Genomic DNA, 72,089 nt, shown 5'->3' with positions numbered 1-72,089 from the left:
AGGTGTGGGGGAAGGGAAAAGACCCATTGAACAAGTGGAAGTCCTTGTGCTAGGCTCCCATTGATGGGTTCATTAGGTAAATCCTGCCCAGAATATTGAATTTAACATTAATTTCAATTGGTCTGCACTGAGTAGAACTTAGTTAGTTACAACCCATACTCTATATAATTACATAGAGTAGAATTCAACTAACTTTTACAAGAGTGGACCCCTTGGAATTAATGGCCATAACTTAGTCATGTTTATTCATTTCAGTGGATCTACTCTAACCAGTAAATAATTATTTCCTTTTTCAGCATGTTTCTTCCATGCTGAAACTGTTAAGAATCTGGATCATGTTCCCACATAACTGAAGGCCATGTTTTCAACTTCTACAAGCACTAGCCCACCTACTATGTCTGGGAAACGTCAGTGATGCCAGCACATTTTTCAAGGTTTCAGTCTTTTGGGGATGGGCAGCGATAAGTGCATCCACTCAGTGACTTTATCAATCATCTTCTTTACCCAATAGTGGTAGAACTGCTATTTTTAGAATGCTAAAATAATTTGGAGAAGGACAGCATCAAAGGGACTCAGCACTGGTTTTATTAAGAAGCTGTCCTGTCAAATCAAGCTGATTGATTTTGCTGTTGTTGACAAAATTGAAGAGAGAGAGGAGGAAAAACAGTGAAAAGGGAAAGAGCAGATGTAGCTGTAATGCCGCATGGCATTTGATACTATGCCCTGGAATATCCTAAGGGGAAAATTAAGTTAAACTGGCTTCGAAAGATGTACAAGATTAGATGGATCAGGCACTGGCTCTCTAACTCAGTGAAGAGTAATTATATGTGCTCCTTTTCAGGTTGTCCAGTGGGATACCGTGACAGTCAAGATGGGACATCATCCTGCCAAACCCTTTTAAAATTAATTATCTAGAAAATCAAAATATGTATTTGTTCTACCATTATAATCAATGGCAAACAGTCAAGCTGATATTTAAAAGAAAGCTGGGTGCTTTCTTTCCTTTCTGTTGGGTCTCAGAACATGCAGAGCAGTGCAACATTTCCTCCAGCACTGAACTCTTCTGCAGCTGACTTATTCCTTTGTCTTTTTCAGTGTAGGATAAGAGGTGACCAGCATCAGGCTGGGGAAAAGGGCCAACATCCTACAGGCAATTCATCATCCTTTGCACAATGGTGTAATAGGAGCAAATGTGTTGTTTGTGAGGCCAGCAGAGTCTTCCCATAGAAATGGTGTATTTTATCATTCAATGTTGTACATTTAGCACTATGGCATATCGGTACTTTTTTCTGGGGAGACGCAGGGGGACACATCCCCCTAAACATTTTTGGCCTCATTGAGGGGCAGTATTTTAATATGAGTAGAAAAATGAGAGTACCCCTAAACATTTTGACTCAAGAAAATCCCCATTTTGAAGTTCAAATTGGGAGAAATAAATACAGTAAATGGACAAAAGTACAAAGATTCACAAAATGTTTAGGGGTATGTGTTACCCCCTCCATCCCCCCAGAAAAAGCACTGCCTTTACGCAGTGTTTTTTTAAAAAAAATGTTTAGGGGTACTCTCAATTTCCTACTTATATTAAAATACTTCCTCTCAATGAGGCCAGACTTAGATTCACAAAATGTTGAGGGGTATGTGTCTCCCCAGAAAAAAAAGCACTGGGCATACCCATGCATGTTCAGTGATGCTTCAGATTTGTGCTGAAATGTTTACACGATACAGTGTAAACTTAACATACACAATGACTGAATACAGGGCTATTTTGCTCTTTAGGCTTGTGGTTTCAATCAGCTTCGAAAGAAGGCCAGAGAAGCTGTGCATGGGAAACCTGAGTCTATTTCAACAATGCTGAGATGTCTGTCTCCAAATTATTTTATGCCAGTATCAGCAAGTTATACCATATATACTGGGGTATTAGTTTAGCTCTCTTTGATACTATGCAGAATGAGCTTCCTGGGGGGGAAAGACAAAAGTGCACTAAGCAGAAGCAGGAATAATGTCAGTGTATTCTCTGGAGCCACCTCTTGGGTAAAGCAGTCACTGAACTTTGCTCTGAAAATATAGCAATTCAGGCACAACCATTTTAGCTTAACTTTTTTTTCCTGACATGATAGCTTTTCACAGGCACAGAGCATTCATACATTCTGAATGAGGCTCTACTGGGAGACTTAGCTCTTATTTCTGCTTCCTCCCCTTAGTTTGGGCTAATGCAATATGATTATGGAAAAGAATTAGTTTGTCTTTTGTGCAGCATAATGGAATAGTTGACACAGTGTAAAAGTAGTTACCCCGAGTTTAACTGAGTCTTGTGCAATCCTAAACAACAACAACAACAACAACAACAACAACAACAACAACAACAAAACGCTGGCAGGGTTTTATTTTTCAAAGACTGTAGCCTCAAATTAGTAAAAGTGCTTATTATTAATCAAAGATTGCTGGCCTAGTTGGATTTCAAATGTCTGCTGGTAACCTTGGTGTAAAGTTTGGTTACCTCTTCTGTTGCAGCTGGAAGCTACCAGAGAAAGTGACCAGCAGGCTACACTGGGATTGAAGACCCATCATTGAAACTATCATTAGAGAGAACAGTAGTTTTGTGGGAGGCAGAACTCATGTGATCACAAGTAACGTTCAAAGATAGGGTTGCCATATCTTGAAGAGCAAAAAAGAGGACAGCCCAAGCCACTGCCAGCCCAAGCAGGGACAGAGGTGCATGGATGGGGGTGCATGGGGGTGCTGTCCCCCACTTCAGCTGGCAGTAGCCATGGTGTGCAAAGCACCCATGTGCCTCTTTCCCCAGCTCAGGCTGGCTGCAGCGAGTAGAGCAGCCCAGGCCCAGGCACGAGCCACTCATGCCCGAGCCTGAACCAACGACCCCAATAAGAAAGAAAGAAAGAAAGAAAGAAAGAAAGAAAGAAAGTACCCCCAAACCTGGACATTTCCTTTAAAATGTAAAAATCCCTCCAGATGGGTATGTTGGTGCCCCAAAAGAGGACATGTCCAGGATTTCCCAGATGTATGGCAACCCTATTCACAGAGACAGGATAAAGTTGCAGAAGGTTGGGATTCCTTAAATGACAGAGATGCAACTAGTTATTAGTATGCCTTCTATTTAGCTTTATTAAAGAAATAAAGTGTTTTGCAAATGGTTCTACTAGCCACACTCATTTCATCCCTGCACCTGGAATTTAGATGTTTACTGACTCTGCACTTCAAAGTTCCTTCTATTTCGCTATCATGTTCAACAAAGATTGAGAGGACTGTCCTCCATGAATTTATCTAATTTCATAATAAGATTGCCCAGGCTAATGGTCACTTTGAAGTATGATAAGTAAATTATGTACTGCTGGGATAAATTATCCCTTTTGTCTGTATCATCTATCATTGTACTGATTTATTTATTTCATTAAAATATTTCTAATCCACCCTTCAGCAAACCTGACCCCAGGACAGGGTACAAGCAAAATGAAATAAGACAACAAATACCTCTATATTCCATGCCACCATTATGCTTCAAAACATGATAAATAACATGATAAATAACTATTGATCTACAGAACTACACAGTTGCTTCCTCTTTCAGAATAACTAACAACCATTTCAACTGGGCTTGGGAAAATTGCACAATGGCGCCTCTCTGCCCAAGTATGCTAGATTTGTTGGCACACAGCTCCATGTTTGGGCAGGGGGCTGGGAGTCAATGGGAAGTCTAAAGGGAAGTCCAAAAGCAGGGAAGTCCAGGCAAAGGTGCTGTCTTGGCTCCGGATGCATTGAATCTCTACCTGTCCCCATTGGGTCCGATATGGGACTAATACTGATCAGCCTGGCAAAGCAATTTCCTTTCCCAACCCACCTTCTGCCACAGCTGTCATGCAGAGTAGGGCAACAGATGTCTACAATTCCATTAAGCCCTGCTTGGACATCAGTTTTGGAGTGAAACCTAAGCTCATAGATGTCCAAGTAAATCAGTGTGCTTTGAGCAGGTTCTAAAATGCAAGAAATGCATCTCTTAGGCACTCACAGTAACTCCTACCTTCAACCACAGGTGAACAGATTTGCTGGTGGAAGCATCCCATTTCTGTTTTTTGTTTTGTTTTTTGTTTTACTGTAAGCTACAAGTATTGACATGTATCAAATAGACACACCAAAGAACAAACAAAATTCCAAACCAGAGAAAAGCTTGGCAACAATAGCATGGCAGTTTAGCTAACAGAATATTTTTTCTCCTTATGTTCCAATAAAGAAGACAATCACCATTGTCATATTTGTCAGCCAGAGGGAATAAATGCATCATAAATAACACTAAGGGATGATAATTCCCTGGACATTTGAATCATCATTATTTTTTTACCCATTTTGTCACATAGTGTCTTTGTACTGTTAATCTTATTCGTTTGAAAAATAGAACTACTGCATTCTGCAAAAAGGTAAATCTTTATTTTGTTTTTCCCTTGATGATATGGATTTGATGTGTAAGCTTTTCCACAACAGCATTTCCAAAAGTTTACTTTATCAAAAATCTAAAATAAGTCTGATTACTCATCCAGAGTTATGTTTTCACATGTAGCAGCTACTAACATAAATCTAATCAAGTCCTTAAATAGTACATTATACACACACCCAATCCAAGTCAAACCATAGAAGTAGCATTAATTTTCATGTTTCAACCATAGTTTGTCCAATGATGGTGCTGATTTTCCTGAGTATCTAACCCCAAAATCCTGTGGTATGTTCTGCTAATAAAAAGTAGTACCTCACATGTGCAATTCTCTCCAAATCTACAAAACTAGCTCACATTTGTGACAGGGAGGAGAATTTATTCGTGTATCCTGAGGTCTTTGAGGAATTAGGTTATTATTTTCAACTGCAATGCATGTATATGCTTGGAGTTTGATTTTAACTGGTACTATTACATAAAAGTAGCCTGCTGGATCTAGCCAATGGTCCATCTAGTCCAGCATCCATTTCTCACAGTGGCCACCCAGATGTATGTAGCAAACCCTCAGGCAGGACCTGAGCATTCTCCCCTTCTATGGTTTCTAGCAACTGAAAATCAGAAGTGTTGTCTCTGACCATGGAGAGAGAGCATAGCCACAATGGCTAGTAGGCATTGGTAGCCTGATCTTCCATGAATTTGTCCAAGACTCTTTTACAGTTATCCAAGTTGGTGGCCATCACTTCCTCTCGTGGGAGCGAGTGCTACAGTTTAACTATGCACTGTGTGCCATTTACTAATACAGTTTACAATAATTGTTATTATCGTGATTTTGTTTTGAACTTATTGGTTGTGTACTTCCTTCTGCACCAACATGAAGTAGAAATTCAGGATTGATCAGGAGGGGGGAATTGAAGACCTTTCAGAGTCATGATATTGAGCAGCATGCCAAAGGTCTACATATGGCCATCTCACTTGCCCCACTCATGCCAAAGGTCTACATATGGCCATCTCACTTGCCCCACTCTCTCCCTATGTTAAGGGCACAATCAGTTCCAATCCTGGAGCAGCAGAGATGTGGTTGATGCAGACATCTCCCAAATTTGACAGAAGCCTCTAAGGATTTGGTTTTGCAGCAAACACAGAGGCATAACAAGCCTCTGCCCCAACCTTCATATAGGGATGGGGAAGGTGTAGATATGTGGGTTTGCCTCTGTGCTTCAGGGTTGTTCCAGGTGTCCAGCAAGTGAATCAACCCTCCATACTTCCTTCTAGCTCTGACCTGGAGGAGACATGGGTGTGCTATGTACCGTATTTTTCGCTCTATAACACGCACCTGACCATAACACGCATGTAGTTTTTAGAGGAGGAAAATCCGTAGGCATGCCACCCGTAGGCATTCCCTCCATAACACGCACAGACATTTCCCCTTACTTTTTAGGAGGAAAAAAGTGAGTGTTATGGTGCAAAAAATACGGTATTTGGTGTGCATTGAGCTTGGGTGATGGGAGTTGTAGTCTAGTGACATCCAGAGTGCTGCAGTTTCTCCAGCCCTGTTCGAGGTGGCAAGTTGGGCTATCTAAACGCATAAACATATCAGCTTAGCATTTTGCATACTTTCACAAGCTGTATTTCCTTTTTGTAATCTTGAATAATAATGTATTTGTTTTGAGCATTTTCTCCCTTAAATTATGTATACTCATCCTTAAAGATAACTTTCCACCTCTTTTTCCCTTAAGGATGTATTTAATTAGTTTAATTTAGACAATTACCCTTCTGGCATCATCATTAAATTGAATTGAGTCTAATTAGCATTTTAATGTACAATAAATAGCACTCTGACTTTTTTTGTCACCTCATTCTATTAGTTTTAGTTGCAAACCTACAGACCTATTTTGTTTTGCTTTGTCTCCACGTGCTTTCTCAAGAGCAGTGTCATGGGAAAGCTTAACAAAGATTGTGTCATTTCTAACTGTTGGTTGTTGCCCACCCTCCTCCACTACATCAGATATGATCAGTGAAATCAAATCAAATAGCACACAGAGTGAAATAGTCATTCTCACACTGCAGGCCTCAGAGCATGCTGTTTTCAAATGTATGGGGTGAGATGCTCAAAAATAGCTTAGATATCAACAGCTAGTCATTGTGCTGATGTAGTCATGAGTGGGAGAGATCATTCTCAACAAGTCTTTGGTCAACATGGTACCCTATATTACAAATATTCCCAGAACCTATTTGATTGAAGTTAAGATCCACTTAACTTTACCGCATGACCTTTCTTGTACATCTTGTAGTGTTGGCAACTTTCTAGATTAAAAAGGTCAAGTTTTTTTGTTGGTTTGTCTTTTAGGATTTGACACCACTTACTGGACAGGCTGGGGAAAGGACTGTTTTATTTCTGATATACTACACTTAAGAAGCAGGTATGGGTGTGTGCAGCATTAGCCTGAATGCACAACATTAAATTTGATCCCTGGGCCTGCCCATGGAAACTTGACCAAGTCAACCCTGGTGAGAATATGCCTGGTGAGCTTCCCTGCTTGTTTCAGTAATGACAGGAGTGATGGTGTTGTGGAGAGAAGGTTGAAGAGAGACAGCAAATAGTAAGGAGGAACTATACTCCTTTGGTGTCTTATTTCAATCCCCAACAAATGGCTGTTTCATGTCTACCATACCAATCACTGTATTTCATAGAATTTCATAGAATCATAGAGTTGGAAGAGACCACAAGGGCCATCGAGTCCAACCCCCTGCCAAGCAGGAAACACCATCAGAGCACTCCTGACATATGGTTGTCAAGCCTCTGCTTAAAGACCTCCAAAGAAGGAGACTCCACCACACTCCTTGGCAGCAAATTCCACTGTGCTCACTTGCTTGCCCTGTGTAGCATCTGCTTGTAGATGGGAATGTGGGCAGCTCAGCCAATGGAGAAGAGGAGAAACTATCAGAGAGCAGGTGATGTATTGGAGTCCCCTTTGCAGGTATGTTAAATGGGCAGGTGTGGTAAAGACATGAGAAGGATTTGCGACAATTTCTAAAGTATCTTCTGGGATTGGAGCACTCACTGATTGCCAGAGCTCTCCAATTCTTCGGTCTGGAGAGCCAGTGTGGTGTAGTGGTCAAGAGTGGTAGTCTCGTAATCTGGTGAACTGGGTTCGATTTCCTGCTCCTCCACATGCAGTTGCTGGGTGACCTTGGGCTAGTCACACTTCTTTGAGGTCTCTCAGCCCACTCACCTCACAGAGTGTTTGTTGTGGAGGAGGAAGGGAAAGGAGAATGTTAGCTACTTTGAGACTCCTTAGGGTAGTGATAAAGCGGGATATCAAATCCAAAACTCTAAATTACCAATGTAGCTCTGTATGTTCACTGACAAAACACAGCAGCAAAGGAGTAATCATAAAAAAGATTGCATCAAGATTCTTTATGTGCAGGGTTTTATTGCTTCCCTCATGTACTCTCTGCATATTTGTAAAACACTCAGAGGCTTGATTGGACTGTTCATGCAGTCAGTGTGTCCGTCCCAGTGTTCTGTCTATCTGTAAATCTCATTTGGTAATGTATGAGTAGGGAAAGACATAAATGAAGTGAAGAACCTAAATGCCACCTTAAATTGTGCATGAATCAAGCAGAAAGCAAGGACTTTTTTGTGCCCCTTTCCAGCTCCTTGGATTTAGCTATGAAAAAAATATTCCAAAGTATTTTGAAGTGACAGATACGTATTTTTAAAAGATATAGCATAGTCATATTTATTTTAGTAAGTCTGCAGAAGTTTGCCTGAATTAGATGATAGCTTCAAACAGGAAGATAATACTGAAGTCTTGTGGGGAAGGAAGAAAAAAACCTTTAATGGATTAGTTGGCAATGCTTTTCTTTAGTTTAGCAGCAGGAGTTTGGTGGTGGTATAATGGAACAGCATGACGCAGTACTAGGAACAGGTGTAAATTGCTCAGTGTTTTTACTTAACACAGCAATAGGGTATTTCAGTTCGTAAAGAAATGCAGTTACATTCTCAACACACAGCTTGATTGCATTGTTGGAATAGTACAATTGGTAATGTTCAGAGCAGCCAATGCAGTCAATGGGAATCCATACTAAAGGACTGCCACTGCTCTGATAGGTAGATTGTACAATAATAACCCACGGAAACTGTAAATACTGTCATTTTAATATCAAAATCTTCCAGCTTGCAGAAAAACAGTCTACTAGGTAGAAAGATCTAGCCTAGCCTTCTTCCTGCTACATGCTAGTTTTCTACAAGTGGGGTTGTTTTCCTTTGTTCTTAAGGTGGAGAATATTCAAAGATGCAATGTCCCACCAAGAGCTCGAAACAGTATGGTTCCAATTACTCAGCACTGCATGATTTGACTATGTGTGCAGATAAGCTCAAACATAGATAAAAGGCTTCTGGATAGGGGACCCTCTTCTGTGTACATTTTGTGTTGCATTCAGCAACTTCTTGTTACAAATTAAATATTTATTTAATAGGAATGGGGCTGGTAGTAACAGTTTGCAATTATTACTACTTCTTAAAATAAAAGTATCATGTACCACCTTAAATCATGGACTGATTAAAACAGCATGGGAATATATAAATAGACCATCACATATTTATTTAAACACCATTTTTTTTCATAACTGCCAAACTGATTAACAGCTGACCAATATTGTATACTGGGATGCCAGAGTAAGTCAATAGTTCTTGATAATAATAAACACAAAAATGAAAAGGTAAAGGAGAATACATTTCATTCAGTTATTGACTCTTGTTTTATATTATTTAAGGGCTCTGAAAGAATATGATCCCAGAGTTCCAAGTGGATTATTTTTCTGAAAGACAAGAGACATGGGCTGCCTAGAAGATTTGAATACAGCTATTTCTGAATATCTGATTACTTTAGTTTTTGTAAAGTGAAGCAATAAAAAACAATACAGTCGTACCTTGGAAGTTGTATGGAATCCAATCCGGAAGTCCGTTTGACTTCCAAAACGTTCGGAAACTGAAGTGTGGCTTCTGATTGGCTGCAGGAAGTTCCTGCAGCCAATCAGAAGCCACAGAAGCCCCGTCGGACATTCATGTTCCAAAGAACGTTTGCAAACCAGAACATTCACTTCCAGGTTTGTCGCGTTTGGGAGCCAAAACTTCTGAGTACCATGGCGTTCAGGATCCAAGGTACAACTGTACTCATATTTTAAACCTAAGGGCATAATAGAGCTAAACTATTAGACAAGGGAGATCTGTATACATTCTAGATTTCAATCCATGGAACTATGAAGCTGGCAGACCTGACTGAGATCATTTTTCTTTTCTTTTGTTCTCTATGGCTTGCATGATTGCCACCGTTTCCCAGAATAGGAGGTGTGGCTGAAGAAATTGAGTGTGTCCATACAACTTCAATGCTTTGAGTTTTTATAGGTGAAAAAACCACTCCATGGACAGGATTATATGAACCAAGCGCAATTCACTAATTCCTCAGATGACACTAGTAATAAGTTAACTTTAGAGGTCACTGTCAAATTATACCTTCCATGAAATATTTAAGAACGGAATGCAAAGACTGAATATTTTAAGTTTCAGGCATTTGTTCTCTCTCTCTATATATAATATAATATAAAAGAGACACTTCCACTCTGAGTAGCTAGATGCTGACACCTATCCATGCTTCTGTTTTCTTCATGTCCCCAAAGAACTTGCAGACCATAACATGGCGAATCACACAGAAAAGGTCAGCTGAATTTATTTATTTTAACTTCAGGGTCAGAATTTTGTAGGTAACAGCCAGAATGTGAATGGAATTTAGTGTGACATGTCAGGATCAAGGTACTGCAGTGTGAAAGAAACAGGAGTGGTAGTCCTATGAGCAGTAAAACTATCAGAGTAAATCCCATATGTGACTGCAGCCTGAGCCATCCTTGTATGGACAGTACATTGATAGAATTTATACCATCCTATACTTTACATTATGCAGTCTAGTATAGGGGATGATTTTTATTTTCAACCTCCTTAATTCTTCCAGGATATATATTATAAGCTGTCAGGGACTCGAGTGGTCTAATTTATAAGACCATCACACAGGATATAGTGTTCATACCATTTCTTGATTTGGAATGCCACCAGTAAATGGCATAAACAGAAGGAATTGCTGTGTTAATGTAATAAAATGGACGGGTTTCCTGTTATAGAAAGTGAGATATGGTATTGCATGCATCTTTCGCTCCTTATTGTTCTTCTCTTCTCATGTATAATATATTTAGAGCAATGAAGACCACACATTTATTTCCCTAGTCGGAGCAGTTTTTGATGGAAAAAATAAATACTTATTAATCACGGTCAACTCTTCATTATTATAAATAACATCATTTTGCAGTATCTCCCTTTTACAGGGTTTTCTCATTGACTGGTGGCTTAGATTAAGCTTGTCCCTGGGCACTAAAATTAATGGTATTTCTTTGCAGATTATACTGATTTCTTTTGGCTAAGACTTGCATAATTTACACCTCTGAATGGATTTCAAAATTGCCTATTATTTCTGCAATGGGCGCTTCACCTCTTTGAGCGAAGGAGAAACAGAATTATGGATGTGGCTCTGAAGAAATGCGGCAAGGATGGCAACAGCTTTAGATTTAGTGCTGGAGAAATAAAAAAACAAAGACAATTTTATAGACATTCTATGGAACAATAAAGCTCTTTCATCATGGAGATCTCTTTGTAAGTTGGTTTCATTCCTCTGACCTTTTATTTCATTTTCTTTTACTCCAGAATTCTAGGTTCAAAGTTCATCTAGCATATGTGTATTTATCACTAGGATAAGAGAAACTAAATACTTTACTTTTTAAAAGAGAGAGAGATTGAGAGAGAAAAAAAAATACCAATGAAGGAATATGTTTTACTGGCTATATCTTTATGAATTCCTCCCACATGTAAGAGAGTTCAGCAAAAGGTAGTCATTGCACATTCAGAATTAGTCTGTACAAATCTCTGAACAAGCTCATGACCCTGCTTTCATGATGCACTTTTACACTTTTGGAAAGTGCTTGTTTTATTACCAGCCTGTAAAAAAAAAAAAATACTAATAATGGAACAAGCAGGGGGAAATACATTACACTTGGCTTCACACAATCTGCATTTTCTGTACAGCTTCTTGGGAGAGAGACTTTGCTGGATCACTAATGCATTGATGCCCCTCACACCATCAAGTTTTGCATAAGACAATCATACTAATCCAGGAAATGCATACAGAATCAGGTTGTCACACTCCTGGCATCAGTGGTCAGCACCGTTAGGAACCTGCTGAGGTCTCAGGGTTGCTTGTCACTACCCAATCCTGTTCATCCTTCAGGACTACTACTGGTTGCCCTGGTTGCCATCGCCACTACCAAAGCCATGGAGCACCACTGTTGTTGCTGCTGCTGCAAGTTGTTCACTTCATCTGCTCCCCCCTCCACACACACACACACACACACACACACACACAAAACATGTTTTCATGGTAGAGAGCAATGGCAGAACTTCCTCATGGGATGCAAGTGAGCACTCAGTTGTAAATTACAGCAACTAGACACCATGTTAGATTATCCATGCACCATGCCCAGCTTAGCATTGGGCATTGCATTTTGAGTAATATAACATCCGTCAGAGCTGATTGCTGGCTCAGTTCCAGTTCAGAAACACAAGTGGCTGCAGCATGTAGGAGCCACCGATTGAGAAATGCATCCAGTGTAGGATTAGGAAGGCGATTGGCAAAAGCGGTGCATAGGGGCATGTTTCTGTCCTTGTAACAGAAATTCATAGGGAAGTAATTACTGATGGTCATTTCCACTTGGATGACATGGAAGACATTTGTTGCAAAATACTGGATTGTATTTATGTCACAATATTATTGAAAAATTACCCACCACAAATATACCCACAACTCCAGGAGAATGTCATCTACAAAAAGGCATTAAATGACATCAGGTCCAAAGCTTTGGTTGGCTGCTAGACATTGTTAGGTGTGTTGTCTCATGCCAATTACAGCCAAACTAGTTAGGAGAGAATGAGGCCATGGGGGAAGTTCTGTATCTCCCAGAGATTCTTAACATTCTCATTATTTTCTCTTACTACATTAACAGATGTAAAACGCTGTTTTGACACTGTCTTCATTGTACAAGTTCTTCTCAGGTATGGTTTCAAACAACAGCTTCCTAATTTCTGGGAAGGTGTTACAGGAAAATTACAAATAAGGTGACTGTAGGCTATTAGGCATCCAAGTCATGCACTGATAGCAAACTAACACACAAGCTGTCATAGTTTATAGACATTGTAGCTCTCTCTCCTCTGCTTCTTTCCAAGATTCATTGACTGCTAGATCTCCTCTCCTTTTGCAGCCCATTAGCTCCCAGCAGAAGGTCTCAAGCGCCACTGCATTCCATTTTCTAATTGCTTCAGCTTCACAAAGAGCTCAGATGCAACTATTGCAAAGCATATTTCCAATCAGAATAACCAACCAATACAACATCTATAGTTACTGACTATGGCTTGATGTGATATCAAATTTTTTGTCAACTATGAAGTGGTTTCTCCCCCCCCCCATCAAGCAGTATATAAGTCAGCTAGATATCCCGAAATACCTAATTTGACTCTAAATATCTCAGGATAAGCATGCATGCATTTGTTTTTGCTAACCATCATTTACTTATTTACTTTTTTCATGTATGGGTTGAGCCAATGGCCTGGAATGAAAGAGTCTGTGTGCCCAAGTCATATTTACATCTGTGTTTCTAGAACAGCACTACCTTCCATTTGCTGCATACGCAAACTCTTTTGAAAGAGAGGAGACCTGCATGTATTGGGATACTGCCAGGGAGACAAAGTCCATCATAGCCCTCAAGCCGGCTGCCGGACATCCATCGATCTCCCGTAGACACGCAGTATCAGCAATTAGTGACATGAAGCCTCAAGAATAGATTGCCACATTCTTAGGCTGGTGCACACTCTATCAGCAGAATTCACACAGCGAAAGATGCACAGCAGGAGAGCATTTTTCCAAGTTTATTCAGTGTTGATCAGAACAAAGAAAAACATGACCGCCTGCATTGGTATGCTTAGGCAACAACGAAACGAAAGCAACTGAAAACATAAACATCCTGTGAACAGGAAATACGCAGACTCTGTGACTCACAAAGCCTGCTGCCTTTTAAGGTGGAACGGAAATATCCTAACAGCATGCACATTTTGTGATAGATTACAAGAGGCTGTCAAAGGATGATGTAAAAAGTTTCACTTGACATATCCATTTAGTACCCCTTGGGAGAGTGAACTGTCCAAGTCTAATAATGTCCACAGTGATATTTCCAAATCTAACAGCATTGGGTCTGGTGCTTCTTTAAAAATGACTAATTTTAGATGTGTATACATATTTATTTATAAATTTGTGAATTGAAGAGACATACCATTCATAAAGCATGTGAAGCTGATGCATTCTTCTAAGGCTCGTTTGATCACCAACATATTCAGAATTGCTCCAGCTACAGGAAAAGTCAGGGGTCAGCAAGGTTTACCTTGCCTGAGCCAGTTCACTCCAGCAGAGATCCCTCCATGAGCCAGACTGCGGGCGGACGCACGATTCCCAGCATCTGTGGTTGCGCAGACATGATTTCCGGCGTCTGCGCAGACGCGATTTCCAGCACCGCGGAAGTGAGTCCCCGTGCCGCGCTGCACCAGTTTAGCGCTGCAAGTGGGGACTCGCCAAGTGGGCGGCTCGGTTCAGGGGTGGCTCATGGCCCTGTTAAACAACCCCCGTGGGCCGCTTGTGGGTTGCCGACCCCTGGGGAAAGTTGTCTAAAGCATCTTTCATTCATGCATGTTATACTTATCCTCTAATTAGCCAGTTAACATATTGGCTAAAGTTACAAACCAGGTAGCTGAAACCATAAGGAGCCTAAAGAAAGGAAATTTCAAGAAACTAAAGGTTGCCAATTAGTTCCCTGATTTTTCAAAACAAGCAAAATCTTTCTTGTCATTCTGCTCCACTACCAATATTGTGTGTGTGTGTGTGATGGAGAGAGGCAGAGAGAGAGAGAAGGACTGAACTAATAGAGAAAATAGCCAAAATAGAGAAAATGCATCTCTGAAAACAAATTTGAAAAGAATCAGCATAGGCTAATTTATATTATAGATGCCACATTTAGAAATACTATAATCTAAATAGGAATGCAAAACATCTCATCAGTCTTCTCCTCAGGTGCTAACTGTTGGTGAACAGCTCTACATCCCTATCAATATCTCTCATTGTGTGTGTGTTTTTATGATTGACCTTGCCTTGGACCAGACATATGACCACCCTGGTTTTAAATGGGGCAGATATAATATGCTTAGGATCTGAGCTGGTTGCAAATATGCCAAGGAAATGCCCATCATGTTGTGTACCACATAAATGAATGCATTCATCCAGAATAGAGATAATTGAACTAGTTTATTTGCTTGTTTAAAATTGCATCAGTAAATTACAGAATTACACTAATGGGTATAAGGCTAAACTAATTTAAATCCATTTGCAGTGATTAACTGGTAAATATTTCCTAATAAAGGAAACCCTATGCACCCTATTATCAACCAGCCAAACCATTGAGGACCATGCCTTATTCCTCACTATTATCATTTAAGCCATACTGTTTGGATAAGAAAGTGATTTAGAGTGCAATTCCACTAGTATTTGATCCTATGCCACATTCATTAATTTTAGTGGGACTTATTTGGAAGAGGGGGTTGATGAATAGTTCCCCTAGGCAGCATGTTTAGCATTTGTGAAATAGTCAACAATTTAGGCATCCTTTTTATTGTTTATCTACAAAATATCAACAACTGCAAAAATATCTGAGATATGTTAGTAAAATTCTATATTCAAAATAAATCTCTCTAAACTTCTGTAATGGTCAACTAAATCATAATTCATACACAGATTTCCCATATGAATTGCACTGGACTAGGAAAACAGTCCACTATAAACTGATGGCATTTGGTTACTATTACTAGATCAGTAACAGTTCAAAACATGTTCTAAATGTATCAGATTATAAGCAGCTCAACATTTGCCCAAGACAAATACAGTGGTACCTCGGGTTAAGTACTTAATTCGTTCTGGAGGTCCGTACTTAACCTGAAACTGTTCTTAACTTGAAGCACCACTTTAGCTAATGGGGCCTTCTGCTGCTGCCAAACTGCCGGAGCACGATTTCTGTTCTCATCCTGAAGCAAAGTTCTTAACCTGAGGTAATATTTCTGGGTTAGCGGAGTCTGTAACCTGAAGCGTATGTAACCCGAGGTACCACTGTACACATTCTGAGAGTGCTGCTAACATATTTCCAGAGGGGACATGCATGCCCCTACCCATTCCTTTCAGAGAGACAGTTCATGAATTTTTGCTCCTGATAGAGAAGTCACTAGTAAACGTTTCACCAATTGGAAAGCAGGTTGAGTCTGGCTTATTAGCCAGGTCTTCACTCTAAATCCTCCACCTTTTTGTTTGCCCTCACTCCCTATAAGTATTGTTGGCTTTTGACAATTGCTAATCTCCCAAGGCTGAGAAGCAATTTGGGTGGTGGGGGGAGGGAAGAGAGAGAGAGAGACTCCTTGTTTTGTATTTCTCTCTCTCTCTTTATGCCTACTCCACATAGCTAGCACTAACTAGACTGCCATTTGGGAATGGTGTGACATGCTTGCCAGTCTGGCATGGAGTCTGCACAGGTAAGGAAGTGGGGGAGAAAAACAGTGGGTATAACAAGGCATGATTGGGTTAAGGAAACTTTCAGAGATCTGCCTGATGGAGGGATGCAGATGGATGGAGTATGCTTGATGGAGGAATGCAGGTGGAGCTGTCCTCTAAACCAGTGAGCCTCTTGCGGTTGCTGATCGGAAGGTTGGAAGTTCAAATCCGCATGATCATGGTGAGCTCCCATCGTTCTGTCCCAGCTTCTGCCAACCTACTGTAGCAGTTTGCAAGCACACTAGTGCAAGTAGATAAATAGCTACCACTGCAGCAGAAAGTTAAATGGCGTTTCTGTGCACTCTGGCACTTATTACGGAGTCCCGTTGCACCAGAAGTGGTTTAGTCATGCTGGCCACATGACCCAGAAAGCTGTCCGTGGACAAATGCTGGCTCCCTCAGCTTGAAGCAAGATGAGCACCCCATAGTCAAGTTTGACTGGACTGGACTTAGCTGTCCAGGGGGTCATTATGCCTGATGGGACTTGGGTGTGCCCGTTAGAACTTACACATGCACTTTGGTGAACACTGAACAATGAAGAAGAGATTTGTGCAATACTAAAGTTTGCAAAACGTTTTCTCAGAAGTAACTCCTACTTTGTTCAGTGAAGCTCACCCAGTAATTTGCTCAGTGATGTAACCTGAGGATGGTTTGATAAAAGATATAATCTGGTCCTAAACTTTATACATCCTTCAGTGGTTCTCATATGGCAAGAGCATCCGTTATTTATCTGGCATATGTCTCTGTTGCTAGGCAACAAGCGAAGCCATACCACAAAGCATCTCCCACTACTATGCACTTGCATTTCATGAGTCTCTTGAAACATTGTTCTCTCAGTTATTGAGTGACCTTTTTCGGTTACAAATTGGTTTGAATTCATAACCTAGATTTATGCCAACGAACATGAACTGTCTTTACAAACACTGGCTTCGATTTGTGGCTGCTGTAAATTGATGCTGTTTCATACAGTTTAATGGAGCTATGCAGATTTACAGCAGCTGGAAATATCTCCCATTATATAGTAGCCTTTCTGATAACAGGGACTTTCATATATCGGCTATAAATTCTGAACCACTTAGAGAGAACCAGAAAGAGAGCTGGTCAAGAAACTGCAAGTAAAGGCATTTTGAAGTAGAAATACAGTTTTCATTGAAATCAACATTTCCTCACAATAAGAAATCTATGTAGCCAAGCTTTTCTGGTGGGAGTGGGAGGAGTTAAGAGAATAGTTCTATCCAGCATTACACACGTCTGATGTCCAGAATGCTTAAAAATATTTTTGAATTTGACCAAATACACACAACATCCCTAAGAAGCAAAATAGGAAGAAAACTGCAGATGGGTATAAAATTCAGATATGATGTTTGGATAAAATCAGTTCCTTGAAAAGAGACTGCTACAAGTTGTCCAATTTCACAAGAAGCTTCCTCTGAGTTTAAGCAGAATGCTCCTAAGTTTTTGACACATTTCATGGTAGATATTGTGTAGCAGAAATGGGATTCCAAATAGGATATGAAGGACTGTGACAGAATTTAGACTATAACAGGGCTCAAGCACCTTTAATTTCCTGTGCACACAGTCTCTGTGTGAGTCAGAATCTATGCAAATAATGCGTATAATTTTGGACCCCACTCATTAAAGGGTGGTTATATGGTGTGTAGCTCTCTACAAACAACAGTCTCATTACAGTATAATGAACAGATGAGTGAGGTGCACTAGGTCTGGGGAATTTGATGCTTCGTGCAGACTATAGTTGTATGTTTGTAACTCTATTGACTCCCATTGTTATACTGGGCATAGACACAACTAAAGCTCAATTCCGATGTCATTCCGAAACCTGACAAATGCCCATGCATTTCCACCTCTTCTCTTCCTGTCTCTTTTGTACATTTATGTTAAACTGAACTGAGAAAGTGAGACTTTAACACTGACTACTCTAGGATATCAAGCAAGGGTCAAATGATTGATACATGACAGTTTATGGCCTAGGGCTGAAATAAAGACATGAGCATGTATAGCTGAGTTGAATAAGGGCCACTTTATAAAACTTAAAACCTGTAGAGGGAAACAAAGGAACTGACTATAAAACAAATCCCACAGCTTTAAGGATGACCTATCCTCTGCCAGTTCAAAGGCAAACCAGTTTGCTTACCCCCTACCCAAGCAACAATCTGAAGGTAAGCAGGGAAGCCTTTCTGCATTGCTACCACCCAAGGGTTCCCAAAACTCCAGGTGTGAGACAAATTGACCTCAGAGGCAATCTGTGTATTGCTCCTGGGTCCTGCCAAATTGACCATATTAATCTATCTGAGAAACACTCTGATGGCCAGATTAATTTATCAGTCAATGAACCTAATGGTGCACCTAATGGTCTCCTATCACATAGTATGGAGTAGATGACAAACACCAGTCCTACTGCAATAAAGGGAGGCAGAGTGGCAGCCAAGGAAGAGAGTGAGGAAAAGGCAGGACAGGGCAGGCTTAAAATGGCTCCATTGCCTCATCTCAGCACGTTGACATGTAATGCGCCAGCAATCAAATTGGCAGCAGCTGCTTCAGTACCAGCTGCAAACTTGCCTCACTGTCCAAAGCAAGCTTGAGCAGCAGAATAGGGATTTTCAGTTCAGATGTAATGGGAAACTATGGTTTAACATACCTGGAAGTATTGCATGACAGCATGTGAGAGATGTGAGACCACATGGTCACAATGTTCATTCCTGCTCCAGTCAACCTTAGTATAAGATTCACTGAATACAACAAACTTCTGGACAAAACATGCAAAGGAACATATTATAAATATTACTGGATCATGTTCATTAAATTTGGGCTGAAGGCTTACCTATTTAACAAATTATATTAGAAAACAGATATATTTTATCCTGACAAGAGTTTGCAGAATATGTGAAGAAACAAATGCAATGGGATAGAAGAGCGAATGAGTTTCTACACATTTCTGTTTTGTTGTAGAATTATAATTCAGCATCTGTGAAATCTCATATGGCAGTCTCATCGGCTACTATCTTTATTGTGTTCCAGCATAATATGTACATATGGGATATTTCACCTGACAGGGACAGACTCAATATTGCTATAACTGCTGCTATTAATAAGTCACCCAGAACAGAATACCCCCCCAAAGTGTAAGAGAATATGTTGTTTATATTATTAACAATACTGAGCAGTCAACACATTTGCATAGGACAAACATGTGGTGTATTGAAAGATAATAAGAACATCACTGACAAGGTTGTGTTATAGGGTGATGTTGATTAATATGCAGCCTTTAGCTAATGAAATACATGTTGCACACAATGTTCAACAGAGGTGTCATTTTTTATTTCCAGTATGGCAAATTATATTAGCTTTTATAAACAAAACAGGAACTGTGCATATGCACCAAGGATACAATCCTAAACACTTTTACTAGCACACTGAATTGAATTAGCATTACTTATAAGAAAATAAGCTTAGTGTTGGGTTGCAGAAGTGTTTTAATTGATCATAGCCTACTTTATCTGATATCAGAGTCAAGCAAATAACTATGAAGGTAGCATTTTAATCCTTCCATGCAAGAACAACAAAAACTCCTTAGAAAATCCAGATAACATAATTAATTGTGCTTCCCGATGAGGTTTGCAAAGAACTTGTTAATTTTGCAAATGTGTCTTTATAATGGAAAGCACAGTATTTGTGAATACTACATGTTCAACTGCCATGAAACACAATTTGTTAGAAAATGGCAGGCTTAAACAAGAGAAGGGCACATGATGCATTAGTCTTGGATTCACAGCTTAGCCTTGAAATTTTGAGATACATAACCAAGAGACCATCTCTTCCCATTAGTTTCTTCATGGTCTCCAAGATGATGTTCGTAAGAATTGAGCCCACTGCATAAACATCCTGATTCTTTTTAGTGCAATGAATTGACAGGATAAAATGGATAATGATAGTTCTGATCCATTTCTCTATCCAGAAGCAGCCTCAGCCCCTTCAAACTGCACTGAAACATAGAACAAACTAGACATGATGTATGTTTCCATGTACATGTTGTTTTTTAAATATAAATGATAGCTTGCATGTGGGGCCTGATAATCATCAGGATTGTAGCAAGCAGGAGATGCATTTAACCATTTCTCCTCCTGCTGCAGTCTGGATGAAAATTGCTTGTCTGACAGTGCAATCCAATATATGCTTACTCAGAAGTAAGTCCTATTAAGGTCAGTGGGGCTTATTCATAGATAAATGAGCATAGGGTTATAGCCTAAAGCTGTTATTTGCACAATTGGGCACTTTCTCCCCATGCAATTTACATTCCTAGCAACTGCAAATGTTCAGTACATTTGCATAAAATAAATGTGGTTTATTGCATGATAATCAGATTGTCACTGACAAGGCTGTGCTGTTGGGTGGTGCTGATTAAGGTGCAATATATAGCTAATGAAATAGGTATTGTATGTGATGTTCATAGACATAGGATGTCATTTGTTTCTTTTACAATCTGGAACACATTTACTAGCACACTGAATTCAACTGGTTTTATTGGTGCCCAATATGCATTTACTTTCATTGCAGATAGTAGCTTCAGGGAACAATCTTCATCATCAGGACACAGCAAGGGAGTAAAGAGCTGGATTCCCCCACCTTCCATTTCTGTTCCCATTAATCAACTAATGAAATTTTATTATTTTTAAAAAATAAACCCTCTGCACATTAGATGCAAGGGCACATTTAGGCTGTTTCCAGTCTGTCACTCTTTTCAAGTAGGATTCAATCAGATACCATCAAATTCATCTTGCACAATTACAGTTAATTGGGAGGTCTAAAATAACAAACCCACTTCCCCCGAAGATTGGACTTTTTGTGATAAGGAAAGTGATGTGAAAATGTGGGAGACTGTGGGAAACTGTGGGAGAACACTTGCTTGATGCAACATTGTCTTACCTCAAATCAGAATGAAAGCACACGAGATAGCTTACATTCTAACGTCCCTGCAAACAGGGTGAACGCACAAGAAACAGGTTTCCTGGAAGTTTTTCTTTTTTCCGGAAGTGTTGTTAATGTCACATCTAGTTTGGTCGTGTGATCCAAATCAGTGTACTCTTATTCCATCTGCATTTCTCCTGATCCTTGTTTATTTCCACTTCACCTCTAATTGTCAAGGGGTTTCTACTACTTGCTGACATAGATTTTAGGAATCCATATTCCTTTTTCCTCTGCTATTTTTTTAAAGCAAAATCTCCTGAAGGTGCTATTTGCCCCATGGGGAATGTGTATCAATAGTTATTTGATGCACAGCAGCAGCTAGTATTGGTGGGTAGCGGTGACCTCCTGACGGCTGATTCACTGCTGCGTACTGGGAGAGATGGAGTGAGCAAAGGCAGTGGGGAGGTTGGCACAGTGCAAGGACACAAGTGGAGCCAATCCAGCATTCCTGATGGTGTGTTTGCACTATGCTGACCTTCCCACCACCTTTCCTCTCCTGCTCTGCCTCCCAGTAAGCAGCAGCAACAAACCAACTTATGATACATGTCTGCTTTTGCCCATGGGGAAATGAAGGGCATGAATCACCTAATGAACCCAATCAGCAGAAGCCCTGTGCAAGGACTGTCACTTGCACAACAGGGCTTTTCCCTCTCTCCTCCCACCATGCATCCTACCCCAGCAGCCCAATTAGCTGGGGTGTGTGTGTGTCAGGAGAACTTACAGAACAGCATGCAGTGGGAAGAGAGGGGAACATCATTCCATCTGTCAGACAGAAATACTGGCCCTGATGGAATGATCATCTCAGTGTGACAAATTCCTCCCTAGATTGGGGAAATGACATGGAAGGAAAGGGCTAATCTCCATCTTCCACTGCTATGGATCACACTTGTTGATGTGGCTTATTGATATCTTGCATCATAGCTTGTTTGACCCAAAGCCCCAGTCCTGGCTGCGAAATTCACAATTATGCTTGAGTTACACCTCTTTTTTCTTTCTTTTGCTGGAGGCTATGCAGCTGAATGCTCAAGCCACATTTGATTTAAACAGGTAAATTATGTTGGAACTATTGATCTTTTTTCTCAGAAGGCAGAGAGTTCAACCCTTACACCAAATAACATTTATTCCCAAAGGTAATCACATTATCGCCAATGGAAGCAGTCCCGTGAACAAGTGCTAGAAAGAACTGCAGAATTGGCCTGTAAGTAATTCATGAGCTGTGTGTTTTAACCTTCACTCCTCAGTTAAAGCATTTATGAGTCATGACTCACACTTCTTAATACAATATCAGGACATTTTCAAGTGTAGTCATGAATTACACTAATTTGCTTTCACCTCCATGCCCTGAAGTTATCAGACCTTTTCAGTTGTACATGGAGCATTTTGTCAGCATCACTTTAGAACATCGTTTATGTAAACATGTGCTTAAAAGCCTTTCTGTTTAATTATGCAATGCTATGTCTGACAGATTACAAGTGAACAAAAGCTCTCGTATAGTCTGAGCCTTCCTTATGACTATTTTTTGTATGGGTCAATTGCAACCTTCACTCATTTTATTTGTATAAGCCCACAGCAATGGATAAGAAAGTTTTGTGGTTCCTTAGGAACTTTACATAAATAAAAATCCAGATTTGGAAGAGTCTGTTCAGCTGAGAACTAGGTCAGAGTCCATATGCTATATTGACAAGGTTGTATAAAAAGATCATTACCCTCAAAAAAGAAAAAAATAGGGGAGCTAATCAGGTTAAAATGAGAACATAACAAAATGCCTTCTACTGAGTCAGACCTCTGGTCCACCGAGCTCAGAACTAGTTGGCAATACCCGCTAGGGGATGGTGGGTTACCTAGTGCTAAAGGCAAGGGGCAGAGGAGGCACTGGTATCAGGTGGCATCACAAAATCAAGTTAATCATTGTTGAAGAAGAAGAAGAGTTTGGATTTGATATCCCGCCTTTCACTCCCTTTAAGGAGTCTCAAAGTGGCTAACATTCTCCTTTCCCTTCCTCCCCCACAACAAACACTCTGTGAGGTGAGTGGGGCTGAGAGACTTCAAAGAAGTGTGACTGGCCCAAGGTCATCCAGCAGCTGCATGTGGAGGAGCGGAGACGCGAACCCGGTTCCCCAGATTACAAGACTACCGCTCTTAACCACTACACCACACTGGCTGAATTAAACTAAATAATTTTGAACAAATGTGCAATTAATGGTTACTGTTCTGAATTTTATTGTGTTAACTTGAGTAGGTTGTGCAAACTACTATTCTGAATAATGCTTTTTTGTAGGGTAATGTAGGGGGCACTGGGGAGCCACATGGATGGTGGACTAAAATGGTTTGGGAACCACTGCTGTAACTCATTTTTTACCCTGGCTAGCCATGGTACTTTTGGTTTTGGATAGGTGTCTTTTCCCCAGCCCTTCCTGGAGATCTAGGAATTGAACTTGGGAAATTCTTCATGCAAATAATTAACTCTACTGATGTGCTAAGGCAGTAGGGACAAGTATCTCACTAGCTCTTGGGCACTTGCAACACCTTGCTCAATTATTTCTACTACTAATATTATTAATATTATTTATTAAATTTGTATATCATCTTTCATCCTCAGATCTCAGTGTGATTGACAACATATATTTTTTCACCAGACATTTGGAAATTTGTTGAAAGATCTTCTCTGCTGCTTCTGTAGAGTTTGAAATTTATTGAACAGTAGTATTTTAATTGAACTTAATTTAATACTTCTTATTTTGGGTTTTCCAGGTAAATCTCATTTTTTTGTTGCTAGGTTTTTTTTTTAAAAAAAATTAATTTTACTTTTTATTTTTGAAAAAAAAAATGGTGGTGCTGCATAAACAAGCACATTTTTCCATACCAAGCATTTCCTAAATGGCTGGTTTTGCAGAAGCCACTATAAATATGACCAGGAAAATTGGGGAGGCATGGTGCACACCCACCTTTCCGCCCTGGAAATCAGTTCAAGTACAGCCTGTCAGCATGGGAGCAAGCAAGTCAGTATTCCTATGCACATTTACTGGAGAGTAAGACCCACTGAATTTAGTGGATTTACTTCTGAATAAACATGCATTATATTGGGTGGCATGTTGAGTTCAAGGTTGTTTCAGAACAATTTTGCAAAGGTCGTCAATCTTGAGAGGTGACTTTAAAGCATCTGTGTAGGTTCCTAGGAACACTGCACGTTAAAGTTTATTTTTAGTGACCATTTGTATTTCCTTAGTGATATGATTTTGTCCTTGCTGCTAATATATATATATATATATATATATATATATATATATATATATATATATTCAATTAATTCCACATAACTTTGTTCTATAAAATGGTTCGCATCTTAATAAATGCCTTTGAAACACATTGTCCTAGGAGAAGAGGAGTCAATGTGGAAATGATATTGTCACGCATCAGGATATTTGAATTGTGTTTGTAAAAGTCTGAGACAACTGGTTTTTTGTCCTCCAGAAAACAGGTGAGTTATTAGGAACAGAAGAATATAAGAGGAGCCTGCTGGATCAGGTCATTGCCCATCTAGTCCAGAATCCTGAATCCTGTTGTCACAATGGCCACCCAGAGCTCTCAGTCATACAACATGTTCATAGCACATTTAATCTACCCATGTCTATCCCTCTCACAGAAACATGGGATTGGAAAGTTGGAGGGTATCCTGAGGGTCAATGCCAGAATCTTTAACACACGGTCCCCCATCCAATTTGAAACCATACTGGACCCTGCTTAACTTTGCACATATGCTAGCAGTTTTATTACTGCACCCGCCATGTCCATAAGATACAGCTCACAATTCATCACAGAGTTTGATGCACTTTAGCAAATTGGTTTCAATAAACTTAAGTCTAACTTCAGTAGGATTGTAGCCACAGTGTGACACTGCCCTAGATAATCTTTCAGGATGGTGCATTGTTGAGAATTTAGATAGAGATGGTTTCCTGTAAGTGAACATGTAAAGGGTCTTTCACATGTACAGCTTCAATAGACATTTATTGTAAGTGCTGACAACTGAGGATGACATATAAGTGAGTGACCCAATGGAAGACACAGCATTTGAAGCATGCGGACTGTTGACAGGGGAGGTAATAAAAACAGAGAAGGATGTTCATCTTTTATTGCCTGGTATCCATCTATCAGTCCTTTGGAGTCAAAGGCTTTTTCTCTCTCTTGGAGCCTGTGCCTGAGGAGATTCTTAAGAGGCAAGGTGATTTAAGAAGAAGTGTTTAGAAAAGGGTTTTATGTGGTCCCTGCATTGAAGAAATATAAAAGTTCCCCAGTTACTTTGAAGGGAGGGGGGGAAGAACTTTAAAGATAGAAAATGCCATTCCTATAATAAGCAGTCAGTTGAATCTTGGTAGAGAAATTAGTTTTATTATCAAGTAGAATTTAGAGATTATCACAGAAAATCCTGCGTAACATAGAAAGGACAGAAGAAATGGCTTTGTGCATACAGCGCCATAATACTGTACCACTGTCAGTATGCTGCATGCATTACGTTTGACCTGTGTATATTGAAGTTTTTGCCACTAAAGCTACTTTCAAGATATTACAAACCATGCTGTCTGGCTTGCAGACACAGACTGTAGAAATAAGGTTTTCCAAGTGGTTATGACTGCAGTGAACCAGCCTCACTGATAATAAAGATTTGCTTTTCAGCAGATGTGCATAGGATAGTGCTGTAAGAATTACAAATTTTAACAAATTGTGTCTGGAATCCTCTGCACATCCTCTACACAGCCTGAGATTGTGAAAACATGCCTAGAATTGCACTGTCAGGGCACATCCAGATTGCAGGAATGGCTATTTCTGGCAGAATTCTCCGAAACCCCTACTTCTGAACTAGAAGCATAAATGCCCAAAGTTCAAGTCAACCGTAATCTTTAAGCAAGTGTCTCAGGGCTAATTCTGATTTTAGTTTTCTAAAATGAATGTGTGCATTTTAGTGTTTTAAAGCAAGCCCAGCAATTTATCCTTATGCAAGTGTATTACGATCAGGTTGAAAATGTGAAAGATACTTGACTGTACTCAGGCATTCTGTCTCCATTATGAGAAGGGAAGTGTGGGGCTGAGCTTGATGGTGCTTCCCTCCACCACTGCTTGAGAAGCAACAGTTAATCTTTTAGTGTTGCCACACCTATACTTTGGAGCACCCTGCCTACTGGCATTAGACTGACACCTTCACTATATATTTTATAGACACTGGCTATTAAAAAAAAATCAGCAAGCCAAATAAGGCATATACATACATATACTGATTTTATCTGTTTTTTTAATCAATCATTGTTATACATATATTTGCTTTTTTAACAAATACGTTTTTGTGGTTTTAGCTGCTTTTCATTGAAATGTTTATTATGTATACCACTTAGATGGTTTTGTGTTCAAGCAGTTTACAAATTTTTGTAAATAAATGAATAGTTGTGTTGTGCTTCTGGTTTATCTCCAGCCCATTTACAGTCTGCTGTATGCATATATTAACAATAAAAGTAGGTTCCTCTGTATTTGTGAACATTGCACCCAATTATAAATAGCCCCAACTCACTGTGTGAAACTTGATTTTCAAGTTCTTTTTTATGATGGAATTCTTTTTTCACAAGCAGAAAAGCACAACGGGGCTCATTCAAATGTGCTTACTCTTTATATTTGCAAATTCAGCATCATATTTTTTTAATAAAGAAGACTAATTTCAGCTCTGATGTGGAATTTTATGATAGCAATTGTGTCTCATGAAAACTTTCTTTGAATAATGACAGGAATAAGAGCATGATCACCTTAGCCAAAAATTGAGAAGTAGACTGTAAAAATGTTTATGGCAATCTATCAAAATTGAGATGGTATATCCAGTAAGAAGCTATACTGGTGGGACCCCTGGTGTTATTTAGCATTTTCATTAATGATTTGGAAGAGAAGGTAAATAGCTTGGTAATTAAATTTATAGAGGATCCTAATTAGAAACTGTTTTAAACATCATTGAGGATAAACTAGTGGTATAATAGGTCCTAAAGGCATTAAGAATGTGGCCATGAAATGAAATTCATCTTGGGAGAATATGCTAATGTATCTGGGCAAAGATATCTGAACTGCAGCCACTCAAAGGGCGGTAATAGTTGAGCTGACAGAGAGCTGAGAAATTGTACCAAAAACAGCTATGAGCAGAGAATCAAACCAAACCTGAATCTGTGCCAAGAATGGAACTGAATTGCTGTTTTTGTCTGGATTCAGAACAAAACCTGAACCATTCTTTGCAAGTTGCCACTGATTCTGCAATGCAATAAAAGGCAACAATTGGATGATCAGACAGACTTTATAAATAAATAAATACATTCTGGTCCCCAACCAGAATCAAACATGGGCATGTTTAAGTAATTTCTCTTTCTGTGTGCAATCATTATGGATTTTGAATTGGTTCTGGCTCCCATCTTCCTGAAGGACTGGAAAACAGTGGCAGGGCAAAGAAAGGCTTGGTGCTTTAAGGGTGATGAGCCCAATATGCTACAATGAAAGAGGACAATGTATTAATGAATTCATTTGCTCACCTTGTATCCTGCACCTTCAATATAACTATGCTCACACTGAAAATGAGAGAGAGAAACATAAACTCCTAACAATCATTTAAAAATTAAGATACAAGATAAAAATCAGCCAATAAGAAGTAACAGCACTTTATATAAGAACAGAGCTAGGTTGCATTCAGACATCATTTTATTCTGTTTTCCTCATGTTTCCTTCCCTAATAATGTCTCAATTTTATCTTATCTTTCACACAACGCAAAAGCAACTTCTTAAATATCTAACAAAATCTAGTGGAAGTTTAAGACTAGTCTCTGTGTTATTTACTTCCTGAAATATAGTCATTTGCAACCTTGTTAACCTGGAAAATTGTGGGAATTTTGCACTATAATTTCTCTGTGGTTTTGAAGGGTCACACCATGTGATGACATTGGGGGTAGTATTCTGCCAAACAGTTCTTTCCTGCCATTTTCATGAATGAATCATGGGGAAACAGAAGCATGCAAGTGCATAATGAGTGATGACATGTCCAATTACATCAGCAGTTGCGTCAAACCACACCCACTGGCATGAATTACATTTAGCACAATGTGGTGGTAAAAGCCAAAGATCCATAACCCAACAAGTGACGCTGTGTAAGGGAAATATTAGCAACTGGCACAGAAGAACTAATAGTTTCATTAATGCCTGGTACCAAAGTGACATCAAGACAGGCACCTTGGGGAGACTATTCTAAGGTGCAGAAGGTGGTGATCTACAGACGAACATTTGCATTGCTTAGGATTACAGGCCACTTTTATATATTCCCATCACATTGTCATGAAGGCTATTTATAGATATGTGTTTCTGAGATGCTGTTGCAATTTCTGGGAAAACTTAGAATGAATGGTTAATTAATACTTGACTAGATAAATGATACAGTATAATAGAAAACATGGTGTATAAATCAGTCGAGTACTACTTCCTTGATACAGACAAGATGCAATAATTGATCTCTTTTCTTTTATACAACTGTGATAATTTAAGAGATACCATCAACCATATTCTGAAAATGAGTTAATTAAGCATAGTTGCCTTGTAGATGAATGTAAAATTACTGCCGCCTCCTCTTTATTTTTAAATATGTGTCTCAAAATGGGGACAGTGTATGAACAGGGAACAGCCAGAGTCAGAAATCAGGTAAATAATCTGTGGGGCAGGCTGGGGAAACTGTGGCCCTCCAGATGCCATGCGGGGTGTGGTTTATGGGAGATGAATGACATCTTCAGCATCACATGACCCTAATCCCTGCTGCAAAACAAGGTGAGGTGAGCAGAGATGCATAATGCACAGGAATAGAGCTTGGGCAGAAACCTAGACATGACCTGGATGAAAGCACATAAAAGCACTGCTATTCCTATCACAGAAACAGGATAGTGATGGAAAAGATTAAAGACCTTAATAAGGACCCGTGCACAAGAGAAAGAACAGTGCCTCATTTTCTAAGATTCCTGAAGCCAGATCCTGCTTTCAAGACTGCCTGCCCCCCCCCCCAAAAAAAGGAAAGGAAAGGTGGGGAGGCCAATAAGAAATAACAGCAACAGATTCTTTTTCACATGCCATCCAGTGGATACACTTGCCACAGGATGTTGTGATTGCAGCTGACCTAGAGGATATTTTATAAATAACACTCCTATTTTCCCATAAATAATTACTTGGGTCCTATAATAAGTTAGGCTGGCTCCATCCTATATTTACTAGGGAGTAAGGCTAATTATATTAATTGGGATGTCCTTATCAGGACATGTATGCATACTGAGAAGTAAGTAAGGTAAAGGTAAAGGACCCTGGATGGTTAAGTCCAGTCAAAGGCTGTGGTGCTCATCTCGCTTTTCAGGCCAACTTTTGTCCATGGACAGCTTTCCCCGTCATCTGGCCAGCATAACTAAACCACTTCTAGAGCAATGGGACACCGTGACAAGTGCCATTGTGCATGAAAATACCATTTACCTTCCCACCGCAGCAGTACCTATTTATCTACTTGCACTGGCATGCTTTCGAACTGCTAGGTTGGCAGAAGCTGGGACAGAGCAACAGGAGCTCACCTCGTCACACAGATTCAAACTGGTGACCTTCTGATCAGCAAGCCCAAGAGGCTCAGTGGTTTAGACCACAGCGCCACCCGCTCCCTTTACTCAGAAGTAAGCTTATGGAAGGGATGATTCCCACCCCTTCCTCCTTCCTGCAACTACCTGCAGCCATGAAAATCCTCTTTCAGAGATACAAGCAAGAGAGAATTCCTAAGCAACATGGAATGGGGCAGGAGGGCAGGAGGAGAAGCTGAGGAACATTACTTTCATGAACTGCCTTAAGTTATCTTAGGATACAAGTCTGATGTTGGCCGATATCCTCTCCCCCCGAAATGCCCCATCCTAGATTGTGTAAGAATTCCCTCAGTTGTGTTGCAGGCGTTTCCTTGTTTTATGCTTTGAGAAGTGTGTGCAGTCAGAAATCTTACAACCTTAATAAAAATAAAAATCTTGACAGAAGAGGAATGCTTCAACTGTGGACCATACATTGACAATAAGTACTTATTAACTGGGTTTCTTAAAATCTTACCTGTGCAAAGGTGTAATGAAGGCAATTTGTGCATCTGACTTACATTTCCGGTTCAGACCAAACTTCAGCTGTGCCATAAGCATTCTCTTGGCAGTTCCCGTAGAGAAAGATGTCACAGTTTATAAAGGAGATGAATGTATTCTTTAGGAGGAAAGGAGATCTTAGCCCAGCAGGCACCTGTCATCACAGTACTTATCACTAACCACAGCTCTTATTGCATGTCCAAGCACAGGGGCAAAGGACAGACTGAATAGAGAAGTCAACTTGTATTTCATCTGAAGAAAGAGCTTTCTTCTTGTTCAAGGTTAAGCCTCAATAATGGGCAATGTGGGGAAAGGTGTGCTGTTCGGCCCTCTGCTCTACCATCTGCAAATTAATAAAATATTTAAAAGCTTTATTCTCAAGGGCTCATAAACTCATAACTTTCATAAGTACTCTGTAAAAGGCAGTGGGGGGAAAGAGAGACAAAAATCAAAGCCCTGCACCAAAAGGTGTCCTTTAAAATGTATCTCCCCTCTAGTCTACTTTAAGGTGGTATTAGAGTTGAGTGTAGCAGCAGCAAAATGCACTTCCTCTCGAGGGCTTAAGTGTATTTAATCTTACTAATCCTGAGTATCCCAATGATTCCCCTAAATGTATTTAAGTTATTTACTAGACACATTTAATCTCTAACATCACCATTGCCTCATCACCTGATCACTAGCCGGGGGTGGTGGAGGGTTATAGTTCAACCAATATTTGGTGATTCAAGGTTGCTTGTGGAAGGTGGAAGTAGTTGCTTTGTGACAGGACTTTTCTCCCACTCCTAGACGTCGAAGCAGAAAGGATTGGCAGCCCCCCAGGCAATGAAGCTGAATAATGTTCTTTGCACCCAGCTGCAACTGAAGCCTCATTAGGACTGCAGCCCACTGCAACAGTTGCTACAGCAGTACCTTCCTAGTCCATGAACTGAGCCTTTGATCCCATTCCTCAGAACTACTCCATTGACAATGTTTACACAAATTGCAAGGAAGAGACTCACTACATGCATTATTCTCTTTGCAAATGATGAATCCAAATGACTGGATATCTGTCCCTCACAGTCATAAAACAAACAAATCCACCAGTACACAGTATATATGCCAGTAGAGAGTCAAATAGTATTTCTTTGGGTTGCAAAACCTTGACTGTACTGTGCTGAAGATGTTAAGTAGCCTTTATTTATGTCAGAAGCTATTGCATACCAATAGTCTTGGGGGTAGGGCGAGTTAACACTTTATCCATTTTACTCTGTTAATTTGCCTTTAGTAATTCCATATGGAGCAGATTTGATTTATGGAACATCAATCTTATTTGTTTCTGAATTACCACTACAGTGGTACCTCGGTTCTCAAATGCCTTAGTTGTCGAACAAATCGGTTCCCGAATGCTGCAAACCCGGAAGTAAGTGTTCCAGTTTGTGAACTTTTTTCGGAAGCTGAACATCCAACATGGTTTCTGCTTGAGTGCAGGAAGCTCCTGCAGCCAATTGGAAGCTGCGCCTTGGTTTCCAAACAGTTTCGGCAGTCAAACGTACTCCCAAAATGGATTAAGTTTGAGAACCAAGGTACCACTGTATTTGTTTTGATTTTAGAGCGTAATCTATGTTACCAAGGGAGGAGGCATAAAGCCCTGTTGCAGTAGTAAAAGAACTTCTCCTGGCTTTCTCTAGCTGAGTCGATCCCCAAGTGTGCATATTTGCCTACTCATATTTTGCACCAACTGCCATGTCTCTACCTATGTTCACAGATGTGTGATACTTGAGATCTTATTGCCAGAGTTCATTGCACCATGTGGTGATGATTACACTCCACCTTCAATTTCTTTAATTACTTGGAGAAATTAGCAAGAATTGCTGGGTTGGAATTTGGGTTAAAAATAGGGGGGGGGTGTTTATTTATTCATAAAATCAAAATGATGGTCAGCATGGCTTTGTGACTTGAAGACCCAAGTACAACTTGGCCACCTCATGAGAAGAGAAGAGAAGAGAAGAGAAGAGAAGAGAAGAGAAGAGAAGAGGACGAGATGGTTGGACAGTGTTCTCCAAGCTACTAACATGAGTTTGACCAAACTGCGGGAGGGAGTGGAAGACAGGAGTGCCTGGTGTGCTCTGGTCCATGGGGTCACGAAGAAATGATTAAACAACAATAACACATAGTACCCAAACCCATATTGTCTGGACCATCAGTTTAAGCTTAACATGTTGCTAAGATAGACATAGAGATAGAGATAGAGGGAAGTGGGATATCTTAATGTAGCCATATAAGGAGTGATACTAGAGAGTAGTGGTATGAATCTGGCAGGCTAAAATGGAGGGCTAAATACCCCAGGGCAAAGCTCAAATGCAAGTGACATGGTTTTGCCACAAGGGGTTTCTGCAAGGCTGTAAAGATAGATTTAAGAAGAGGAGGAGGAGGTAGAGAGAAATGATAATCTATTTCAGAGAAGGAACTGATTTCCAAGTTTCAGCTTGACACAACAGTAGGTTGTGAAGCAGGGTTCTTGAAATGGCTAAGCTCAAGTCTAGCAGTCTGCTTCTCAATATATGCAGACTGTGGCTAGCTAGGTCTTGTGCTTCATCTAGTTATTTCAAGAATTCAGCAACCATCCTGGGGGGGAACCACTTGACTTGCTACATACAATCTGTAATTTCTCATGTAAATCAATATATTTTACAATTCAGTTACAATATATACATATTAATGCATATTATTTACAATGTAAAAGGGGGAAATTGGTAGTGATATAGCTCCAAAAATTCATGGGAAAACAGCTGGAGGATTATTTTCCTTCCCTTGCATGCTTTAGAGAGATCAATATCCAAATTTTTAAACACTTTAATTAACCATTCTTCATTATCAGTCATTTTATTTAGATCTTTCTTCAGTTTCTTACTGACATTTTGTGGCTATTGACAATTTGCTTATCCTAGGAGTTGTGAAAACTCCTTTACTTGTTCTTCATCTGCCCTGTGTCATTGGATTAAATCCTATATAAATTACATCCATAAAGTTTTATATGAAGTTATGATTAGCTAAATGTTTTAGTTATCCCTTGACTCATTTGGATACATACTACGTCATGAGCATAAGGGGAATCTCGGAGGATTAAAATAATGGAAAAGAGGGCCCTGGTGCTGAAAGGTACTTTTTCTTCTTATTAATTGCATGCATTAGTAAGATCTAATATACTCAGCCTCTAGGTACACTTAGCTAAATGGAAATTATTTAGTTCCAAAATGGTAGTTATTAATGCCAAAGAGGGATGCTTAACTATGTCCCCTTAATATAAGTGAGTTCTCTTGCTACCTATAGCAAAGGAGGATTGTTCTTTATTACCCTATTAATTAACCTTCCATCCCACAGAGAAAACAGCCATATTAATCTCTTGATACTGAAATCTTTTCAAATATGGTTACCTCATGGTCACTGAAAATTAGAGTAGAAGGAAATAGGTAGCTATTAAACACTAAAGCTGCACTCCTGTACACACTTACATCAAAGTAAGTCTCACTGAACGTAGGACTTTTTTTCTGATTACGCATGCTGAGCATTAAAATGTTAGCAAGGGTAGATAAATATCTTAACTTCGGTTTTGCTCATTTTCTTCGTCTCAGTTTTGGATTATTATTTTTTTCATGCTCATCAAAATTTGGTGAGGGGGTCAGTGAGCAGATCAAGCAAGTTGATGCTCCTCAACTCCTGTGTTTGCATCTGTTGTGAAATGCTTAGATTTTTAAAAAAATGAAGTTGTGACATACAAAACAAACCATTTAATCTGCCTCATATTGTCCTATTCCCATCCCTGCCAGCCAAGGAAATCTATTTGGGATAAGGCAATGCACATTGCTCTGATGCTGCAACATTTGATTAATAGTGGGGAGGAACAATTCAGCCTAAAAATGCGCTTTCCCCCCAGCAACCAGAACAGCAGCCCTTTCTCTGCTCTTCATCTATGTTAACAGCAGATGAAGAGCATAAAGTACATCACACATTATTATAGCAAAGGAGAGATTGGCTACTAGGAAATTAGGGACAAATGAGAGAAGGCAGTTGATCTAAAAACATGGTCAGGAATGGTGGGATGAGCACATCTAGAGGACACAAGGTTTTCTTGTAAATTGAAGGTTGTCGTCTTTTTATCTGAAGTAACCTTTTTTTAAAAAAAAAAAGTGAGAGCGGCTTATGGCATGTAAGCATGCTGCATTGTTTTGCTTCATTCCCTCCATATTAGTTAAATTAAGTTTCTGAATATTCTCAAGCTCAATTTTCTTTGAATGCTCCATAGTCTAATATTGGATGCACAATCAAATCAGTATAAATTATACCCTCTGATGTCTGGGTGCTCTCAATTCTCTTTACCTTAGGGTGCCGTAATTTGTTCTTTCACTGGAGTTAAAACTATATCATTCCTGACTGTGTAGATAACAGCACACAGGCAATGTCATGCTGTTCAAATAAAAGGATAATCTACATGGTGTTTCCATGCTCTGTTATTTGACTTTCACAACATAAAAGTTGATTTGGGTAAACAGGATTAAATTTCCTCTTTTGTGCTTGTGGATGAGAGAAGTCAATTAAATCTAGTTCAGATTGCGCCATGAGAGATTCTGCTTCTGATTGGCCTTCCCTTATATGGGTATCATCAGTGATGAAGGGAAGCCCCTATGCACATATCTTACTTTACAATATGGTGACCTTTGTGAATTCCAGACTCTTTTCCAATAACTACTTGACTAGCACAAGTCGTTAGTCATATGTAGACCACAATTTGAGAATGCATGCCCAGTGCAATGTACGGTAATCCCTATTCTGCACACCCAACATTACTAGAGCAGGATTTGCTAGATGTCGTGCACAAGGTAGCCTCATCCTCAAAAGTTGGCTGCAACAGAAGGGGTCGGATACCTGAGCCCATTTTCCGCCAGGAGGAAATTTCCACTTTTTATGGACAGAGTGCTTCATTTTCACTTAGCCTCACAGACAAATGCGGGGGGGGGGGGGAGGTACTACATATTGTTTTGAATTTCATCCGCACCATGCATAGGTTTGGTCAGAGTCTGATCAGGGTCTACATGGGAGACTGCCTTGAGCTTCATTGTGGAAGAATAAATGCACGAAATAATAAATAGAAAGCCACATAGGTAGTGGTTCGTCACTCTGGCCAGCACACTTCTTCAACAAAGATACTGGCTCTGCGCCATGGGGCCCATCCCCTTAAAGGTGTTTATAACCTCATTTTTTCCTTCCATTTCCTTTCCAGAGTCTGTATGCCTCTTCAATCTGTTTTGCCAAGCTGCAAGAGGTTCTTTTGGATTCAGGATGGCAATTGAAGAAATACCAAGCATGCAATGTTTTATTTGTTAGCAAAGTCACTTCCTCTCAAGGCCTCTCCTTCTGATGGTCAGTGTTAAGATACTCTGGCATAGAGTACATATGGATACATCCTTTCGAGGAGTGAACTGGGTATAGAAATGTATTATGTCATGAGAAAGGGTTGTGAGCTTCTAGTGAGATCATAGCATGAGAGAATACCGTGATGGGGTGGTGGGCTTTCCTTCAAGGCCATTGAGATATAGTATAGGACAGCTACCAGGAATCTTAGGTGCATGTGGTTAGCTCACCACCTCTGCACTATGTCCCTTGGTTATTAGCCAGTCCTTTGAAGTGAAATGTTGGCTTTGCAAGTAAGCAAACATGGAGGTGGGGATATTTGTGGCTTCATTTAAGACACTAAAGATGTATATAAGCCCTTCCTTGGTGGGGATACCAACACAGACCTTAAGAAACTGGCAGCAGTAGCGGACTTTGGGCTCTCAAATTTCAATGCCACACTGTGCAACACTAAAATTTTGTGCCCCCCACTTCTCACGCTCCATTCTACAGCATTGCTGTGGTACCCCCTGCAGTGTGGCACCCAGGGCAGCCAAACCAGTCGCCCTACCCTAAAACCACCTCTGGGGGCAGAGTGAGAGGATTTGACTTGACTATCAGGTGTTTGGCACTGTTACTAAGGAGCAGATTTCCCAGCAACTCAAAAGTCCATAAGATATCAACTTATCTGTATCAACTTATCTGTGCTATATATTTTCATCTAACAAATAAAATCTGTTAAAGCGCATGTTTCTTTTATGTCTAAAAGTACCCCTTCGCTTTGGCAAGACACCACCCTCCTTTCTCATTTATTTCCCTGCCCCTCTTTTCACATACAGACTATTTATCACATGGTTAGGGTTGATCCTACGAAGCATCGTTCTCCACTCCAACATCACACTTCCTGGGCAGCTGCTAATGCTGTACATTTGCTGCATGCTGGGAAAATCATTAGTTTCTGAATTTTTGCTTGTTAGGCAGCTGTTAGAGGCACAAGAGGTGAGTCAGGAAGGGGGGCAGGCAAGCCCTCCTTTCACTATATAGACAATCATGTGAAATAGTTTTGTTTCACATCTCAGTTTATTACACTCCGCTACCATAATTGTCGGGCTATCAGACAAAACTGGCATTTGGGAAGGTAATACCAGTTATTTGTCTGGTGTGCCATATCCTGCAGATCAAAGAATGGAGCTTCCTGGTAGGGTGCATTAGCAACTCCATTTCATGTCTGATTGTGGTGAGCTGCTCACATTTTCTGCAGATTAGAAAGAGAAATCAGACATAAGAGGTCTTTCTCGTATTTTTGAACTCCTCGGGCAAAAATCAAGGCTAAAATTGTTCTTGAAAGGAAGGGGGGAAACCCTCAGTTTGTGAAAACTTTCCCCATCCCTTACACAAAGCAAACAAAAATAGCTAGGATTATATAGGCTACTATTTTATTTAAGGAACATGGCAATAGCATTCTAGTTATACATAGGCTGCATAAACCTGCCACCTAATAAAATAGCATTCTAGTTATACATAGCCTGCATAAACCTCCCACCTAATAAAATAATCACAAAGGGTTTCTTTAAGGAATAAGTTATTTGTTATCATTCTAGTATTTCTTACCTGTCCTTCACCCTCAGTGTGGTATAGTGTTTGGAGTGTTGGATGAGCACCTGGGAAACCAAGGTGTAACCTCCTTCCAAAGGAGAAATAACACTCAGCTTTTCAGAAGGTTGGTCAAAATTTTGTTTCACCTGGCATTCAAACTGGCTATCCTCATGTTGCTATCTTTATGACGATTCCATTAACAGTGGAATTAATATAGATTTTAGTTCATTGGTTTTGTGTTTTGTATTTAAACAGTACCCTCTTTTCTTTGTCACAAATTGCCACAATTTTTCCTCACTTGCCTTTTATGATGCAAGACATACTTCATGAATAACACCTAAAATCCTCAATATACTGAAAACCCTGAAGCAATTCTATTGCAATTCTACCACCGAATCATATGAAAAACAAACAATGCATATAGAAATTCACTATTCTACTAAACTCAGTAAATAGGTAATGCATCCAGATCATTCCCCATTAAAACTGAGACCTTCACTGAGGAAATAAACAGATCAAAACATGACCGATAAAGCCAACTCAATAGAGCATTTTAACTGCCACCATGTATTTCTCCACTGGCAAATCATAGCATAAACATGGCGCCTGTATTTCAAAAATCTACAGAATAGGCCAAGTCATTTCTTGAATTTAAGAATAGCTCCCTAAAATCTATTTACAGCCCTTAGATATTATGGAGTGACCCTTACTAACAGTACCAGTTCAAAAGACTGAGACTAGTGCCAACCAAATTTGCAGCATTCCTCATAATACACATGTGAATTTTAGCTGGGTGGATACAATTATAACAAATAAATAAAAAGATTGAAGTCCATAGTTTCCTGGCTCTAGTCTCAGTTTCTATCACTTTCCAGAACCATGATTATCTTGTAATAACACAACAACAGTGATAAGTTGGCTGTGTAAAATGGTTGTCGCACTTTAGCACAGTTTCAATAAGATGCCATCAATGGATGCAAGCTAAACAAACAATGTGTTTATTGCCTGATAACTATTACCTCAATAAAATTTGTAAACTGGCCATCTGAAATGAGGAGCATTTATCTCCCTGATGTTCAATGCAAATCCTCAAACGTGGAACAAAATAAGGAACAGCATAATCATCTTCAACCATTTGGTTTCAATATTGGGAAAATTACATCAGCATGAAGTGCAAATGTAACATCTCTGAATAAGAAGCGAGGGAAGAACAAATCTGTCATGTGGGGATTCTCATTTTTAGGCACACTTTACCTATGCATTTGTGTACACATTGTTTGGAGAACTACATTGCAAAATTCAGAAAAGTGCAAATTTCAAAGGAGGGTGGTGTTTCATTCACCACCAGGCCAAAATAGTCTTCTTTTTCCACCAGGCCTTTGGCCAATTAAGCAATATATTTTTATAAACTTTTTTTAAACTTCTGGGGGTGGGTGGTGCTGTTACTTTTGTTTGTTATGATACAGATGAAGGACAGCATAGAAATTTAATAAATATTACTACATTGTTTTAGAAAATATGGATTAAGCAGGTTTGCCTTTTAGTTTTAACTACCATGCACTATTTCCCTGTAACTCAAAGGATAGTGCTGTGTGTTTCCCATAGGAATCTAAGAGGAAAGTTAGAGAGCCCGGCCAGTATTGAAAACCATATCAGAGAAGTATGAGTCAACCCAAAAACTGATTTACAGGCAATTTTTATGCATGTTTGTACAAGGGCACCTACTCCTAAGGAAGTGTGCATAGAATAGCTAGCTTACTAATGTACTAATGTGCAATAATAGTAATATGGAGAAGATGGTCATCCTTTTTTTGCAGGCAGGAGGCAATCACCATTAATTCTTATGGTCCTGTATAATTGTGCACAATGGCCATGTGCAATGGCCCACTAGTTCTTCTAGAAGGAAAGAGACAGTCATTAGACTTTTTTTTTCCCTGGCAGAGTTAATAATATTTAATAAATTCAAAATGCCTCTAAATTAGTTGAAGAAACTTATGATTAGATATTTTCCCCTGGTGTAATGGATTACAAAATGGTTGCTTGGGGCAATGAAGGTGATTTCACACAGATTACAGTCATTCAAATTACTTCCTTTATATATATATTATATACAGAGAGAGAGCGCTCTAAAGTCGGGAAATAAAATAATTACAAATATTAATGTTGTTAAGAAAATGAAGAGTAATTTACATGGATTTGTGGGTCATGCATACATGCAAAGATTAAAGTAATAAGGGACTATTTTCTACATTTCCTGAACAAGTTACTTAGTGCAATTTTGAAATCCTGCACAGGTTCAGTGTGTGCATCAATAAAGAGGATGACCCAGTGTATTAAAATCACCAGGCATTCATATAATACTACTGCTGCTCTAGTTCACTCTGTATGGGCAATTCAAATGACTAGTTTGAAAAGGAATTTTCAATATTGTTTTGTTCATATGGATACCTTAACATGGGAGACTACTTCTGTGATTGCAAATTTATGAAAATTGTATTAACTTTCCATTAGAGCACATGATATGTGATTAGACATCTCAGGTAGGAATATGTCAGTATAGAGATAATCTTTCTATGCCAGTTGTTTAGTGCATGGTATGAGGAAGGAGTACAGGGAAAGGAAGAGAGAACAAACAAGTTTATCTTCTAGGTCACAGAAGGGAGGGAACATCTGAACACTTTTCCAATATCCTCAGCCTTCATTTTGGATGATAATCATAACAGCAGCAACACAACATCATTCCACAACTATTGGCTATGCAGACTGGGGTCAGTGGCAATTATAATCCAAAACATCTGGAGGGCATCAGATTGGGGAAGAATGTTATAAACTGAGATAAAGAGAAGGTGAATCTTTAATATATACACATACATATGTGTATGTTTACCACCTTTCATCAAAATACCACAGAGCAGTATACAGTATCAAATGTAAGAAACAATATAACTACATAACATAATATTCATGCAATACAAAAATTAAAACAGTTATGTATATGTAATTCAAATAATGTGACATACACAGTAATAAGTAATACATAATGGTGATTAAGAATGAGCAATGCATACATATCCTGTAAAAGGGATGTTTCACTCATCTGAAGTCCTTTGCAATTATAAACCATTTCACTCCCCCATCATTCTGCAAGTCCAAAGATGCTGAAGAAAGGAGAGCAGGGATCTAGTGTAGCAACGTATGGTGAGATTAAGGACCCATAAACTGTGCAGAATGTCAGACAGATTTGCCATTTTATAGCTGAGAGATTCTATGTGCCTGTAGCCAGTAGTCAAGTTTCTCAGATGTGTTGCTAGGGCCTCTGGGCTACCCAATAGCTTCGATTCTTTAGCACACATTCTTCTTTGTTTCTTGGACTGTTTGTAAAAACATAGTATCCCTTTAAAAGTTGACTCTGTGTGTGTGTGCCTTTTTCTGTCAGTTCTTTTTGGATGATCCTTCTGCTATCAATGCATAATGATGACAGCTGCTACTAACAACTGAATGCTCTTCAAAGGCAAGGGCTCCTCAAAGGCAAGGGCCTAGCTGTACTGTTTCCATTGCTTTTCTTAGAAATCAGATCCTTGAGTTCTTCATTTGCCACTACTTAGTCCATCATACCTTATCTAAAAAGCACAGGAATTGAGCTCTCAGAGAACCATAATGTTCATTCACTTCTATCAGGTTGAAAGTGTAAGGAAGAATGTCACAAGTGTTATGGTACTAGCTAGGAGACTGAGTTAGGGACGCGGGTGGCGCTGTGGGTAGCCTCAGCGCCTAGGGTTTGCCAATCGAAAGGTCAGCGGTTCGAATCCCCGCGGCGGGGTGCGCTCCCGTTGCTCGGTCCCAGCGCCTGCCAACCTAGCAGTTCGAAAGCACCCCCGGGTGCAAGTAGATAAATAGGGACCGCTTACGAGCGGGAAGGTAAACGGCGTTTCCGTGTGCGGCTCTGGCTCGCCAGAGCAGCGATGTTACGCTGGCCACGTGACCCGGAAGTGTCTCCGGACAGCGCTGGCCCCCGGCCTCTTGAGTGAGATGGGCGCACAACCCTAGAGTCTGTCAAGACTGGCCCGTATGGGCAGGGGTACCTTTACCTTTAGGAGACTGAGTTATGAATCAGAAAGTCTGTAGTTGAAATTTTGTATCTGCTATGGATTCACTAGATGGCCTTAGACAAATCTCTCTCACACAGTCTCTGCCCTGCATCTGCAATATGGGGGATACTGACACCAATTTATCTTATATGGCTGTTGTAAAGATTATGTGAAACATGCTGAACATGTGAAAGCGCTGTACAAGTGCTTATTATCATTACCACCACTGCACAAGTAGATGACTTAAGGATTCTGTGCAAGAAGATGCCAAAGACTCATTGAATCATAGAGGTGGAAGGGACCTTGCAGGCCATGTGTTCCAATTCCCTGCTCAGTGCAGAATCTTCAATACAAGAATGACAACTACCAATAGCTGCCTAGCATCTGCTTAAATGCTGCAGCAAATGAAAGTCTTCTACCCCCCTCCCCAAGCAGTCTGTCAACAGTAGTTTCTCATAAGTTTAACTAAAATACATTTTCCTGAAATTTACACCCATTGATTCTAGGCTGGCGCTCTGGAGCAGCGAAGAACGAGCCTATCCAGTTTTCTGCTTCTCACTCTGAGGGTTTTCCCAGTGGAAGTAACAGGACAAACAGAAAACGGCTTGGACCCATGTCTAGAAAGCACAAGACAAGTGGGAAACTTCTCAGACCCGCTCTTTCTAGGCATAAGACAAGTGGAAGGGTGGACAAGCCTCGAGTCTGTGCCGTTGACTGACCGACAGCACATTGTATATTTTAAGGCTGCTATTGTGTCCCTGCTTCATCTGCACTTCTCCTGACAAACATGCCAACTTCTTTCAGCCACTCCCTGCAGGACATGGTTTCACTATCCTGATCATCTAGGATGTTCATGAATCAAAACAGTTGGTTGTTGCCCCTTTAATATGGTTTCTTTTGTTTCAAATAGTTTTTTATCTCTCTTTTTTTACCCTACTGTTCTCATTGGTTCAGACTGAGGAATAACTTCTGACAAACCTGCCATGTGATACTATGCAAGCAATAAGGCATTATACCGGAAACATTGTAAATTATTTTCTAATGCACATATGCATTGCTATTTTGGGTGCTGAGCCTCATATTGAAAATTTTTCACACAGAGGAATGAAGATGGAGATGGCGGAAATGAAAAGGTATTGAAAATGGAAATGGGGGTTGAATTTTAAAGCTGGAAAAAATTAACACAGAAAAATAGTAAGAAGTTTCAGCTTGTTCCTAGTGTTGGTACCGTTCATGAAAAAGCCCCAATTTCCCTTTTCTCCAGAATATTTAACTGTGGGCAATAGCTTCAAGTGGAAGAGATCCTCCTTTTTTCCTCAGTGTATCTATCACTTCTCCATTGTAAATGGCTGAATCATTTTAGCATCAGTACTGAAAATGCTTCCATAAGCACGGAAATTAGATTTTACTCTTAGCCATCTGTAAGCAACTAAATCCTCGTCTCCTTAAGGTATTCTGTAAAGTTTGTGCTTTAAGAATAACATCAAACACCCATTTGACAGGAATTACATGCTCCGTTGTTTTAAATGGATTCTTTTTAAATGTCCTGAGACTGAGAGCGACAAATTAGTCTGTTCCTTCAAATTTAACCTCTAGATTTAAAACTTCATCTTTTACATTGTTCTAATAATCTAAGTATTCATCAAGCAGTTATGTTTAAAGCCAGCTGAAAAACAACTCATTTTCTATCAACATTAAATTACAGAACCTTAAAATATCATTTTCCACTCTTACACATAATAGAAAATACTTAGATCTTTCTTTCTGTTTTATTCATCTGCACAGCTGAGTAGTCTCCGTGTAAAATTGATTGCCTGGTCAATGATGCATCTCCTAATCTTTGACATATTCTTTAGAGATACCATCCCCTGCAGGTATAACATATCCTCATGTCTGAGAGTTGTCTCTAGAATGCTGGGAGGGTATTAAAAACCATTTTATTGATGTCCTAGATGCTTCAAAAACTGTACTCTCTGTCCAAAACTAAAATACAAGTTAGCCCATAAACCCTGTTACCTGAAGACATATATCGGCCAAAGTGACAGCATTGTTTTACATTTAGAAGAATACCAAGGCACTGATAAAGCAGTGGAAGTGACTGATATCCATGTGCTTTTCTCTCTCTCTTTTTACCCCTGCCCTCCCCAAAATATATAGAAATAGTAACAGAACTCTGGATCTTATTACAGACAGTATAGTGCATTCTCAAAGATATGAGCTCAGGCTCACCTTAGTAAAGCTAGGTTTAAAATCTATGCAACATCAATAGATCTAAAGGCCAGCTATGTTATTTAAACTTATGTGAATATTAAATATAGTATCCATGTATGTGTATACATTTTGGGGTGTGTTTTTAGCCCACTAATTTAAGCTATTGAATACTTCATTTGTTTTGTTGCCCATCTGTTAAAATCACATTAGTTTCACTATCCATTGTTTAAGGCCACATTAATTTTTATTACAAATGTTCATCTTTCTTGTGTTTTCCTTTGCTTTCGTTATGATTTGCCTGTGGTAGTGGTGGCAGAAATACTCTGAGTGGCTATCATTTTATGTCCCCCAGAATGACCCAGACATTACGTCATTCCAAGGCATTCTGGGGGAAATGGCAAGAGTGATCTTCAGAGTGGTTTAACTGTCAAGCCCTCTTCTCAGAAAATGTTTCCGAGCACAATGCAAAGTGTTGGTGCTGACCTTTAAAGCCCTAAACAGCCTCGGTCCTGTATACCTGAAGGAGCGTCTCTACCCCCATCGTTCAGCCCGGACACAGTGCTGAGGGCCTTCTGGTGGTTCCCTCACTGCTAGAAGTGAGGTTACAGGGAACCAGGCAGAGGGCCTTCTCGGTAGTGGTGCCCACCCTGTGGAACACCCTCCCTTCAGATGTGAAGGAAATAAGTAGCTATCATATTTTTAAAAGACATCTGAAGGCAGCCCTGTTCAGGGAAGTTTTTAATATTTAACGCTGTATTGTTTTTAATACTTGATTGGGAGCCGCCCAGAGTGGCTGGGGAAACTCAGCCAGATGGGCAGGGTATAAATAATAAATTATTATTATTATTATTATTATTATTATTATTATTATTATTATTATTATTGAAATTGTAGTTCTGTGAGGGGAATAGACGTCTCTTAACAACTCTCAGCACCATTAACACATTAAAGTTCCCAGGATTCTTTGGGGGAAGCCATGACTGTTTAAAGTGTTGTGATACTACAGTAATTTAAATGTATTATACAGAAGGTACCTAAGTCTCTTAGCCACCACAGAATCCTCTTGCATTATTCTTGGCATTTGTTTTACACCAAATGAAATTTAAACCAGATGCCCCCCATGTCACAGTGCAACATTAAGGGTGCAGTGCTTGCCAGTTTTTTCTTTATTATTAAATAAAAACAAAATCTCAAAAAAAAAAAAATATCCTGAAGCTGTTCACATAATGAAATCCGAACAAAATGCACTAGAGAAAGAGTTTCTTTTAAAAACACACACACATAATTCACAGTACTCACGGGTAATGTTACTAATAATCAGGAAAATGTCCAGATAAACTGATATGTTTAAGCTGTTGATTGGCACACTCTATGGTCAATGTCCATCTAAACTCATCTGGGAGATCATTCCAAATGGTGGGTGCCACCACAGAGGTGCTCCTCTATACCGCTGCCAGAGGAACAGATATAGATAATGACTACAGTATAACACAGGGGTCTCCAAGCTTTCCTTGCTTCAGGCCAGTGTCTCCAGCGATGATTGCGTGGCGGGTCAGAGGGTGGGGGAGCACACGCACGCTATTTCCGGTGCACATCCAGGTCGGAGAAGTCCCGTGGGCATGCGCACAAGCTATTTCCGGTGCTCCTTCCGACCCAGAAGTGGGGCCCCACGCCTCACTGGTAAGAGCGGGCAGTGGCAAGGGTCACCACGGGCCAGATAAACAAGTCGCTTGGGCCTTATCCAGCCCCCAGGCCATAGGTTAGTGACCCCTGGTATAACAGCTTTCATTTGACTTTCTCAACAGAAGTCAGAACTGCAATACAGACGCACTGCTTCAAACTAATTGTCACAATGGACTTATCCCATGCAGGACACTTGGAATAGTGCTCCTTCCTGGCAACAGAGTGACAACTCACTTCATAATTAGGGCATGTCACGCTACATGCCATGCATATGCAGAAGAACAGATGCTAGACAGAAATTGTTTCCAGAGGCCATTTTTAATGAAATGTTGTTGTGTGCTTTTTTTTTTTTGTCACTGAGGGAAATTGACCTGTGCCAATAGAGAATTCGGCTAATTAATTTGGGGTGCAGGAATGGTTAATGACCACCTGTTGCCCTTTGAGAGATAGATACCCTTCCTTGATGAAATGTAGTTGTTCCATAAGCTGAATTTGTAAGCTACTAAATTTGGATAACTACCTCTTTGAATGAGATAACTTCAGAAGCATGTGGGATTTTTTGAACTGCTATTCATGGGATGTATTTCTAGTCCTGAATCATTAATCTTTAATGTGATAATAAATACTGATTATGTATATGCTTTGCTTCCTCTTAGGTGTTACATTATGCTTTCGAAAGCAAAACATGAATGCCTCAGGATTAGAAAACGAATGTCTGAATTGGTTAATTTCTCTATAAACATAAATCAGCAGTATTAAGCTTAGCAAAACTTGCATGGTGTGACTGTATACTATGTATATCTAGGTCAAACTTTTTACAAAATATTCTTGTGCTGGTTTGGTCATCATTCAAGGCCTTATTTATCCTCGGCTCACCATTTTTAGCTTAAACACCATTATTATTTCACTTTCACTTGCTTATTGAAAAATAACACTCAACATCTGTTGGCTTGCAGGGACTGCCTAAGTTTGTACACTACTTTAAAGAACTGATAATTTTCTGTTTTGATTATGATGAAGATGAGAACATTTATGATGTAGGATTCCATAATATGAACTACAGAAAGCCTCATAACTAATCAAAGCCAATAGTCTGGGTTGGGTTTTTTGGGGGGCGGGTGGCTATTAAATTACACAAGAACTGTGAATGCAGGTGAAATATTTTCTAGAATCCTTCCATGTTTTACATTATTATGTAATTGTCTACCTATTTCCACCATTGTATGTAATCCATTTGTTGTGGTCATCAGGTAACTACTGTAGAACTTCCCTCTGTTTTTTAGCCATAGCTATTAGAAACATCTATTATAAATGAAGCAGAGCTATTTTGCAGTCATTTTGAAAAATACAACTTTAATAACATATTGTACAGATCTGGTCAGAAAATCAATGGGAGGATTAACCTTTCTCTCTAGTCTTATTTAGACTGCAGTCCTACACTTACATGGGAGTAAATTGCATTGAACTCCTAGACACACATAGGATTGCAGTGGTAGTCTACCTCTCCCTCATTTTAGCATTCATTTGTTGAACACTAGGCTATTTTCATCCTCCCCCTTGTTTTCAAGAAATGTAATAGCCTCTCATTAAGCCAAGCTGGAAGTACACGCCTCCCTTTGCACCTTCTGCACAGAGAGTAATTGTTCAAATATTAACATGCCCTTCCTATACCTTCTCTTATCCCTGTGTGAATAAGGCCTGCTTATTCAACCTTAAGACAGAGTAAGTTTCCAGAGTGTAAAAAATGGCTCTATAGCTTTAGGTGAGACATTAAATCACCCAGTAATTTAAGCATGAAGAAAGATCTTCAGGGCAAAGTGCTCATTAGAAGCAGCTTTCCTCCTCAGCAGATCAGCACATCGTGTTCTAGTTGATGGAAACTACTCTTCTCCTTTCCAAACTAACCAGTGTTTCTACATTATAGTCATTATTAATGACATTTTGACTTCTTCCACCTTGGACAATATAAAAGATAAGCGACTTGGCTTTTAAGAATGCCAAGCCTTTCAAACGCCTACTGACAGAAATGGGAGCTGCAGGTACACAGAAAACCAAGTCGTGCATGGCAGCGTTTTTCTGCATCAAAAAGTTTAACTTTTTGAAACAGTATTTATGCCCCAGTCTTTTGTCTCTTTCTTGTGGGTTCAGACCAAAGCAACAGATGAACAAAGGAGATAAAAGAAATCGCAGATGATTCTGAAGCAAGCAGCCACGCTTCCAAAAAGAGAAGAGACAAGGGGACAACAACTCAGAGGACAGCCAGGCTATTGGCTGGTTGAAATAAAGTTGTCAGGTGCAATATGTCAGGATGGGAGCCAAATGGATCTTCCAGGTCAGTTAGGTCTGCAATCTGAACTGTTCAAGACCAAAGTCAGGTTCAAGTGCACTCCCAAAGTGGATGCCTAGTTTTTAAGGAAAGTTGAACTCCTATCCCTATATCAGCAGTGCTACTGGCTAGTGACACTTCTGCCTTGTATAGACGGAGGCTAAGTACACACAACATGTGTTGCTATGTTGTACTGTACTAGTAACATCAAGACTGAATTACTGCAATATGCTCTATGTGGGGCTACCCTTGGGCCTGATCTGGAGGTTCCAGCTGGTGCAAAACACAGTGACTAGATTATTGATGAGCACAGTCTAACATCAACATTGGCTATCCATATACTGCTGGGCCTGGTTCAGACTTCTTGAATTAATTTACAATACTCTTGACAACTTGCAACCTGCATACCTCAGGACTGCCTGAACCCTTATATCTCTGCTTCATCACTGAGATCAAATCATTATTAGTGGTTCCCCCATGGCTCAGATACATGACTTGTATTCACAAGGAGTTGTATATTCAGAACTGTAGGCCCAATTGTGTGGAACTTCCAGTTGAGGTAAGACAGGCCCCTCACTATGGAACATATGGCATTTATGCAAGATTTATTTTACTCCAGCATGCTTTTTAATTGAATTCTGATATCACAGTCTTAACTCGTTTTAGTCTTATTGTATGGGGTCTTCTGTACACCAGTTAGAGACCACTGTGATTAAGTGGTATACAAATTGTTTAATAAAATAAAATTTTATTCTCAACTCAATGGAGACTGAGTACTTGTTTGTTTCTACATTGCCTACACACAATCTGAATCTATTGCATTAAAAAAAAATGCCGCTGAAAAAAGCTTCTTGAAAAACTGGCTTCATTCCAAAAATAAAAGCTCATTGCAGAATGATTTTGGATAACCCAGCAGTATGCCCATTTGAAAACAAATGAGAGCAAGTGTAGGTGGTCTCAGCAATGTGTGGGTGTATCCGCTCTCACCCAGTTACTTTGCTGGTGGGCAGATACCAAGATCACAATTATCACTTCATTCATCATTCACCCATGGCTTGTGTAGGGAGTATAATCAATAGACCATCCATAAATGAGATCAAGCAATCTGGAGTATGACAGAAAGAAAAGTAGTAACATACCTCAAAAATGCTGCAAAATCTGCCCCCCACGATGTTTTTATCACTATTGGGGGACAAATTGGGACTACATGGACACAACAAATCAATGGGAAAGGTATGAGAAAGAATTACCCCAGTACTTGTCTCTATACAGATTACAGTATTGATTGATTTAATTCAGATATTGGAAGAGCAGTTCAAGTGGGGAAAACAGTGCAGGAAGCTTTTTATTCTGCTCCAGCAGTTATGAGCAATTGAGATTTCCATCTCTTGGTTATTGGCAGCTAATAATGCCTGTGGGAGGGACAGGTCTCACCACAGCTGTTGTGACTGTCAGGAGCCATTTGGAATATGTCAAAAGAATGGAAGTAGTATTGCCTGAAAATGGCTATTCATAAGACATGTTACCAGGAAGAGAGTACAGAAATGGAGAGAGAAAAGAGAGAAGCAATGTGGAGGTTGGCTGTTATTTTTGTGGGGGTCCTAGTCCTGAGATAGCAACACTTTCTTGTGGTAAGCTTCCTGGCTCTTCATCAAGCTCAGCAGGTTTCCCTAACATGAACAACGGAAAGCATCATCAATCATCAAAGCAGAAGCTGTTTTTCTGGAATCACATTCCAATTAAATTAGACAAGAACTGTGAATACAGGTGAAATGTTTTCTTGAATTCTCCCATGTTTTACATTCTTGTTATCAACCCCATAGATATCTATGAACATCAGATGTTGAGTATTAGGGGTGCAGAATTTGGATTTCATTAGCACAGAATTTGAAACAGATAATTTGGAGAACAAAGTATGGACAGTCTTACAATTTCTTAACACATCTTTTCTTTCATAAAAGACTTTAACCAATGCAAAACAAACAAACACCTGTAGCTATGAACTCCCATGCTTCTTCTCAGCAAGCCAACTATTTTCTTAATGTGTCAGTTTTTGTTAACACCCTCAGTTCAAGTGTCCTTCCATTTCTAATATTTGAAATTATGTAAGTTGTGGAGCAAGTGTAGGATATAAGGTTTTTCTCCCTTTCTCAGAATACTAGTGGTGCTGTGATTTAAGGGCAGACAGGGACATAAGAAGTTCACATTCATCTGAACATGTCTAAGGGAACCCTGAGATGTTATGGGTGGATGAGCTGGGTCAAGTGGATGTGATCCATCTGTGCCTGCTTGGCTACTCAGTGAAGCACCAACATAGACTGAATGGACTGGGTGTGCATTGCTCTGGTCCTTAAATCCCCATTTCCTTCACTAAGAGATTCTCTGCCCTAGGACAGGTTTGATACCACCTTCTACCTTCATTTTGCAGTTTCAGGTTACTTGCCACACCAGAACAAAATTTGCATTCACACCTGCCTATCTCCCAATTAAAGAAGGGGCAACTACATGATGCCCTCTCCATCCTAGTATTGTCCAGATATTTCCCCATTTAAATACAGTCCCCCCCCCAATCCTTAGAAAGCCCCAGGCAGGATCAAAGCCCCCACACTTAAAACTGTGTAGAGATATGAAACAACACTGGAATGGGAAGGATATAAGGTATTAATTGGAAAGACAGGCAAGTGCAAATCCACATATCATTCTAGTGTAGACAAGTTCACTGATGCACAGAGCTAGAGGTTCTTGATTCAAGTAGTGGCTGAACCTGATGCTTGTTGGTGAAGAAGATTATTAATGGAACAAACACCAAAGAGCTCCTGGAATGCCCCTCTGATCAATTGCTGAATTCCCTCAACTTTGCATCATGCACAAAGATGGAAAAATTCAGAGGAAATTGAACCAACTCAATATTTATCTTTCTTAAATTCTGGCTTCTAGTTTATGCCAGCATATGATTTTACTAGGCAGGGACTCCTGTTGCATAATTCACTATGAGTGCCAAAGGGAGAGCTGCTTTGCAACTTGATATTCATGTAGCTCTATTTCCATTGAAGTATCAGTTGTTGAAGGAGCTTCAGGCTGCAGTTCCACACAGTTAATAGAAGCAGATTTAGTTAACTTAGATGACACAATCTAGACTGAGCCACCAAGAGTTGCTCTGCTTCTAAACGCAAGTGAGGTTCTGAACTGAAACACTGTCTTGCAGAGCCTTCCAACGTAAAATAAAATAAATGCTTTTGTCTTCCTTTTAAAAAATAAATCAATACCAATTTATTTCAGTGTTTTTCTTGACTTTTATTATCTGAGTTGCAGTGTAGATAATAGACTGTTTGTGCAATTTTTGTTGTACTCCGGAAGGTTTATCAATTAATAAAGGTCCATAAACAGTGCTACGCTGTAATTGCACCTTTGGCTATGCCTTAACATTTGACCACACAACAACTATACTACCTACATACAAAAACGTGTCTTACTTAGAATGGCTCTGGGCACAGGAAATTTTTATCAGCTATGCTGAAAGTATTTATTCCTTTAATCCTTCCATCTTTTTAGTTTCAAGGCAAAGAAGAAACTATTCTTTATTTTATCCAGGAAACTATATATCCTCCTTTCTAGATTAAAACTGATGCTTGGGAAGTAGTTTACTTAGGAAGAATAAAATACTCCTGGAGTAATGGCTTATAATTTACTAAGTGGGCTTCCAAATGGGTATTAATTGTGGGATCAGGATTTCCCATGGATGCAATTTCTTTGCAGTGGTCACAGGATGCCAAAATGCCAACCCCTATTTCCCCTACCTTCAATTTAATCCAGATTTCCCTTTTCTGGGAAAAATCCAATAAGTTAAAAAAAACCAAACAAACAAACCCCGTTGCAGTATCTAGAAGCTCTCAAACATTTCACCTGATGATTGCAAAGAGAGAAATGTCACAACTTCTCACTAACTCAACACCTCAGCTTTGAGATTAACTCTCATACTTGGTGTGTATAGGATGGCAAGGGGGAGCGACTAATAACAAGGAGAAATACAAAGCAAAGGAATCAAGGCAACGTTGCACACAAACATTAATTGATGGAAGATGAAGAAATACAAATGCTCAAGGCTACAATCCTACACATAAGGAGGGACATCTTTTATGATGTGTTTTGAATACTGCTTTTGAAAACTGCCTTGCATGTCTAACAAGGTAGGTAGCTAGATATTCAGCCCTTCATTTAAACACATTTACATGGCAACAAACAGACAACTTTTGTGTGAGCATACAACATTGGGATGCCCCCCCCCGTGCTATTCTGTACTTGCTGGCATTTTGCATTAGTTCAGATAGGCCTAATCAGCCAGCAAACAAGGGCTTTCCAGTGAAATCAAATCTGCTCTTAAAGTAATTATTTGGGAATATTGGTTCCCAAAGTAAGTGTTAATGTTATGGCCTTCAGTTGCTTTCCTCCCTCACTTAAAAGTTGGTTAGATTGTAAAAGAACATCCCATACTTATGCCAGGAAGAGAAGCAGCATACTAACCAAGACTGTTAATGGAATAACCATCTCTATTAATAATGATTAGGCACCTATTTAAAATAATAGTCATAAGTACAGTGGTACCTCGGGTTATAGACGCTTCAGGTTACAGACTCCACTAACTCAGAAATAGTACCACGGGTTAAGAACTGTGCTTCAGGATGAGAACAGAACTCTCGCGCGGCAGCAGTGGGAGGCCCCATTAGCTAAAGTAGTACCTCAGGTTAAGAACAGTTTCAGGTTAAGTTTCAGGACTTCCAGAACGAATTAAGTTCTTAACCCGAGGTCCCACTGTAAATTCCCTTGTGCTAACTGAAGTAATGTTTTGAGTTTCCTTCATATATAGATGTAAATCCTGAAAAAAATTCAGCGCTACTTCTGTGGTAGTTGTCCCAAATCAGGTCCCCATTTGCCAATAACTGGTTTTGGATTTTACCATTACCAGGTCCACAAGCAAATAGAAGCTCTCACTAAGTGATTCAAAGAACATATGTGGTTTCCTCTCCTGATCCCTGTGTATTAAGCATGAGGGTCTGCAAAGAGTCTATTCTCATCCAGCTGAAGGGGGGTAGAATCTTTGCTTTGATCAAGAACCCTCACCCAGGGCTTTCTACAATCTCTGACACTGCTGAAGAACCAGGACATCATGCTCCAAACCAGTGCAGTGTTGTGCTTAGAGTGCTGGACCACAACCTCAGAGACCAGGGTTCAAATCCCCACTCAGCCACAGAGCTTACTGGATGGCCTTAGGCCAGTCACGAACTCTCAACTAACCCTACCTCACAGGGTTGTTGTGAGAAGGTAATGAGGAAGGGAGAAACATTTGCCAGTATGAACATCTTGGAGGAAAAGCTGGGTGCTACTGTAATAAATCCTTTTTTTGTTTACCTCTGACTTAATGGTCGGGGAGGGGGCATAAAGCCATTTGTAGTCAAGTTTAGGAATTGCAGCTTATTCCATTAACTATACATGCTAGTTATATAGACTGCTATTTATCCCACAATTTGATGGTTCCTATTCTTTTTAGCAGTGTAGTACAGGCTACATTGCCCTTCCTTAAAAGCAAAAAATCTTTCTGTCTCTGTGATGTGCCAAACAGCATTCCAAACTGTGATTTCCACCATTTAAAACTGAAGCTGAATACAAGTAACTAGGTCCAGTTCACTGAACTCACTTGAGCTTTCTTTTGTAGCAGCTGTCATCAAATTAGAGTATAGCTATTACCACACTCCTTTCTTACATAAAAGGAACTTCACATAGAATGTTTGGGAGGGGGGCTGTGTCTTTCTTTTAATGAAAAGCAGCAAAAGTGTTAATTGCATGCTGGCAATAATACTGTATATTTATTGGCAATAATGAACTGGTATTTTTATAGACGGGATCTGGAATTTGTCTTTATCTAAATAGCAGATACATATTTGAAAAGCTCTCCCCAAAAAATAAAATGCAGTGTTTGAAAAAGGTGATAGACTGACAGCTTTATAAATATGCCACCTAATGCTCAAATCTATATATGTATTTTAGCTTTGCTCTGAAGAATGAGCGTGATGCCATTGTACTGAACGAGAGGCAACAACTGTGATTTAACACACAGCTCTGTGGAAGGTAATAAATTTACTATGAGTAAAGATGCATGCTTAAGTCATGTTAGTTTTTATTTTATTTTATTATGTTATTTTTTATATGAGCTTTGATAAGCAACCAGCCCTATCTTTACCTTGGCTAGATCAGAACTCCTGCCTCCTCTCTAAATCTTCCTGCTTCTCAGTCATGTTTGGCATTTTCTCTGATTAGTCAGGATCCTTGTGGGAAGCACAAGCCAGTGTTATCCCAAAGTATGCCTTTTCTCTTTTTAAGCTTTATTGGAATGGTTGTGGAAGGTGTTAAGCAGAATTACCTCAAGGGTGGCCTACAAAGGCTAGTCCACCTTTCTTGTTGTTTAGTCATTTAGTCGTGTCCGACTCTTCGTGACCCCATGGACCAGAGCATGCCAGGCACTTCTGTCTTCCACTGCCTCCCGCAGTTTGGTCCTATGCAATATTTTTCTTTACAGCATTGGACTTTCCTTTCGCTTCCAGGCATATCCGCAACTGAGCGTCCTTTCGGCCTTGGCCCAGCCGCTTCATCAGCTCTGAATCTACTTGTACTTGTCCTCCACTCTTCCTCAGTAGCATGTTGGACGCCTTCCAACCTGAGGGGCTCATCTTCCAGCGTCATAACTTTTATATGCCTGTTGTCTTTGTCCATGGAGTTTTCTTGGCAGGGATACTGGAGTGGCTTGCCGGTTCCTCCTCCAGGTGGATCACGTTTGGTCAAAACTCTCCACTATGACCTGTTCATCTTTGGTGCCCTGCTCGGCATAGTTCTCTGAGTTATTCAAGCCCCTTCGCCACGGCAAGGCAGTGATCCATGAAGGGGAGTCCACCTTTAGTCACCCTGTTATTATCACAATAAAAAAAAGAGGAAGCACTCCTCTCTACTCGGCCTTTCCTTATGGCAGAAAATTGTTATCATCTTCCTCTGCCCCCTTCTTCTTTTCTTTCCTAATCTCGGTTTATCTGAACTGCCATGTTAGTCCAAACCCCATTCATTTACATGCTACCTTTCCCACATGGTGCATTTATGCTTCCATGCCTATTTTGCCTGGCTCCTTGGCATCTACCTTCTCTCTATACAAAGCACATTCTCTCTACTTATCCCCACTTTTGCAGCAGGAACTACTTAAGATGACGATATCCAGTTGCAAACAGCGGTCCAGACAATGTGGGTGGCCTGTGCAATTGGCAACAACTAAGTGTCTTGTTCTTCTGTGTTTCTGTATTGGCACTTCAAGCCTCAAAAGCTGTTTCCTCATTGCCCTCCATTTTGTGTAAAATACTTTAACTATAATGATCACGTGGTTCTTGCTAAATTTCCCTGAATAGGCAAAGCAATATTGGAGTTTTCCAGAGTGATCATGTTCACTGTAATAACCTTTGCAGTGTGCAGTTGGTGCAAGTAAAGACCCCCAAGTGGAAGTGATCCATGAACATGTGCATAGGGCATGGGTTCATGTATATGGATTCACAAGCAGACCTAGTAACATACCTGCATCATGATCTCGAACTAGGCTCCTGATCTGTGACCTTATATTGCTGAAGCTACTACTTGAGTTAAATTACTTCTGGGGTTAGCTGCTTTCAGAAGAGTATGGAACTTTCTATTCAGCATTGAGTAAGTGCAGTTTAGCATTAAGTCAGAATGCTAAACTGTGATTAATCTTAACTATTGAAACAAGTCAGCTTCATAAACCACAGTTTGAAATGGGCTTTCCTTCCCATAAATCATACTTAATACTAACCACAGTTTGCCTGTACTTGGACCCACTGTTAGCTGCAGTTAGTAAAATGCAAACGCAAAAGCTTTTGAAGTCTCTGCATCCCCCAACCAGAAACTCTCTTTCTCATGGAAGGAAAAGGGGTGTCTGATTCCAAAGCTTCCCCAACTAGGCCTCTGCCCCTTTTTTTCCAACTTGATTTTAAGTTTGTGTTTTTATATTTATTAGAACCAACCCATGTCAGCTTGAGTCAGGCCAATTCTTGCCCCCCTCAACATTTGTTTTAATGGGGGGTGGGTCCCCTCAGTCAAGTGGCCAGTTGCTCCTGAGTGCTTGGTCTCCATTGTGTGCATTGTCACATATGCACAATGTGTGAAGCGTGTGATGTCACACACCCGTGATGTGTAACACGCAATGTGCAACAAATGACAGGCCTCTTCAATCTTTGGGGCAACCCGACACCTCTGGCTTGAGTACAGCTGCAATGATTCTGCTTTCAAACATTTCCCTCAAATTTTTCTGAAAATGATGATGGGTTAACATAATTTTGGTGTGCAAATAAACATCAAATATTTGATATTCAGTATCAGCATTCAAGATTTTTTTGCAGGATCAACTTTGGATAGTAGCTGAGCGCAAGCATTCAGAAGTGGTCAGCATCCGATAACTGACATTAAGTAGCAGTGGTCTCTGACAGCATCTGAAATGTAGCAGTTAACATTTGACAATATATGAAATTGACACAAAGTAGAATTAGGTATTGTTAGATAGGAACATCAGTCATGACGACTTAGTGAAGCACCAACTCCACAGTATTCTGCCAAACCCTAATAACTTACCGGGTTCCTAGAAGGAAATATGTCTTTTTTCTAGAGTGAAACCTCTGAGCCGTTAGCCCGTGTTATTTCATAGAGATTTCACAATGTCCAGTAGAAATAGCAGTTAGCAGCTGGAGGGCAGAAGGAAGAACAGTGGGCAAACATCTAAGTTGCTCTCTTCACCTCTAAACTGACTGCTCCAGGTTTTCTGTACTCTGTCAGGCCCAATGGAAGCTGAAGTGTCTGGTGAAAGTTCTTTCAACATGTAGAAAAATAGGACAGCCTCTCTCTCTGCAGAAGACTAATTGGATATTTTATGGAGGTTCTGCAATTGGCTTTAATTTAAAATGCACAGACGGCATAAACCAGGGGTCAGCAAACTTTTTCAGCAGGGGGCCGGTCCACTGTCCCTCAGACCTTGTGGGGGGCCGGACTATATTTTGAAGAGGGGAAAAAATGATGCAAGAGCACCACGAGCCCTGGTGGCTGCTTACCTGTGTCTTGTGAGCGGCAGGGGCTGGCGGCAGCGGTGGCGGTGGAGGGACGATGAGCAGTGCATGAAAGAGGGTCTGCTTAAAATGGAGGCTGCTCGAGCACTGTTGCTGCTGGCACCAACAAAGCCCAGCCCCCTTCCTCCTCTAGGCAGGGCAGGGAGAAGCCAGGAGGAGGGAGGAGGTGCTGGCCGTGTGAGGGAGAGGGAAAGAATGTGCACGTTGGCAATCCACACGGCGATTCCCGGACCATCTGTGGGCCGGACCCTGAAGGCAATTGGGCCTGATCCAGCCTGCGGGCATTAGTTTGCCTACCCATGGCATAAAGTAACCCAGCAGGCTAAGTAGCAACCCATGAAGCTAGACTGGCAAATTGCAAATATTCCTCCAAATTATATTGCTGACTCACACACATACATCGGTCACATGTACATCCCTACCACCTTAAATCATATCTGTGTGAGGGGTTGCACTTACAGTGAGTGCATTGGGAAATAACCTTGGCTGAAAAGTGGGGTCTACCTTTGAACAAGAAAGAAAGAACATTTGGCAGTATCTGACAGCTGATATGCAGTAGAAGTCAATATTTGACAGCATTTGATGGATTATTTGCAACAAGAGAGAAGAATAGCAAGCAAAATAAACAAGTCATCAAATGATTAAGCATCATTAATTACAATGTTTGGGAATGAAAGCATAGAACTAGTAGTAAACTGGATTTTAAAATAGAATTTTGTCCCCTGCAGCAAATGTAAGCCATAAAAGGAAGCAGGTGAGGATTTATGAATGTAAAGGAGTCCCAGAACAAATGCTGGCTTCCGGAAAGATTTTCATTGCTGCATTATTTGTTTTACTGTACTCTAGATACAGGAACATGGCTGTGAATAATGATAATATATACGACATTAGCAAAATGACATTGTGCTTCCTTTTCACCATATGTGAGGCTGAAAATGTTACAGATGCTTCAAAGTTGAGATCCTCTTTATTTTCCTTTCCCCCCTTAATAGACTAGAAATTTAATTTATCAAACAAAATACTCTACTCTACTTAGCTGCCTAATGTGCAAGTTCAATTCTCCTTGGAACTTTGAATCAATATAATTCTGATGATTTTAGAACACATTTCTGTAATGCAATTATTCGTTCTGAAATCTGACAGCACTTACTACTAGCATAGCTGCTGAAAAGTGTCGCTCTCCCTCTTAGAATGAAAAAATGTAATTAGTTTAAGAAAGAAATATTGATTAAATTCAGACAGAAGGTTGAGAAAGAATCTCTCTCTATAATCCTAGCAGCTCTTTCTTCATTAATGGAAAGAGAATAGTTATTTGTTTCACTTCTGGTGCAAATTCAGAAGTTTAAATGAGGACTTATTTGAGTTGCACAGGTAGGTTTTCTGTGCCAGAACTTTTAAAAGTTGATGCAATGATCAACATGCCAGACACATATGCAATGTTTCACCATTTATTTGGATACAAGTGTATACATGTAGGGTCCACACAAATGGCAAACCTGATGATGTTGAAGATGTAGAGTGGGATCAGCTTCTATATATCAAGAAAGTTCCACATGTTCTCAAAAGAAAGGAGTGCTACTTCTGAAACTCTCCAAAACTCAGCTGTCAAGGGGGAAACCAAAGAAAAAGGCTCAGCACATGCACATTTATTGTTTTTGCAATGAAGGTATTCATGGCCAGATGATGATGATGATATTGATATGTGATAAATGAATGTGATAAATAAAAGGGCAACACAATAATGAAATAAGATTGTTCCTATTCAGGTTAGTCTGTCAGAAAATACTCTTAACGAGTAATTTTGTGTCCACTTGAACCCCCCACATTCTGCTAGATGTGTTCCAGACAAGTAGAACATTTTGGGAATTAGAGACCTATCACATAGCACTGACAACCCAGCTTTAGAAAATGTTTCTTTTATTGGATGAGTGTTATAATATCTTTATACCTTTGCTTCATCGTTTATTTCCTAGGAGAGTCTGACTGTTTGCTATTTTGTTCACCTTGCCCAGTTTGTAGTTAAAAGGACATTTTCTAGTGAGAAATGACTTAACTAGTTATCTTGTTTGTTTCCTGCATCCTGAGTTTACGTTTAGGAGAAGCCAGAGATGCTGAGCCTTTCTGCATGCAAAGTATGTGTTCTCCCATTGATACATATTTCCACTTTGGTGAACCTTTTAGTGTGCAAGTTATCAGAATCTGACAATGTGATTGGAAGGACAAACTGCAGGTGATGGATCTTACCTGCCTCTTTAAATAGATGTTTACCTTAAAGTGCGTTCTGGACCACCCCACAGCCCACATTTTACTTAATTTCAGTTAACTTGGGACACTAACTGCAGGAAATGAATTTTTGCCTGCTATTATTGATCCATTTTTACTCTGTCAACTGAACATATAACTTGAGTATGCATACAGTTATACCTAACTAGGACAGAACCGGATTTTGAAAAATGGCTCAGCTGCAATCTGGTTTCAGCAAAAAATGAGAATTTAGAATTTCAAAAATCAAAATGACTTGCTCTTTCAGACAGCAATAGGTTCTTACTGAGCCCTCCACCCCTATCTAAAGAGACAAGTATGATTAATTAGGTGAACTTAAGTACTCTGCTTATTTGTTTCACAAAATTTATATACTGCTTCATTGTAATAAAAACCTCAAAGTGGTTTACAAAAAGGTAAAACAAGAAAAACAAGAAAAATCCACAACCATACCATAAAACAAACAAAAGTTAAAATAATAAAGCTGATTACATTTATCTTAACATTCTAAACATCTAAGTAGGCTTCTCTAGACAAAAATGATTTTAGCAGGCACTGAAAAGGTTACAGTGAAGGCACTTGCTTGATCTCAATAGGCAGGGAGTTCCAAAGCTCAGGGGCTGCCACACAAATGACCGAGTTCTTACAAATGTGAATGGGCATTAATGCTTTTGGAAGGAATTTTACACATTTGCCAAATTTCAGACTATGGCAAAAAAAGCAAAAACATAAAAACCATAAACACTAAGAAAAACTGTTTTTCTCCACGGTGGCTGATATTTTATTTCTTGACATTTTAAATGACACCACTTTCGCGTCCAAGAGAACATGGTATTCTGAAAGTATGGCAGAATGGAAAAATATCAAATAGTTATAATTTTATATTTTATTTTTTTTCCGGTTGAAAATCTTTGGAACTACTTAGCTTTCTTATGGCAAGATGAGGATATTAGAATAATATGTAACCGCTAAACAAAAGTCACAGAGTGGGATATAAGGACAGTATATAACACATACCACCTAAGAGTTATTATTAAAGGATGGCACTGCCATCTTGTGTTTGTACATCTATAATATGTTCCATTTTCTTTTGCAAGTTGTTTGTAGACAGCTTGGATTTCTATGTGTGGGGGGGGAATGTGCTTATTGTTTCACATTACTCTCTACTGTGCAGACTAATATACATACTTAATTGATTAAATGAACTTATTTACATAATCATGCTTAAAGTCACTATGTTAGTAAAAATGCAGCTTATGTTAGTGAAAATCTTTTGCAGTGACTTGGTTTTTCATCTCTTTATTATTGTATTTTTATCCTGTGATTCCTCCAAGGGCAACAAGTATGGGGTTGTCTCATTTTATAATCACTACAGCCCCGTGGGATGTATGGAGTGTTAAGGGAGGGGTTGGACCTCTGATGGGGGACACATCATGCCCTTTCTGGCTTAGTTTGTCCACCTTTGGTCCCCACCCCACCTTTGGTCCCTCAGCTCTCATCTGTGGCTCCTAGAAGCTGTCAGCATGTGACAGTGGCCATATCCTGGAAAACAACTTTGACTGCCTGGCTACAACAGGTGTGGGTAACAGATTGGTCTCAAATCTGTGGTGAGTTAGGGGCTTCCCTTACATTCAAAGTCAGGCTGCAGCAGATTGAGTGGACCAGACTTAATATTAGGTCCAATGGTTAAGAAGGTAGTTTCTGCACATGCTGTAGAGGGAAGTGGGGGCTAGATGAGACTCATCAACCTATGTAGCCCATCTAGGAGAAAGGAAACTCTGATCCTAAACCTTGTGGAATATTTTCAGGAGAAGAAAAGGCTACATAGTAAACCCTACACAAAGCCCCTAAGACCGTTGGATTGCACCTTTTACACTTCCTTCTGGCAGCCAAGGTGGTACCAAACATATTGATCTTCTAGGTAAGGATGGTGGTGAGGAGGAGTTTTCCCCACCCAAATATTATGTGGAATATATTTTGTCACATCTATATGCAATTTGAATAGTTACATTCATGCACACCACCCTGCAATCCATTTGAATGGAGGGTGGTCTAGAAAGGTTTTAAAGAAAGAAATAGCCATTACTACCTTCACTGGTTTGAAAGGTTACCTGCTCCAATATTTTCTCAACCTTGAGCTTTATAATAAAGTGTTTGAGCTGATCTTGATAAGTGCCTGGCCCTAAATAGGGACTACTAATACCCAAGAACAAATGCTGATTCTGATCTCTGTCCACCACCTTTTGCAAGTCATGTATTAGCAGCAATGAGGTGGTTTACCAAGCACAAGAGTACTGATGTGAACTAATGAACCATTACTTGGTACAGCACCTTCGAAACAGCCTTAATAAGGCTTAGCTAATTTGACGAATAAGGCATTTGAAAGCAACAGCGCAAGTAAGGCAATACCTTGAATGGGAATCACATCAAATAGTATTTGAGATATAACATTTACTTCATTATTCCTTCCTTCCAGTAGCGTTGGCTAACTTAAAATATGGTACATATAAAATGAATCAGCATCATATTCTAATAATACAAAAGTTAAAGAATTCAGCCAGTATTAACAAATATATGTTTGGGAGCCCAGTTATATTTTCCATGTGTGCAATACTTTTGATAGTGAAGCAGTTTATAATGCTGTATTCTTACTCAACCCTTTCCCCAAGACATAGGTGAATGTTGGTTACATTCTACCATTTAAGGCTACACATGTGGTTCCTTATTGAATATGGGGAAGCTCCCCATGGCTTGGGTCAGATTGGGATAGAAGCCAACTGAGCCGATTTCTCTCTCCTATCCCCCCACCCCACAAAAAAGAAGATCACCAGAGAATATAGTTGTTGTTGTTGTTAATTTCCAAATTCAGCTCTGCCCTTCACTCCACACCTAGCCTCAAAATTATGTTTGTATGCAAACTTGTCCTGCTCCAGGTCCCATAACTGTGAATGACAGTTCTGCTGAGAGATCTGGCCAGTAGGATTTCTTCTGGGAAGTGGAACTGTAGTATGCAGTCGAAAGTCATAGGCATCTTGAGTGTGCAAGGACCCACAATCTTGAGTTGTAAGATGCAAACAGACAGCCTAGTGCAGGGGAGCATGTGCTGCCACTGCTTTGCACCTTAGGATCTGGGACTACAAGGTGGCTGCTTCCAGACAGGAAGGTATCAAGGCTGCAGCAGTGAAGGTGGTTTTGTTTTTGACTTCCCAGTAAGCACCTTTTAAACTCTCCGTATTTAGTTCAATGGAGCCTTGATAATTGAAGGGGTGTTAAAAGCTGTTGTAGCCTTGAAAATGCTTGATGGGAAAGAAACAAAAGCTTACCATTGAAGACCCATATGGACACTCATGGACTGTAAGGAGCTGGCTACTACTTTCATTTTGATTTCAGAGAAGAATTTGGGGGCTTGCCTCTTCTTTCCTCATCACAAGCCCTGAAATGCATGCACTGTTGATTTTTTATTCATTTATGAAATTTCTACACCACTTTTCATTACACCACGTGACCACAGAGTGGTTCACAGCATTGTGCAACATAAAATACAATCAATAAAAACAATCACCTACAAAACAGTAAAACACAGCAGTGAAGAATAAATACTGAAGCCCTAGGCAACTAGTTAAGTTCCTCCAATGGCTCATCAAAAATTATTAGCGTCTCTAAGCGTTGGAAGATGGAACAGAATGAATGCCAGGGCAAATGGCATTCCTAAGCAGACTCCAGCCAGTAGCAGTCAATGGGGCAGTGTGGGTGGGGCAGTGTTGCTTCTCTGGCTTCCAAATGCCAAACATCACTGCTGGAGGAGCACGGCATAGTTCAGGTGCAGCAGTGGAGTCAATATGATGCTCCCACCACTGTGCTACCCCAAGCTCCACTGCCTCCCGCTTCTCATCTTTCCCTTGGAAACTGAAAGTGATGCTTACCTCCTGCCTGCTGACCTCTGCTGACTGTGGCCCAGACTTGTACAATACTTTTACATGTCCAAAGAAAATGTGTAAATACATACATTAGTAGGCTCACAACAAACATGTGGAGGTCAGCAATGGAGTCTGACACCACAATTCCACCGCCCACCCCATGCTTCCACATTGATTTCCAACTGAGCATGTATTTTCTTCACCCATCTACAATGCACATGGGAGCATCTAAGGAATCACTGTGGAGAGGCTACCTCCATGACTCAGTTTGATTTCAGGGCTGTTACATGCTATGTACTACAACGCTTCCACTCCTATCTGTAGGGTCATTACCAGGAAATAGCACTAGGAGATTGTTGCCAATAGCAACAAATAATAAGCATCTCCAAAATTAAACCTTGACCCCAACAACAACAACATCAAAAACTAAACACTCCATCCTGATAGTGTCTTAATATCCTGAGCAGTGGGTCTTTCTGGGCTGGCAACAAGATGATCTGTGGCCCCTTCAGCAGCAACAGCCACAGCTTTTGCAGCTAGAGTCAGTTAGAACCCCTCTCTCCCAGTTGAGGTGGAAATAGGCCAGTAAAGCTGGAAGCAGGCTTCACAGGACTTACAGCAAAGATGGTTTTCTTGCTGTATATATGATACTATATCACTCTAGATGGTGGTGGGTGAATGAGTTGGTTGTAAATTATGATTATTATGCTGCCATGTGTTTTTGTAGACCAAACATTTTCTTTATACTAAACATTTATTTATTACATATTTAGTGGACATGCATGAAAGCGAGACTTGTATATGGAAGAGTATTAAGAATGAATTTGAGAGAAGTTACTCAGGATGGGCGGTGTAGCTTCTGTTTCAGTTATTTTGTATAGTTCCAAATGATGCTGTTTGGTGGAGCTTTATTGTATTATTGTATTTGATTTTTACCTGTAATGTTTTTAGGTTTAAGATATTTTGTTTTCCTATTAATTATGTTTATTTAAATGTGTATCTTGTATTTGACCTTCATCTGCAATGTTTTATTGTGACATTTTGTAATGCCTTCTATGATATGTTAAGCAAGATTGTAAACTGCTTTGAAATTTATTTGTGTGTGTGTGTCATAGAAATGATTTCAATACACCACCCATCACTAGATATATAAGGGCATCAGATGTCTCTACTAAGTAGCTGGCTATCCTGGAAGACTACACATCCCTGGTTAATCCTATGCTGTACATGCCAGGAACTCAGTTAACTTTCTAAGCAGATGTAAAACTCTATGATGCAGATGAGCATTACAAGCTCAAGAAGTTTGTACGCCAAGCCAGGAGACAGACTTCAGTGGATTGCATTTCCTGTTACCTGTGCATCTTCGTGATGCCACTATTAATGACAAACTCACTGAACTTTCCATTAGTGTCCCTCAGCTCTTAAGAAGCACTTGCATGATTTGAAGTGCATTGTGTTACATGCCATTACTGAGAGAAAAGCAAAGGTGTGCTTTGTGTGTCTTAAGTAAGTCTCTAGCCTTATTAACATGGTGATAAATCACATATCCAATGCACTATGTGGTGCACTTAAAGAAAATAGTCTTCTACAGCCATACATTATGCAAGCTCTTTTTGATACATTGACTGGAGAGATCCAGTGGGTGGAAAGTAGCAACTGCTTGCTAAATTTACCTTTCTGACAATCAAACTCATTGCTTCTTGTCCTTTCAATAGTAGGCAAGGTGATGATACACTCACCTTGGAAAGCTACTGAAGAACAAATCATGAAGATATCTTCGTTTTGTTCTCACTGTGGGACTGAACTGACCATATTACAAGTGTGTGAACCATCTTAATGGTGTTGACACAAGAGTCAATATCTCACTCCTCCCATTGGATGAGTCCTTGACATGCTCACTTGTTTATATTACCAATAAGAAAAACAAACTATTGTATTGACCTTCCTGGCTTGCCATACCAGGAACTGTTCGGTCAGCTCTCAAGGCAGTGTGCTTTTTAGTGTCAGTTCTGTATTACAAGCAGCAATATTCTGCATGGTTCGTACCCTCCATAAAGTTTTTCATTAAGAGCATTGTGTTGTTAAAGTGAATCACTGATAGGGTCTATCCCAAATCACAATGTGGTTGTAGAGCTCAGAAGTCGACAGTTGACATGAATTTTGTCACTGTGCCAGTGGCAGGAGAAATGCCAAAAGCAGAGACACATTGCCTTCATAGACCAAACAAATGCCTTTGACTTCATCAGCTGAAAATAACTCTACATGGCTCAAAAAGATAGGGTGCTCACCTACGTTTCACAATGATGGTTCCCTTCCACAAGAGCATGCATGGCACCGTCCTTGGATGCCTTCCTTATAAAGAGTTGTGAGAAGCAGGGCTGTATTCTCACCCCAACACCTTTGGCATATTCTTCTCCCTGTTGGTCTCATATACCTTCAGCACAACTAAAAACAAGACAGCCTAATATAGACCCTTCCCATACCCAATTCCTGTGTACCACTGAATCTCTGGCCTACCTGGCAGCAAGTCGGTAGGCCAAGTTCTCAGTCCAGGGTCAGTCCACATTTCCAAAGTCTGAAGTTCAGAGTCCAGACTGAAGCACAGTCCCACAGAGATCCTGGAACATCCAAGCTGAGGTCCTACAACTTGAGCAGTTCAGCAGACACAGCACCTCATCTCTGCATACTTTGCATGCTGATTGCAACATCTGAGCTTGATGAGGAATGTGACCTTCACCTGCTCCAAGCCTACTCTAGCTGAAGAATCACACACTCCTTCCCAGAGCTAGCCTGCCCCATCTGGCCAGCTAGTGGACCTCTTCGTCCAGGAGCACCCTCCCCACTGATCCCTAGGCCTCAGAGCCCACCGTGTTCATGGAGACAGGGCCCCCTCTGGCCCTGGTGATGTGTCCTGCTGCTCTGGTTCCTGTACACTGACACCATCCCTTTGTAATCCTCTGTCACCCCTTAAGTACTTCCTGCACCCACCTCTCCTTCCCCATCCCCAACTTGCCCCAGTGTATCCCAGTCCCAGCTACACCCCTCATGGGGATCCTCTTCCTCCTCCCCGTAGTCCTGCCAGTTCATGACACACCACATGCAGCAGCCTCATAATCCATGGACATGTGCAGATACAATGCATTTTCAAATGTTTAAAAGGTAAGCTTTTGTGCAAAATGAAAGCAAAATTTGTGTAATTGCTGCTTTGCATTAAATGTAAATTTTACTGCCCAGATTTGGGGAACTGGAATATAGCAACTCTGCTTATTATTTTTGACACTAGCTTAAATATTAGGAGTATGTCACAATATTACCCAGCCTATGAACCCACCAATCTGGCCTTGTGAGATTCATTGGAACAGCGGCGTAGCTAGCCACTCAGGTGCCGGGTGCAGTGCATGCGTCCTGCAGCAGGGGGTGGGGCAAGCCACCCATGGGGGCGGGGTTCGCTGCATGGAGCCTCTCCACCATCTCCCCCTCAGCTGTAGGGCGGCTGAGGGAGAGGCAGAGGGCAGGCGCAAGCTCCACGCTGCTGTTTCAGGCAGCGCGGAGCCTGCAGGTGCCCAAGCCACCATGTTCCAGGAGAGACACGTGGCTTAGGCATGCTTCAGGCCCCACGGTAAGTGCCAGCCCCCACAGTGTGGCACCCAGTGCCAGCCACGTTTTGTTACATTTGTTGACTGAACTAAAAAGTTTCATGAGCCCAATTAAAAAACAAACAAACTCATATTTTTGTCACCCCCCCCCCTCAGTGATGACACACACACCATACCCCCTTCCTCTGCCACTGCATTGGAATGCTTTAAGTGACTATTTTGAATTCTGGCCAGGTATGAAAAATGAGAATGCCCTGAAAGTATACTGATTGGTATACTGCCACAGAAGTGTGTTAGTCATTAAATACGACATTTCAGGAAACAGGAGCCAGCTCTGTATCAAAGCAGGATCTTCCTACACTCATGCAGGCAGTCCATCTGTCCACATTCATTTCCCTCTTTTCTAAAATGCGTATTCTCAATTAAGCAACAAGTAACTTTTACCGAAGCTCTGAAAGACCTGCAAAACAGTTGGGCCTCAACAGAACCTGTGCACACTGAAGGAACTGTTTCTGATGCTGTATTAGAAATGCCTAGATCCTCAAGGCAAAAGTAATGAAAGGGCAGCAAAACAATGCCGGAAGCTCATTACTAATGTCAAGCCATATTTGTCATTTATTCATCAATGACTGTCTTTTCTGATCGCTCATCGCTGAACAAAATGACAAAGTCATTTGAAAGGCAACAGTAGACAAATGATGCCTAGCAAGAGCCGGTGTGATAAAGCTCATTTTTAACATTGTTCCAGTTTTGAAAAACAAGGGCATAGAAAGACCGTGGTGGCTACATTTTCTGAAAGCAGTGCTTGCTTGATATCTTTTCATATTTATTGCAGACTCAGAGATAAACACGAGCCCCGAGGTCTACCTTATTTAAGGAACTGACATGATATTGATAGCAAAGTCCATTCAAGTGATGGGACAGTCATTGATTGGCTTCCTTTCAGGGTTCTGTAATATTAATAGTGAAATCAGAGAGAATATCCCTACAGCCTTCCCCCTTATCCCATCTAGACAATATATATTTTTCATCCTGAATGGTGGTAGACAGTTCTTATCATCAACCTAAATATCATTGTTATGAGCAATTTCGGTTAAGAACCACCTATGGTTTTATAAGACATTTTCCTGGCAGCAATTTAGAACTTTTCAGGCACAAAGTCTTTGCTAAAGAAGACATGGCAAGGATTTTGCTTGCCATAGATCAGTTACAGTTCAGAAGCCAGGCTGACACATGTTCCAGACTTCCACCATTACTTACTTCCTGTTCACACTTTGTGCCTCCTGACAATTATATTGAACTTTTATATGATTTTCTGTCAATTGGGTGAAAGCATGTGTGAAGCATAAAAAAGCACAGGGTAGGATTCTGTAATGGGTGAGATCCAACAGTAGAGATGAAATTAGTTGTGTGTTTTCCTAGAGTAGGGTCTGCACTCCAGTGCTGCCCGCAACACTTCCCATGCACACAGCTGTAGCACTCATCTAGCAAAACCCTTGTAGGAATACAGTGGTACCTCAGCTTAAGAACTTAAGTCATTCTAGAGGTCTGTTCTTAACCTGAAATTGTTCTTAACCTGAGGTACCACTTTAGCTAATGGGGCCTCCTGCTGCCGCCGCGCTGCCACAGCGCGATTTCTGTTCTCATCCTGAAGCAAAGTTCTTAACCTAAGGTACTATTTCTGGGTTAGCAGAGTCTGAAGTGCCTGTAACCTGAAGCATCTGTAACCCAAGGTACTACTGTATAAGTAGCTGTCTGAAACACAACCAATATGTTTTGCAAAACACACCATGTTGCATCAGTTTCTAGAATACAATCACAGTTTGGAAAGCTTAAAAGTTTCTTCATGGTACAGTTTTGTGGTATAAAGCTTTCTGAATAGTCAGAAGTGGAGGAATTTACTTGCAACATAGAGATATTATGGAAAGTGGGGAATTAAATTTAGTTTGTATTCCAAAGCAGATTTGTGTTTTCTTTAAGGCTTCAAAATTTACACCCACTCAAAACTAGATATCATACTCCAAGTTTCGTATAAGCAAAAGATAATATTCAAAAAAATAGATGTGTACCTTTGTGAAAGTGGTGATGCTCCCATATTATAAACAAACAGATGAAACATCTCTACCTTATAACTAGTAAGACAGTAGAAATGTACTAGATCTTTGAGTAAGAACAACACTATCTCTTTTAATCCTTCTAAGAATGTATGTAGGCATGTACTTTCTTTTCACATCAAGTATATATGTATTTTCTTTATAAGATGTCTAGAATGCCTTCAGCCAATGTTCTGAATATAAACTCAGTCTTAAATAAACTGTTGTTTTGTTGTTGTTTAGTCATTTAGTCGTGTCCGACTCTTAGTGACCCCATGGACCAGAGCATGCCAGGCACTTCTGTCTTCCACTGCCTCCCGCAGTTTGGTCAAACTCATGCTGGTAGCTTCAAGAACACTATCCAACCATCTCATCCTCTGTCGTCCCCTTCTCCATATGTCCTCCATCTTTCTCAACATCAGGGTCTTTTCCAGGGAGTCTTCTCTTCTCATGAGGTGGCCAAAGTATTGGAGCCTCAGCTTCAGGATCTGTCCTTCCAGTGAGCCCTCAGGGCTGATTTCCTTCAGAATGGATAGGTTTGATCTTCTTGCAGTCCATGGGACTCACCAGAGTCTCCTCCAGCACCATAATTCAAAAGCATCAATTCTTTGGCGATCAGCCTTCTTTATGGTCCAGCTTTCACTTCCATACATCACTACTGGGAAAACCATAGCTTTTACTATACGGACTTTGTTGGCAAGGTGATGTCTCTACTTTTTAAGATGAAACTGTTGTTACATTTCTATAATATTGTTCTCAAATGTATATCTGTCTTTAATGTAATATGAATCAGTTGTGGCCTCTCCCACACCTGTAATATGGGTGATAATTCTAATCCATACTATTGTGCATCAGCCCAAACTCTGAGCAATGCAAGATTCCCGGGGTGTCAGGCATTTACCCAGGGTTCAGTTTCCTTGGACGGAGAGTCAGCGGAGACTCTGGAAACTTAATGATATATGGATTATTTGCACACATATATAGTCTGAGCCTACAATGGATCAGGGGTCACAGCATTATCACTCCAGAATTATCACCTTTCTTCTCCATAGACACAGCCTGAGGCTCCAGCAGAAATCAGGCATGACTCTCACTCTCTGGCTTTACCCACTTCTAGATCAGCTCTCTCACACACTGGTTTTTCTCACTATCAGCCAGGTGAGAAAGGGGGCCATTTGCCCAGCTTTGTTACACTAAGGATCATACTTGTGTCCATTACCAAGAAGCTGAATCTAATCATCCAGAGTCGGTCATGATTGGACCTAATGGTCAGGGGCCCCTTTACCTTTACAGGCATCATACAGCCTACCTACCCACCTCCACCTGCCAAACTCACAACAAGATTATGTAGATCATATGTATGGACAGCACTTTGAATTATCACAAGCACTATAAACATGTTTATTATGAGGTTGTTCCTACATGGTGATAAATGTACAATGCACAATATGTAACTAGAAAGCATGTCAAATTAGAAATCCCATCTTTCATGTTTTCCAACTGGGAAACATCTAGGAAAAGACAAGTTCATGAAGGTATTTGCAGGAGTCTGTTGTTCAGGAAAGTGATAGGGTATGCTAATTTGCAGACAGTTCATTTTTAATTGCACTGTGCCCTAGGCACAATATATATATGAAACTCATCAGAGGTACAATTAGTTGTAAAACTCAAGACAAATGTAATATTTACACTTTCATTGTCTGTCTAATTTCTTTAGGGCAATTAAAGCCAATTAAAAATACAGAAAGGCAGGAAGTTCACATCTGTTTAGACAGAAATCACTGCAAGTGCCTTGGGATGTTTTTATGTTCCTACAATGGAACCTTTGAGTTCAAAGCAGAAGATAGATCCTTCATCACAAAGCTCTGAAACCTTTGAAGAATAAATATAAGAGATCTCTTGTTATTTGATATGATAGAAAAGATGCAAAGAGACACAAAGGGTAGAACCAAGTGCTCAAGAGGGGACTTTCTGAAACAAGCATAATGCATGTCTAACAACACACATCTAACTCTTTGTGGGGCTGCCCTTGAGGTTGGTTCAGAAGCCTCAGCTGCTTCAAAATGTGTTGACTTGACTGCTCACTGGAGCAAGATATTGCCAACACCTTAACCCTCTGTTAAAAGAATAGCACTGGCTGCCAATTAGCTCCTGGGCTAAGTTCAAGATGCTGGTTTTGTTGTCTAATGCCCTGTACAGCTCAGGACCAATATATATGAAAAATCACCCTTTCATACCCAGTTGATCACTGCCCTCTGCAGGTGATGGTCCTCTGCAGATGTCATCTTATCTGGGGGTCCATTCCACATCATGTTGAAATTGGACCTTTGGTGTCCTTTGGACCTTTTGAATTCCTTCTCCTTGACTATTTATTTTATTTATTGAATTTATGTACCTCCCTATATCCGGAGGTCTCTATTAGACAGGCATTGTCTCTGTTGCTTTTTTATTCCTAAGGAAGACCTTCCTCCTTCACCAAGTCTTTTAAGTCAAGATGTGCCCAGTGTGCATCTGTATTGGAATTGTTCTTCAGATGTTTTTATTGATTTATTCCTTCTTGTTTGCTTCCATGAGCTCCTTTAATACTTTATTTAATATAAAAATATAGGAACATTCACAAATTCCATTTTACCTTTTTAGAGGTTGTGAACTTATTCTAATACAGTCGTACCTTGGATCTCAAATGCCTTGGTACTCAAACATTTTGGCTCCCGAATGCCATGAACCCGGAAGTGAGTGTTCCAGTTTGCAAACGTTCTTTGGAACCCGGATGTCTAATGGGGCTTCTGCAGCTTCCGGTTGGCTGCAGGAGCTTCCTGCAGCCAATCAGAAGCAGCACTTTGGCTTCCGAACGTTTTGGAAGTCAGACTTCCAGAAAGGATTCTGTTCAACTTCCAAGGTACAGTGGTACCTCAGGTTACATACGCTTCAGGTTACATATGCTTCAGGTTACAGACTCCGCTAACCCAGAAATAGTGCTTCAGGTTAAGAACTTTGCTTCAGGATGAGAACAGAAATCGTGCTCTGGCGGCGCGGCGGCAGCAGGAGGCCCCATTAGCTAAAGTGGTGCTTCAGGTTAAGAACAGTTTCAGGTTAAGTACGTACCTCCGGAACGAATTAAGTAATTAACCTGAGGTACCACTGTATGACTGTATATCCATTTTTATAGAATTTTGCCTAAAATATAGCCATTTTATGCACAGTTTATTTAATTTGTAAAAGTATTTCTGTACCTCCATATCATAAAATTAAGAAGGCTTGCTTTTAAGACTGAATACATTATCTCCCGTATCTCTATGGTTGACTCTTTGAGCTGATCCATTTGTTCATTCTAGATTGGGTAAACTGGGGTGGAAAGAAACCGTACTGCAGGCTTTGCCAAATTGCTGTCATCTGGTTGCTTCATACACATTTCACGGTGGCTCTGTGGATTTGTCTGCTGTCAAGCTCTTCTCCGAGAAAAATCCCTCAAATCAAGCAG

The sequence above is a fragment of the Podarcis raffonei genome, chromosome 4 (genome assembly GCF_027172205.1).
Source record: "Podarcis raffonei isolate rPodRaf1 chromosome 4, rPodRaf1.pri, whole genome shotgun sequence".
Lineage (NCBI taxonomy): Eukaryota > Metazoa > Chordata > Lepidosauria > Squamata > Lacertidae > Podarcis > Podarcis raffonei.
The sequence above is the reverse complement of the archived record's forward strand: the minus strand, read 5'-3'. Positions refer to the sequence as shown.